Source organism: Haliotis rubra, unplaced genomic scaffold, assembly GCF_003918875.1.
Source record: "Haliotis rubra isolate DU_JTF1 unplaced genomic scaffold, ASM391887v1 Scf1443, whole genome shotgun sequence".
NCBI classification, from domain to species: domain Eukaryota; kingdom Metazoa; phylum Mollusca; class Gastropoda; order Lepetellida; family Haliotidae; genus Haliotis; species Haliotis rubra.
In genome coordinates, this window is record NW_025765385.1 from 106354 (window position 1) to 178442 (window position 72089).

At 40.9% G+C, this 72089-nt stretch overlaps 1 protein-coding gene across 2 annotated transcripts; it reads left to right on the top strand.

Annotated features, from left to right (window-relative positions):
- The first annotated feature begins 36724 nt into the window (after nt 1–36724).
- On the top strand, nt 36725–55703 carry LOC124269374 (SWI/SNF-related matrix-associated actin-dependent regulator of chromatin subfamily A member 5-like). 2 transcript variants are annotated; one of them, XM_046704390.1, is made up of 23 exons: nt 36725–36876; nt 37978–38058; nt 38820–38998; nt 39973–40076; nt 40678–40778; nt 41585–41764; nt 42330–42485; nt 43078–43209; nt 43802–43870; nt 44174–44283; nt 45028–45254; nt 46255–46376; nt 46873–47025; nt 47193–47325; nt 48326–48474; nt 48911–49141; nt 49827–49940; nt 50220–50345; nt 52601–52717; nt 53029–53163; nt 53378–53590; nt 54266–54382; nt 54809–55703. In XM_046704390.1, the coding sequence occupies exons 1-23, from the start codon at nt 36817–36819 to the stop codon at nt 54872–54874; spliced, it is 3075 nt and encodes a 1024-aa protein (XP_046560346.1). In that variant the 5' UTR covers nt 36725–36816; the 3' UTR covers nt 54875–55703. The 2 variants fall into 2 exon arrangements, with proteins under 2 accessions (XP_046560346.1, XP_046560347.1); XM_046704391.1 differs by having other exon boundaries at nt 39976–40076.
- The last annotated feature ends 16386 nt before the right edge of the window (nt 55704–72089 follow it).

A 72089-nucleotide genomic window follows, 5' to 3' on the forward strand; every position in this document is an offset into this window, starting at 1 on the left:
AGTGATTTTTTCTTAGCACAATGGCTTCCGTGCTAGAAACCTATAATCATCGGTTCGAATCCCTGATTTGTCAAAGGTATTTATACAGGATTGTTAGCCATATGGTGGCGTGTGGTCCTTTGCATCGAGCTCAGGTGAAGTTGACGTTGGGCGCGGAGAGGTGTTGGATGGGTGACCGTGTTTGGCAGCTTGACTCCTGAGAGTTTCTAGGACTTCAGTCCTGCCCATGTGATACATGTGGTCTCACCTTAGGCAAGTGAGTTTGTTCAAAACTGCCTCTGTTTACTCAGCAAGAATGGGTGGGATAAAGTCATGTGACTATAACCTTCTAGCGCCTAACAGGCAGCTTGGCAGCTAATAAAGTGTTAGCGCCTTTGACCATGCTCAGGTGTGTGGAAACAGGGTCTTTATAAATGGCCATTAGTATTATTATTATGATTATTATTTTATTATATCTCGATTGAGTGAGTGAGTTAAAATATATCGTCACATCGGCAATATTTCAGCCATATCATGACGAGAAAAATTCATTTTATACATAGTAATTAATAGTAAATTGTAAAAAACTGTCAACGAAGGACAGTAAAATAACTATATTATCACAGATTCGAATTTAAGACTAGTAATTAGATCTAAAACAGTTTAACTATAGATGACAATACAAAATAAAAACAGGCTATATATTGCCCACAACTGATTACATCTCGAGAGTTTCACCAAGCGGTAAAGGTCTAACACCTTTAGCATGTCAGACCTTTCTCCCACATCAAACAGACGTTAAACTGTTAAACGTCCTTACACCAAACACACCTTCACACGTTAAATAGCATTTTAAGTTTGGTTCTATAATTTGTAAGCCTAAGATGCTGTTGAAAATGGCTAAATCCGGTGAAAAAACGACACTGATTCGCCTCGAGGAAAGATACTTGGTCCAGTACCCTACATTATGAGCCAGGGGTCAGCGCTTTTCTTTATGTGAGCCATTATTCCAGTAAGTTTAGCCATCCATTAGCTTTGTACGGAGAGTACAAAGAGACCCATACAACTCCTTTTCAAACGTTCTTAGATCAAGGTTACAATATTCAAGGCCTCAAAAGGATTTATGGGAACCATGGGAATATATTTTTCTAAATGTGACGCATCGTGGACAGTAACTATGCCTGATGTAATTCCCTATTTTGACTTGTACCTCCTGTTTCTGACTTGTCTGGGGCGGTGGGGTTGCCAATTGGTTATATAGTGTTTGCTCGTCACTTAGAGGACCCGGTTTTGATTCCCCACATGAGAACATTGTGTAAACACAATCACTAGTGTCCCCCGTCGTGATATCGATATTTCCGGAATATTATTAAAAGCGGCATAAGACCACACTCACTCACTCACTCACTCACTCACTCACTCACTCACTCACTCACTCTAACTTGTCTGTGCATGTGTTTTGATGGGTGGCAGCGGTTGGCAACAACCTTTGCCTGGTGTCGTTATCATTAAATAGTCATTCATAAACCCATGCTTATAATAGAGTCTGAATTGTATATACAACCGACGCTACTATAACACGATAACTATAAAGAATGTCTCTTTTCATTCATTGCCCTGCCCGGTGAGATATGATGGCATGGTTTAACACCCAACTCAGTTGACACCCAACTCACTCACAGCATACCAAGCAGTTTCCTTAATGAGCACCAGGCTGAATGGCACGTATCATTCTTTACTTATTTATGTATGACGGGGATAGAACAACCGACATTTTGCTCTCCAATCATACGCTCTGTCCTCTAGATTGTATAAACGTTAACACACACGAGTTTTGATATTTAATATACGCATGCCAATAATGGTTGTCACAAACCTACCCACCCCAACCCCACACACACCTCACACCCCCACCCCACACCCCCTCTCCAATTAAATTATAGACAACCATTATTGGCATGAGTATATAATCTCGTTACAGAAACAGGGTTTTCGGGGTGTTCCGGTGTTAGAAGGATAATCAAGCCTATGATCATTGCTGATGCAAGAATTCGTCTGATTAGGATTCTTGAAATTATCCTTCGTGTTTGTGTCCAGTTTACGTGTGATACACGTAGAGAACCACACCATTAGGACTCTGATATATTCCTGAAATACACTTCAAAGCGGCGGTAAATTATTAACACCAAACATGACTGGAAATGAATAGGAGAAGAAATTGTGTTTTTTCCTCAACACAATCTCACGCACTAATCATCACAGGACAATGAATTGGAGGGGAAATTGGCATTTGACGTATGGAAGCGTTTTACTTTGTTGTCTCTTTAGCAAAACCTCATGCACCAGTCATAATTGGACATAGAATCGGGGAGGAAATTGTGTTTTGAATTTGGCAGTCTGTTATTTTGTTGTGTCCTGAACAAAACCAATTATCTTTGAACAATGAGGAGAATAAATTGTGTTTGTGATTTGGAGGAGTGTTATTTTGTGTCCTTGACTGAGATTGTTACCTCTTTGCAATAGTTTCCCTCTTCATCGACAACCTAGTTACCAACTTCATCGACTAATGCCTAGTCTCCTAGATAGTAACAAACAAGCCCCAATTGAAAATGGTGGCCTAGTGAATGGATCCTGAAGGTTCAGGCTTTATTTAGGGCTCTGATAAGGGCTGGGCAGTCCGAGACAGACTAGGACAAAGGTTTGTGTCTGCCTTGTGGGACTGGGAAAAGGGTTTTCAACATAAGACCTTTCATAGCAGAGCCAGACGATGAGCCCAATGGTCATCAACAATACACAGTGGCAGTTCATATTTCCCAAATAGGCTTGGACGATGCAAACTACTGGTCGTACAACATGGAGATGTAAGTGAGATATCTTATACTAAACTGGCATGCTGGGCGTGCTCGCAAATAAATAAAAGGTAGATCGTTAAACGCTACACTTTTTCTGCTACAACTGTGTACTTTCTTAAACAAATCATGCTTTCGTTTTACTCCCTATTGGTTATAGCCTATTCCACTCACGAAGAATTAAATCCATGTATTTCCTTAAGGCGGAAAGTCCCACCGTCAGTTTAAGATACACTTGTAATTGTCTGAGCTGTTGCCGTGGTCATGTAATAAGTGGAGATCACTATGCCCTTGTTGAACAATCTCACTTGCAATGGTGGTCAGATACTGCCAAGAATAACACCATATCAACTACACTATCAGCTTTCTGTAAAGACCATACAGATGAGTTCCCGAGAATTTCATTTATGAGATATCTTTTTTCTTTTCTACAAATCTCTACAAATCACGGGCCACAGTTCTTCAACGTGAGCGGCCAGACTGATTAATGGATAATGCCTCACCGCAGAGACTAAAACATGACCGCGATGGTAATTAATCAGCTACGCGAGCTCTCTTTGAGGCTGCTTCGGAAGCAATTACCATCTTTCGGCTCATCGTAACATCTATATTGGTGTATTTTCTCTTTGATAGGTGGCGGTGAACTTTAACGTCGCTTTTAAAATATTTCACATGTACGAGTGTGTGTTGCTGCTTGTACTAGTCGTGGTTGCTGATATTATAGTGCGCTGTGATACCATTCCGCAGGTTCATGTAGATGGAGTAGTCAGGGGAATTATACTGACTTCGAGCTAGTGCCTCTTTGTTTTGTTTACCTAAGCAGGCGTTTTGGTTTTATTCCCTTAATGCCGAGGAAAAGACAGGGTAACGAGAAGTACCTTCGTTAAGCTCTTTTTGGTGTGACCAAACTAAGGGATACAACCACCGATCTACCTCTCTCAGAGCAACTGTGGCCAGGTCCACTGTAGATACGCTGTGAAAACGTTCACGTAGATCTGTTCCGAAAAGTCATGGTCGTCGCCAGTACTACGTTCCCTGTTTCCCTGGTGTCTTGTTGACAGTGTTTGAGTTCGATTTCAAAACCCTGGACGACCCTATTGAAGTAACCTGTCTCACAGTCTCTAAACCGTAATATATTCCGTGTCTTTAGGTTCAGATTTGAATTCCCCGTCTCTCTGGGTCTCCTTTTCATTTTTAATAGGTTTTTGGTTTATGCCAGAATTATATATATTCAGAGACTAAGCGTTAACGGATTTACATGATACGTCGTGATACATTCAGCTGACCTCAGTTGACCTTAGTTGCCTCATGATACGAACTGACCCCGTAGTAAGCAGTACTCTGATTCCAAGTTACCTAACACCTAATACCTTTTATGCGTCCAAATTACAAGTCAGGAGTGAGTGCGTTTTAGGCCGCTATTAGCAATATTCAAACAAAAATCACGACTGGGGACACCTGAAATGGCCTTTACGAATTGTAACCATCTGAGGAATCGAACCCGGGGTTTTGGAGTGAGTGAGTGAGTGAGTTTGGTTTTACGCCGCTTTTAGCAATATTCCAGCAATATCACGGCGGGGGACACTAGAATCGGGTCTTGGAAGTGACGAGCGAACGCTTTAACCACTAGGCTACCCCACCGCCCCACAAACCAGGAGACTGACACAAAACGGTAACCAGTTCACATCACGGAGCCCTACATGTATATATTGCGAGAAGACTACAGGAATGTATGGATCAAGGCGCTAAAGTCTGTTCAGTTTAAGAGTCTCCATAAGTAGATAGTTTTCACGAATAGAAGACAATTAAGTGGTTTCCATGGATGTTTTATATGGTTATATCTGATGTTAGGGATAACTAGCTGATTGTATTGGTACGCCCAGGTTTGTATTATCATTATGCATTGCAACAGTTTTTGTTGGTTTGTTGTTTTACGCCGCACTCAGCAGTATTCCAGCTATATGGCAGCGGTCTGTGAATAATCGAGTCGGGACCAGACAATCCAGTGATCAACAGCATGAGCATATACGCAATTGGGACACGATGACATGTGTCTACCATATAAGTCAGCGAGCCTGACCTTAGTGGCCTCTTACGACAAGCATGGGTTACTGAAGACCAATTTTAATCCGGATCTTCACGGGTAAGCAGTGGTTTAGGTAACACGAATATTGTTATATTCTTTATGACCTGGAATAACTTCTGGCAGGTTAACCTCTAGAACGGTGTTTCTATTGTACTATTACCAATAAGTAATCGGTTTGTCTAAGTAAGGATCGTCGGATGGGATCCTCATAAGGATGGGTAAGCCGCAATAACTCGGTGCGCCTTGAGGCAGCAAGAGTTGTATACTCCCAAGGGAGTTGAGATTGATAATATGACGTGTCGTTGAGACTGACATCCAGTGATCGGGGGAAAAATACCAGCGCCTTCAGCATGCACTAGTGCGTGGATATGTGCGCTATAAAATATCCAATAATAATAAGTATGCATCATGATGATAATGATGCAGTAGCATGAAAGTAGAAGGAAGGGCTTGTATGGATGAATCAACTCTGTATCGAGACATGTTTGCTTTGTTTCTGAGATTACTGTGCCGGGTTGTTTGTTTATGTGTTATTTCTTATGACATGTCTTTGCTATGTTTCTTATAGTGAGTCTGCTAGAATGTATGATTTGGCAATTTCTGATAATGTACTAACAGTGGACATTTCTTCTTGTCACCTATGTCATTGTATTTACCCTTCATTCAATGGAAGACTTGAATATATGTTCTGTCAACTGAATGTTCTGGCAACTGCGCACCCCCACCCCCTTTTGGTCTGAAGGTTTATAAATGACCATTGAAATTCTCGTGAAATTCAACTGGGCTCACCCCCTTTCTCAAGAGTGTGCATCCCCATTTCTCAAAAAAACTGTATCCGCCCCTGAAACGGAAAGCAGTTCTTAACTTCCCAAGAGCTAAGAGTTGTCTATATATATAATTACATCAGGATACTCATTTTGAGAAGGCATAAGAGTCTTTTATTCGACTGACTGACTGAGTTTGGTTTTACGCCGCTTTTAGCATTATTCCAGCAACATCACGGCGGGGGGACACCAGAATGGGCTTCACACATTGTGCCCATGTGGGGATTCGAACCCGGGTCTTCGGACGAGCCAACGCTTTAACCACTAGGCTACCCCACCGCCCTCTTTTTATTCGAAGTAATGAGGGTATGAAATATTATTTAAGTACTGATAATAGCCATCTTGTTCTCTAACAATATTGATTATGCGGAACATGACAGGTTCACAGATGACAATGGCAATCTTCTGATACTGGATATAGCTGTCTGTTAAAAAAGAATTACATTGGTTAACTTGTATGGCCCAAATACAGATGAATCTGAATTTTTGTAATGGTGATGGATAGGTTACAAACATTTGGGAATTCCTATTAAAGTCAATCAGGGGATTCTTATCTGTGTTGGAAAGCAGCCTTTGAAGCAGGGGATGGAAATTTCAGTGACTGAGTTTGGTTTTACGCCGCTTTTAGCAATATCCCAGCAGTATCACGACGGGGGACACCAGAAATGGGCTTCACACGCCGTATCCATGTGGGGGAATCGAACCCGGGCATTGGGCGTGGTGAGCAAACGCTTTAACCACCCACCGGACGATTGAAATTATAGGGGTTCCTGACTTTGTAGATGTCTGGAGAGAACCAAATCCTGAAGTACCGAACTATACCGGAACACGTCCTATCCCGAGTAGACAAGCCAGATCAGACTTCTTTCTTGTGTCTCAAAAGCTATTACGTTATTTTTCTCAGTGTGTGGTTCACGTTAGGTATAGAACTGGTCATTGTCTTACTGGCATGAAATTGACATCTTCCAGTGACATAAAAATGCATGTTAAAAGTTCAATAATTCACTTTTGTGAGATCCACAATATGTAACATATACTATATATACAACAGAGAACTGAGAAAAACATTTCAATCAGCAAAAGTGAAAACGTTTAATACAAGTGGAACAAGCTAGTTCCGGTTGTTTTTCTGATGAATTCCATACAATTTACGTTAAATACTGCTGGCAAATAACAGTGTTCATTTCCTTACAGTCCTCTATGTCTCAGTGCAGAAACTTGTGTACATGCCCGGGCGTTATCCTGAATTTCTCAACAGTTTCTGTAACAGGGACTCAGAAATATACAAAATAATTAAAAAGAATAAAAGCAAATGGGTATCTGTTTCATTTCACGATTCGGTTGTGAATTGGAGTGTGTGAGTTTAGTTTTACGCCGCACTCCGCAATATTCCAGCTATATGGCGGCGGTCTGTAAATAATCAGACAATCCAGTGATCAACAGCGTGAGCATCGATCTGCGCAATTGGGAACCGATGACATGTGTCAACCAAGTCAGTGAGCCTGACCACCCGGTCCCGTTAGTCGCCTCTTACGACAAGCATGGGTTACTGAAGATAAATATTCTAACTCGGACCTTCACGGATACGTGAATTAGAGCAGTGTAATGAATATGATTAGCTAGGTATTTAAAAGCTATGCATTATGGTGCATGTGAGAGAACTCTCTCTCTTGTTGTGTGTTATGGCAAAACAGGTTATTTTATTGTAATAATCGAACGCACGCAGAGACGAGACACGAAGAGTCTATCGATATGAATACAGAATACAATGTACTCCCTTTACTGGCCTGTCTCACAGTCCTTGAACCATTTTTTCCTTTCCGCCTGGCCTGGGTTTTTTTCAGGCGAAAATTTAAATGAATCAAGTCTAGAATTTCCCAAAGTTCTGCCTCTCGTATTTCACTGTTGCGCTTCTTTTAAGTTTAATTAAAGTGATTTGTTTCTACCAAAATTATTCATTTTCATGAACAGAGCGCTAGTCTAACTTTCACATGACGACAATGGATGCAGGCCCCGATAGCTGAATGTGTGGTGGAAATATTTGCTGTGACGTTGTAGAACGCGATACAACGTCCCTACAGGTCATTGTCTCACGTAAAAATGCGCATGCTTTAGATCGCGGACAGCCACACGATTAACATGCTGTTTGTGAATGACGATAACAAGTGACGTAAACATGTGCATGGAGGCAACCGAATTCCAATCCCTGTAGTTTGGCGTGTGCCAAACTGCTTTTTGATAATAATAATAATTATAATAATAATAGTAATAACCTTGTCAGTGGATGCCCTCCTTGTCAGCGGATGTCCTTCCTTGGCACAAACAGCATATCTTAAACGACATGATGGCATGGCTCGTTGCTTTTACTACCGTCTCCGACATGCCTGTGGCTTTGACTCGAGGTCCATCCATGGTACGACCCTGAACATGTCCAGGGCGTCATGGAAAATGATGCTTTCAAACTTCTGTGGAATAGGCCCATATACAGCCTCAGAAGAATTCCTGCCAACAAACCTGATCTTGTCCTTTTTGATAAAGCCAATGAATTTATATATATCATTGAATTTTCCGTCCCTTTTGACAGGAATGTGATTGACAAGATCAAGGAAAAGCATGATAAATATGCGGACCTCGCCTTTGAAATGTCTCGCTTGCATCCCAAGTACACTGTCGTCAGGCTCCCCATTGTTCTCGGTGCCCTTGGTTTGGTACCTCCTGATCTTTTGGCGCAGATCAGGAGAGTGCCCGGGTTCTCCACCGGGAGTACAGCTCTTCTGACACTCTGGGTAATGCAGAAGGCTGCAGTGTTGGGGAACTTTCATATTCTCCGGAAAGTTCTTGGTGGGTTCGACTAGGCAGCGTTTCCTGGGAGAAGTCCCATTCGCTGTCTGGGCTGCGTGTAGAGGGGGCAAGGGCCCTGAGCTGATGTTGAGCCTTACCAGCCTGACTGTGCCAGGATCACCCGAACCCTCTCTGCTGCATATTATCTTTAATCTGTAAAACATAATAATAATAATAATAATAATAATAATAATAATAACTAAAAACACAATAATAATATGGATTCTTATATTGCGCTAAACTCCACACCAAAGTGTGCTCAAAGCGCTAACAGAGTTCGTAGATATCACATGTGTGTTTACAGTCCATTTCTGTTGAACAGGTACGTCTTCAGATGTTTCTTGAAAAAAGGTAGAGTTGGAGTTGATTTCAGATCAAATCGGAGAGCGTTCCATTCAACAGCAGCATTATATGCGAATGATCTTCCGCCAAATGTCTTGAGTCTGATGTATGGGACCTTTAGTAGCATTTGATCACTGGAACGGAGAGTTCTTGTAGGGTAATAGACTTCTACTAGATCACACAGATAACCAGGAGCTGTATCATTGATACACTGATATGTGAGGGTGAGGATTTTATGATGTATCCGTTCTTTGACTGCCAGCCAGTGGAGATACCTGAGTACTGGAGTGACGTGACAGGACTTTTTTGACAGTGTGACAATTCTAGCTGCTGAGTTCTGGATTGTTTGCAGCCTTCTGATTTGCTGCGCTGGAGGCCCTGCAAGCAGACTATTTATAGTCAATCCTGGCTAGGATCAATGAACGTGCAAGTGCTGCAGCTGTTTCTTCTGTGAGAAGGTGGCGTATGTTACCTATGTTTCGGAGGTGAAAGTAGCATTTTTTGACGAGGTCATTGATGTGCTTGTCCATGTTGAGTGATGAGTCTAGCTTCACACCCAAGTTTCTAGCATCTGTCGAAAAGTTGATTTCTTCACTGTCGACTGTGATATGAGTTGCTTTGATCTTTTGCAGCCTTTTGTCAGGTCCTATGAGCAAAGCCTCTGTCTTATGGCTGTTTAATTTCAGCATGTTGGCGTTCATCCAGGCGCTATCTTTGGATGTACAGTCTTCCATCGCACTTAGTCCTGACCTCTGTGACTGGTCATCAAAAGCAAAACTATTGTACAGTTGCCTGTCATCAGCATAAAAATTATCATTGATGGCACAGTTACTAATGACTTGAGAGACAGGCTTGCTGTAAAGCGTAAATAATACTGGGCCCAGTACGGAACCTTGGGGTACACCGCAAGTCAAAAGAGTTATAAATAGTGTGTGTGTGACGCTGGAAACATATTATACTCGATGATACGAGTACTTATGTGTCATAATGTGATCTTTATGTGAGTGAGTGGGTGAATGAGTAAGTGAAGTTGTGTGGTATTTTCGCGTTAGGGAATTGTGAGGGAACTGAACTGACTTTTATAATAAAATAATAATTAAAAAAATGATAATAATAACTTTGTTTACACTCCGGTCGCGTTCTGCGGCATTGAAGGTACAAGTTTACATCATAATGTACAACTTAAATACAAGTATGAAACATAAAGTGGTCATATATATATTGCTTGGTTGCAAGAATACACTGTATGTACATACATTTAACGAGTTAAATAAACAATGTTACAGTCGTGCGTTATTGGTTATCTTTCGTGGTGACATTGCTTGAAATGAGCCATTATTATTTTTCAAAATATTGCTAATTCCCTAATTGCTCCTAGTTTGTTAGAGTGAAACAGCTGGTTCACCTTGTGCATATTCGGGTTTCTACGGAAATAGTTGTTGATATATTTTCTCCTTTCTTGGGCCAAAGTAGGGCAAATAAACAAAAAGTGAAATTCTTCTCCAATATCGTTTGCATTATAGAGAATACATAATCTTTCATTTGGGGGAGTTTTGATCCATCGTCCTGTTTCACTTGGTAGATAATGGTTTGAAGTTCTGAAATTAAGTAGACTAACGCCCTCCGATTATTATAATGCAATAAATTCAGATAGGTGTCATTTTTCAATTTAGAATTTTAAAAAATATAAATAGCGCCTCTTGAAGATTTTACTGTGTTGGGGATGTGTTTGGAAGCAAGTTGGGGGGGAGGGGTGTTTAGGAAGAAGCTATGTTTCGGAATGTAGATGTTCAGGTGTATGTTGTGGCGGGGGATGTAGATCTAGGGATAGGTAATGTGTTGGTGTGGTGTGGTGTGAGCTGTTGTCGCAGGGTGTATTTCGGTGAGGATAGCTAACGTGTAAGAGGTGTGGTAGCCCGGGATGTATTTGTTTGGGACAGGCGATGTGTTGGTGCGAGGATGTGGGGTTTATTTGTGTAAGCTTGTAGGATGTGGGGTTTATTTGTGTAGGTTGTAGGATGTGGAGTGTATTTGTGTAGGTTGTAGGATGTGGGGTTTATTTGTGTAGGTTGTAGTATGTGGGGTTTAATTGTGTAGGTTGGATTCGGGGTTTATTTGTGTAGGTTGTAGGATGTGGGGTTTATTTGTGTAGGTTGTAGGATGTGGTGTTTATTTGTGTAGGTTGTAGGATGTGGGGTTTATTTGTGTAGGTTGTAGGATTGGGGTTTATTTGTGTAGGTTGGATTCTGGGGTTTATTTGTGTAGGTTGTAGGATTGGGGTTTATTTGTGTAGGTTGTAGGATGTGGGGTTTATTTGTGTAGGTTGTAGGATGTGGGGTTTATTTGTGTAGGTTGTAGGATGTGGGGTGTATTTGTGTAGGTTGTAGGATTGGGGTTTATTTGTGTAGGTTGTAGGATGTGAGGGTTTATTTGTGTAGGTTGTAGTATGTGGGGTTTATTTGTGTAGGTTGTAGTATGTGGGGTTTATTTGTGTAGGTTGTAGGATGTGGGGTTTATTTTGTGGGTTTTATTTGTGTAGGTTGTAGGATGTGGGGTTTATTTGTGTAGGTTGTAGGATGTGTAGGGTTTATTTGTGTAAGTTGTAGGATGTAGGGTTTATTTTTATTGTAGTTTGTATGATTGGGGTTTATTTGTATAGGTTGTAGGATGTGGGGTTTATTTGTGTAGGTTGTAGGATGTGGGGTTTATTTGTGTAGGTTGTAGGATGTGGGGTTTATTTGTGTATGTTGTAGGATTGGGGTTTATTTGTGTAGGTTGTATGATGTGGGGTTTATTTGTGTAGGTTGGATGTAGTGTTTATTTGTATAGGATGTGGGGTTTATTTGTGTAGGTTGTAGGATTGGTGTTTATTTGTGTAGGTTGTAGGATGTGGGGTTTATTTATGTAGGTTGTAGGATGTAGGTTTATTTGTGTAGGTTGTAGGATGTGGGGTTTATTTGTGTAGGTTGTAGGATATGGGGTTTATTTGTGTAGGTTGGATGTGGGGTTTATTTATGTGGGAGTTGTAGAGATATAAGGTTTTATTTGTGTAGGTTGTAGGATGTAGGGTTTATTTATATGTGGGATTTGTAGGATGTGGGGAGTGTATTTATATGTAGTGTTGTAGGATGTGGGGATTTATTTGTGTAAGGTTGTAGGATGTAGGGGTTTATTTATGTATGGTTGTAGGATGTGGGGTTTATTTGTGCCAGGTTGTAGGATTAGGGGGTTTATTTGTGTAGGTTATAGGATGTAGGGGTTTATTTGTGTAGGTTGTATGATTAGGGGTTTATTGTGTATAGGTTGTAGGATTAAGGGTTTATTTGTGTAGGTTGTAGGATGTGGGGTTGATTTATGTAGGTTGTAGGATGTGGGGTTTATTTGTGTAGGTTGTAGGATATAGGGGTTTATTTGTGTATATTTGTATGATGTAAGAGTTTATTTGTGTAAGGTTGTTGGATGTGGGGTTTATTTGTGTAGGTTGGATGTAGGGGTTTATTCGTATAGAGTTGTAGGATGTGGGGTTTATTTATTGTAGGTTGTAGTATGTAGAGGAGAGCTTATTTGTGTAGGTTGTAGGATGTAGGGTTTATTTGTGTAGAGTTATAGGATGTAGGGTTTATTTGTGTGGGTTGTAGGATGTGGGAGGTTTATTTGTGTAGAGGTTGTATGATTAGGGAGTTTATTTGTATAAGGTTGTAGGATTAGGGTTTATTTGTGTAGGTTTAGGATGTAGGGTTGATTTGTGTGGAGTTGTAGGATGTAGGGGTTTATTTAATGTGGGATTCCCATGAGATATAGGAGTTTATTTGTGTATATTTGTATGATATGGGGGTTTATTTGTGTAGGTTGTTGGATGTGGGGTTTATTTGTGTAGGTTGGATGTGGGGTTTATTCGTATAGGTTGTAGGATGTGGGGTTTATTTGTGTAGGTTGTAGTATGTGAGGCTTATTTGTGTAGGTTGTAGGATGTGGGGTTTATTTGTGTAGGTTATAGGATGTGGGGTTTATTTGTGTAGGTTGTAGTATGTGGGGTTTATTTGTGTAGGTTGTAGTATGTGGGGTTTATTTGTGTAGGTTATAGGATGTGGGGTTTATTTGTGTAGGTTGTAGTATGTGGGGTTTATTTGTGTAGGTTGTAGGATGTGGGGTTTATTTGTGTAGGTTGTAGGATGTGGTGACTGTAGTTTGTTGGAGTGAAGGATGTGAGGTGTGTTTGTGTAGCAGTGTTGGGTGTGCTGGTGTAGTGATGTAGGGTGTGCTGGTGTAGTGATGAAGGGTGTGGGGTGTAGCAATGTAGGGTGTGGGGTGTAGCGATGTAGAGAGTGGGGTGTAGCAATGTAGGGTGTGGAGTGTACTGATGTGGAGCGTTGAGTGTAGAAGTGTAGAGTGTAGCTTGATGTAGGGTGTGGAGCATGCTTGATACAGGGTATAGGCTGCTTGATGTAGAGAGTGGGGGTGTGTAGCAATGTAGGGTGTGGGCAATAGTGATGTAGGGTGTGGGCAGCGTAGCAATGTAGAGCGTGGGGTGTAGAGAAGTGGGATGTAGCGATGTAGGTTGTAGGGTGTAGCAATGTAGAGGTGTGGAGCAGCTAGCGATGTGTAGTATGTGGGGTGTAGCAATGTAGAGAGTGGGTTGTTGCGATGTAGGGAGGCAGGTGTAGCAATGTAGGGTGTGGAGCATAGTGATGTAGAGTCTAGGGTGTAGAGAGGAGGTGGTGTGTAGCAATGTAGGGCGTGGAGTGTAGTGATGTAGAGCGTTGAGAGTGTAGAGTGTGGGGTGTAGCTTGATGTAGATTGTGGGCATGCTAGCGATAATAGAAGAGTGGGCTGTAACTTGATGTAGAGTGGGGGTGTAGCAATGTAGGGTGTGGAGTGTAGTGATGTAGAGCATGGGGTGTAGCGATGTGTGGACAGTGGGGGTGTAGCGATGTAGAGTGTGGAGAGTACCGATGTAGGGTGTGGAGCGTAGCAATGTAGAGCTTGGGGTGTAGAGAGCGGGTTGTAGCGATGTAGGGAGCGGGGTGTAGCAATGTAGGGTGTGGGGCATGTAACGATGTAGTGTGTGGGGTGTAGCAATGTAGAGCGTGGGGTGTAGAGAGTGGGTTGTAGCGATGTAGGGAGCGGGGTGTAGCAATGTAGGGTGTGGAGCGTAGCGATGTAGAGGGTGGGTTGTAGAACGTTGGGTGTAGAGATGTAGAGAGTGGGGTGTAGCGATGTAGAGTGTCGGGGTGAAGCTATGTAGGGTGTGGAGCGTAGTGATGTAGGGTGTGGAGCGTAGTGATATAGGGCGTGGGGTGTAGCAATGTAGGGTGTGGAGTGTAGAGTGTGGGGTGTACCGATGTGGGGTGTGGAATGTAGCGATGTAGAGCATGGGGTGTAGAGAGTGGGTGTAGTGATGTAGAGCGTAGGGTGTAGCGATGTAGGGTGTGGAACGTAGCTATGTAGAGCGTGGGGTGCAGAGCGTGGGGTGTAGTGATGAAGAGCATGGGATGCAGCTTGTGGGGTGTAGCGATGCAGGGTGTGGAGCGTAGTGATGTAGGTCATGGGATGTAGCAATATAGAGTGTGGGATGTAGCGATGTAGGGTGTGGGGTGTAGCAATGTAGGGTGTGGAGCATAGCAATGTAGGGTGTGGAGAGTAGTGATGTAGAGCCTGGGGTGTAGAGAGTGGGTGTAGCGATGTAGAGTGTGGGGTTTAGCGATATAGGGCGCAAGGTGTAGTGATATACGGTGTGGAGTGTAGCGATGTAGAGCGTGGGGTGTAGGAATGTAGGGTGTGGGGTGTAGTAATATAGGGTGTGGAGCGTAGAACGTAGGGTTTAGAGTGTGAGTGTAGCGATGTAGAGTGTGGGGTCTAGAGATGTAGAGAGTTGGGCGTAGCAATGTAGAGAGCGGGGCATATCGATGTAGACTGTGGGTTGTGACAATGTAGGGCGTAGAGTGTAGTGATGTAGGGTGTCGGGCGTAGCGATGTAGAGCATGGGGTGTAACAATGTAGGATGTGGAGTGTAGTGATGTAGGGCGTGGAGGGTAGGGTGTAGCGATGTAGGCTTTAATAAATGTTATGTCTGTTTCTCAGAATATAGGTGCCTTCACTCCATACATATTTTTCAAACCGTTTGATTCACAAATTCAACCGATTATGCTTTATGGGTCAGAAGTTTGGGGGTTTCAGCGTCAAGAATGTCTTGAGAAACTTCATCTTTTAACTTGTAAAAGATTTCTAAATGTTGGACAAGCAACGCCAAATTGTAAGATTTATGGGGAATGTGGGAGATATCCAGTTTATATAAATTGACAAATCAGATGTTTGAAGTATTGGCTTAAGATTCTGGATATGGAATACTGTAAGGGACATTCTCGCGATCTCGCATTCTCGCGATCTCGACCTTTCGAAACAAGCTAAAATGCCAAAAGTACGAGAATGCGAGATCGCGAGAACGCGAGATTTGGCCAAAATCTCGCGTTCTCGCGATCTCGCATTCTCGTGTTTTTGGTACATAGCACTTTTTGTCAAAAGTCGAGATCGCGAGATTGCGACATTTGTACATGCTGTCAAATCTCGCATTCTCGCTATCTCGACTTGCCAGATATGGCCATAAAAACACGAAATCGCGAGAACGCGAGAATGCGACATTGCATTTTCTCGCGTTCTCGCGATCTCGCGATCTCGCGTTTTAGACGTTGTCGGTGCGCATGCGTAATATCATAAGGTCAAGGCGCATGCGTATCTAAGTAGTGCTGTGGTCATGCTTCTTTCATGCTTTTCACTTCCCAACTAGCATTTAGCAAAATTATCACATAGCTTGAAAATGCTATCATGTAATTTACATACAGGATGTGTAGGGTAGAGTATATAAGTCCGTTCCCGTTGTTACAATTTCCTATGTCCTTAAAATCCTCAACATGTAAAATTCTATTTAAGAAACGAAATTGTGAATATGAATGTCAATAAAAGTGAAAACATGAAAGTGTCCGGAAGCTGGAAAAATATTAACGTCAGTGAGTGATAATATAGTGCTTAAAGCCGCATCATTTCGCAGCTATACCGTCAGTTATACAAATAATCACAGACCAGTGAGTTTCTCCATGATGCAATATCATATACGGCTAGCATAATCATTCAAACAAAATTCTAACCGACCAATTTCTAGCAGTCGGCTAAAATGAGCATGTCTGATGTTTTATTGGACACCATACTCGCTAGTTTAGGCCATAACAAATTAATTAATAGATTTTCTTCCGCTCCCGCCTGACTACAAAACACCCTGTCTTACATTATTCTTTCGTCTCCAAGTTCCAAGAAATAGAAATGCATTTGTACCAATAATATTTGTGTTCCTGCGGCAGCCATGATAAAGTGGAGACTACGGGTTATGAGTGAGATATCTGTTTATTTCCATATCGTGGTGGAAGAAGACACCCTGTAATAACAATAATATACACGATATATACAACATAAAATCACATCTGATGAACATGTCATCATAATAAATATAGTGCATAAATGTGCCTATCAAGAGTCATATACCGGTATTACGCGATGCAATATCACACAAATGACTTACGTGATCACATGTTTACAGTGATATACAAAATGAGTGTTGACATAAAGACTTATAATAATACATGGTATAATAATGAAATAGACAATAGATACTGTACAAATAACCTATCCTGTGGGTTACACGAGAATGGGTTTGCACATCCAGCAGCCGAACAGTCATCGCATGCAATAACCCTATATAGGTACCACACACTGATCAAATGTAATCTTTGTCAAGTACATACAATATACATGATAGATGAGATATATCAATCTTACATGATGCAGAATATAGTTACCAAACAACAACTACCAGCCAGCATATTGACTGGACATATCGAAAACAAACCATAAGCACATTCATACAAGTTACATGGTATACTGTGTATTGACTTTTATTTTGTTTATCATGGGCATATTTATACCTATTTTGTGTAATGATTAATGTTAGGGTTTAATTTACTATATGTAACAATTAAAATGTATAACAACTAACCTTTGATTCTGACCAAACTGTGACACAGAACTGTACATGAAACACAAAGAGACCCGTGAAGATCTGGGTTAGAATATATCTTCAGTAACCCATGCTTGTCGTAAGAGGCGACTAACGGGATCGGGTGATCAGGCTCGCTGACCTGGTTGACACATGTCATCGGTTCCCAATCGCGCAGATCACTGGATTGTCTAGTCCAGACTCGATTATTTACAGGCCGCCGCCATATAGCTGGAATATTGCTGAGTGCGGCGTAAATCTAAACTCACTCACTGAAACACAAAGTAAAGAGGCAGCTGAACTGACAACTAATTGCAACTTAAATGCATAAAGAATTCGTCGCCTGCGAGACCACTATATCCTGATATAAGATAATGATGATTTGTTATTCATTTATGTACACAATATACAACCACTCGCGCGGTGGGCGAGCTGGTTAAAGCGCCGGCTAGTGATCCAGCGAGGTTGAGGTGTCGGGATCGAGCCCATCTGTGACCGGGTGTAAAAATCTTGCACTCAACTTTGTGTGCAGACTCTTTCTGTGTTGTCACAAACCAGAAGTGCACAGTAGACAACCCTGTGCACTTAAAAGAACCCACGAATCAGTTGGTATATGACCAGACGGTGGTCACATGAATACGTGCAAACACTTAGTTGCGGGTACATCAACGTGCAGTCAAATTCGACAAAGTACTGTGACTATGTGTTCCAGTCCACCCAGCTTGGAATGGGTATCTCGTTAGGATGAGAAGGTCACAATAAACTCGGTGCGCCTAGAGGCAGCAAGCGTTGTATACTCCCAAAGGGAGTTGAGATTGATCATACTATGTGCCGTTGAGATTGACATCCAAATAAACAAGGAAAAATATACCAGCGCCTTGAGCAAGGAGTAGTTGCGTGGATATGTGCGATATATAAATATAAAATATCCTATGATGTTAATAATAATAATTCATTCATGTTACATTCCTAATTTCTTTACTTGATGAAATACTCCACAAACGTAGCACTACTGAACATGCTTGATGCATGTGAATCGAATCCTTCGACAGAAATTGTACACAGGTGCCTTAAAAGTAAAAAATAAAATGTAAATTATTATTATTCTCGCCTCCCATTTTTTAAGAAAATAATCAAACTCTGTATTTAAATTTATTGCGGCCTTACCTTCACAAGCTCGGCAAGCTAATATTAGAAATAATCCCCATTCACAGCCCGGGGTACGTGCATTGCTCTAAATAAGTGAGTGAGTTTGGCTTAACACGACTTTCAACAGTATTTTCTTTCAGTTATATCACGGCTTGTCAGCTCGATATAGGATGAAACCCACCAACATAGGTTTCTCAAGGGACGCAACTCCATTGCGACGCCTCAGACGACTAGGCTACCCATGATCCCGGTTCAAGATGACTGTATAGGTATTTGGCAGAAAAACGCGAGATCGCGAGATTGCGAGATCGCGAGATCGCCACATTTGTCAAATGTCGCAATCTCGCATTCTCGCGTTTTGTTTTAAAATCGTTACATAGAACTGTATGGGCAATTGAAACAAAAAGCACGAGAACGCGAGAACGCGAGATCGCGAGATTTGTCAAATGTCGCAATCTCGCGTTCTCGCGTTCTCGCGTTCTCGTGTTTTGAAAATCGTTACATAGAACTGTATGGGCAATTGGCACAAAAACACGAGAACACGAGAACGCGAGATCGCGAGATTTGTCAAATGTCGCGATCTCGCGTTCTCGCGTTCTCGTGTTTTGAAAAATCGTTACACAGAACTGTATGGGCAATTGGCACAAAGCACGAGAACGCGAGATCGCGAGATTTGTCAAATGTCGCAATCTCGCGTTCTCGCGTTCTCGTGTTTTTGAAAATCGTTACATAGAACTGTGTGGGTAATTGGCACAAAGCACGAGAACGCGAGATCGAGATCGCGAGATTCGTCAAATGTCGCAATCTCGCGTTCTCGCGTTTCTGTTTTTGTGCCAATTGCATACAGTTCTATGTAACGATTTTCAAAAACTGAGAACGCGAGAACGCTGAGATTGCGACATTTGACAAACCTCGCGATCTCGCGTTCTCGCATTCTCGTGCTTTTGTGCCAATTGCCCATACAGTTCTATGTAACGATTTTCAAAAGCTACGAGAACGCGAGAACGCGAGAACGCGAGATTGCGACATTTGACGAATCTCGCGATCTCGCGTTCTCGTGGCATGCCAATTGCCCATACAGTTCTTTGTAAAGATTTTCAAAACACGAGAACGCGAGAACGCGAGATTGCGACATTTGACAAATCTCGCGATCTCGCGTTCTCGCGTTCTCGTGCTTTTGTGCCAATTGCCCATACAGTTCTGTGTAACGATTTTCAAAAACACGAGAACGCGAGAACGCGAGATTGCGACATTTGACAAATCTCGCGATCTCGCGATCTCGCGTTTTTCTACCAATTACCTATACAGTCATCTTGAACTGTGATCACGGGTAGCTCAGTCGTGGCAATAGAGTTGCGTCCCTTGAGCGTGCCAAAAACCTATGCTGGTGGGTTTCATCCTACATCGAACTGATAATCCGTGATATAACTGAAAGATAAATACTGTTGAAAGTCGTGTTAAGCCAAACTCACTCACTTATTTAGAGCAATGCACGTGCCCCGGGCTGTGAATGGGGGTTAATTTCCAATATTAGCATGCCGAGCTTGTGAAGGTAAGGCCGCAATAAATTAATAGACAGAGTTTGATTAATTTCTAAAAAAATCATGGGAGGTCGGAAGTATGTTTATTTACATTTAATTTTTGTCTAATCGAACTTTTTAAGGCACCTGTGTACATTTACTGTAGAAGGATTCGATTCACATGCATCATGCATGTTCATCAAGTAAAGAAAGTAGGAATGTAAGAGGGGTGAATTAGGTGGTTGTATATTGTGTACGTAAATGAATAACTAATCATCATTATCTTATATCAGGATATAGTGGTCTCGCAGGCGACGAATTCTTTATGCATTTAAGTTGCAATTAGTTGTCAGTTCAGCTGCCTCTTGTCCTTGTGTTTCAGTGAGTGAGTGATTGAGTTTGGTTTATATGGCGGCTGTATGTAAATAATCGAGTGTGGACCAGACAATCCAGTGATCAACATCATGAGCATCGATCTGCGCGATTGGGAACCGATGATATGTGTAAACCAAGTCAGCGAGCCTGATCACCCGATCCCGTTAATCGCCTCTTACGACAAACACGGGTTCCTGAAGATACCTTCTAACCCGGACCTTCACGTGTGTCTTTGTGTTTCATGTACAGTTCTGTGTGACAGTTTGGTCAGAATCAAAGGGTAGTTATTATGCATTATAATATAACATACATAGTAAATTAAACCCTAATATTAATCATTACACAAAATAGGTATTAATATTCCCATGATAACAAAATAAAAGTCAATACACAATATGCCATTTAACGTGTATGAATGTGCTAATGGTAGTTTTCTATATGTCCTGTCAATATGCTGGCTAGTAGTTGTTGTTTGGTAACTATTTTCTGTATCATGTAAGATTGATACATCTCATCTACCATGTATATTGTATGTACTTGACAAAGATTCTTATATGGGATTAGTGAATGCGATGACTGTTCGGCTGCTGGATTCGCGAACCCATTCTCGTGTTACCCACAGGATAGGTTATTTGTACAGTATCTATTGTCTATTTCATTATTATACCATGTATTATTATAAGTCTTTATGTCAACACTCATTTTGTATATCACTGTAAACACGTGATCACGTGAGTCACCTGTGTTATATTGCATCGCGTAATACCGGTATATGACTGTTGATAGGCACATTTATGCACTATATTTATTATGATGACATGTTCATCAGATGTGATTTTTTATGTTGTATATATCGTGTATATTATCGTTATTACAGGGTGTCTTCTTCCACCACGATATGGAAATAAACAGATATCTCACTCATAACCCGTAGTCTGTGGTTAATAACACATTGGAACTCCGCCATATCATGGCTGCCACAGGAACACAACTATTAGCTATACAAATGCTTTTCTATTTCTTGGAACTTGAAGACAAAAAGCATAGTATAAAGCAGGATGTTTTGTAGTCAGGCGGGAGCGGAAGAAAATCTATTAAAGTAGCGAATATGGTGTCGAGTAAAACATCAGACATGCTCATTTTAGCCGAGTGCTAGAAATTGGCCTGTTAGAATTTTGTCTGAATGAATATGCTAGCCGTATATGATATTGCATCATGGAGAAACTCACTGGTCTGTGATTATTTGTATAACTGACGGTGTAGCTGCGAATTAATGCGGCTTTGAGCACTATTTTATCACTCACTGACGTTAATATATATCCAGCTTCCGGACACTTTCATGTTTTCACTTTTATTGGACATTCATATTCACAATTTCGTTTGTTAAATTATATTAAACACGTTGAGGGATTTTTAAGTACATAGGAAAACAATGTAGGAAACAACGGCAGCGGACTTATATACACTACCCTACACATCGTGTATGTAAATTACATAGCATTTTCAAGCTATGTGATAATTTTGCTAAATGCTACTTGGGAAATGAAAAGCACGAAGAAGCATGACCACAGCACTACTAAGATACGCATGCGCCTTGACCTTATGATATTACGCATGCGCAACGACAGCGTCTAAAACGCGAGATCGCGAGATCGCGAGAACGCGCGAAAATGCAATGTCGCATTCTCGCGTTCTCGCGATTTCGTGTTTTTTGTGGCCATATTTGACAAGTCGAGATTGCGAGAATGCGAGATTTGACAGCATGTACAAATGTCGCATTCTCGCGATCTCGACTTTTGACAAAAAGTGCTATGTACCAAAAACACGAGAATGCGAGATCGCGAGAACGCGAGATTTTGGCCAAATCTCGCGTTCTCGCGATCTCGCATTCTCGCACTTTTGGCATTTTTAGCTTGTTTCCAAAGGACGAGATCGCGAGAATGCGAGATCGCGAGAATGTCCCTTACAGTATTCCATAGACAGTGGGTAATGTAACTCTGTTTCTTAAACGTTTCCGAGAACAGTCAGTTAATATGTTCCATCAAGAATGGCATTCGACTCTCGAAAATAGTTCAAGGTATGATCTATATAGGTCCTTTAAGAGCCTTATCCAACCAGAAATATATTTACCTGTATTGACATCAAGAAATATCAGACGCACATTTGTTCAGCTCCGACTAGGTTTATTAGATTTAAGTATTAATAAAGGTAGAAGATTGTCTATAGTAAGAAATATGAGAATTTGTCCATTATGCACTTCATCTATTGAAGATGAAATTCATTTTATATTTGTATGTCCATATTATGATGATCTTAGAAGAAAATATTTTTCAAGTAATTATCTATCAAAATATCCAACGATAGCCTTTGTCTCGATTCTCACTTCCAGAAATGACACTGTTATCCGTAACCTTTCTCTATTTGTAAAACATGCTGTTGTCTTGAGAAATGATAGGATATCTAAGCAATAACCATTATAATTGCCATTGTATTATGTACTGTAGTTATGTATATGTATGTAACTCCTTGTATATGGGCCGGAGGCCTTGAATTCAATAAACTTGACTTGAGTGTGGGGCGTAGCGATGTAGAGATTGGGGTGTAGCGATGTAGAGCGTGGGGTGTGGCGATGTAGAGCGTAGGGTGTAACAATGTAGGGTGTGGAGTGTAGTGATGTAGGGTGTTGGCTGTAGCAATGTAAGATGTAGGTTGTAGCGATGTAAGATGTAGGGTGTAGCGATGTAAGGTGTAGGGTGTAGCGATGTAAGGTGTAGGATGTAGCGATGTAAAGTGTAGGGTGTAGCGATGTAAGGTGTAGGGTGTAGCGATGTAAGATGTAGGGTGTAGCGATGTAAGGTGTAGGGTGTAGCGATGTAAGGTGTAGGGTGTAGCGATGTAAGATGTAGGGTGTAGCGATGTAAGGTGTAGGGTGTAGCGATGTAAGGTGTAGGATGTAGCGATGTAAGGTGTAGGGTGTAGCGATGTAAGGTGTAGAGTGTAGCGATGTAAGGTGTAGGATGTAGCGATGTAAGGTGTAGGGTGTAGCGATGTAAGGTGTAGGAGTGTAGCGATGTAAGGTGTAGGGTGTAGCGATGTAAGGTGTTGGCTGTAGCAATGTAAGGTGTGGAGTGTAGCGATGTAAGGTGTAGGGTGTAGCGATGTAAGGTGTAGGGTGTAGCGATGTAAGGTGTGGAGTGTAGCGATGTAGGGTGTAGCGATGTAAGGTGTAGGGTGTAGCGATGTAAGGTGTAGAGTGTAGCGATGTAAGGTGTGGAGTATAGCGATGTAGGGTGTAGCGATGTAGGGTGTTTAGTATAACGATGTATGGTGTAGGGTGTAGCGATGTAAGGTGTGGAGTGTAGCGATGTAAGGTGTAGGGTGTAGCGATGTAAGGTATGGAGTGTAGCGATGTAGGGTGTAGCGATGTAAGGTGTGGAGTGTAGCGATGTAAGGTGTGGTGTGTCCGATGTAGTGTATGGGGCATAACAATGTAGGATGTGAAGTGTAGTTATGTAGGGTGTAGCGACATAGGGTGTGGAGCGTGATGATGTAGAGCGTGGGGTGTAGCGATGTAGAGAGTGGGGTGTAGCGATGTAGAGCTACACCCCATGCTCTACATCGCTACACCCCACACCCTACAGTGTTACACCCCACTCTCTACATTGCTACACCCCATGCTCTACATCGCTACACCCCACCCTCTACATTGCTGCCCCTGACGCCCTATATCACTACACTCCACACCCTACATCTGGTGAATGCTGAGTCAGTACACAATGTGAATATATATAGATAAACATGTTTACTCAACACAAGGTGGGGGAATGTACAAAGATAACAACATAATTATGTTATACCTGTAGATATAGTTATCTTACATTAGCAGTGGGGTTTGGTCTATACATTAACCGTGCCAACTCCACAAGAGGTAACGCACCGTCTAACGTCAGATTCTACAGAACATGACATCCAAAATACCAAAACAACAACCGTCTTTCTGCGACCCAAATACGCGATGACTCAGCACAACACCATTTTCATCTTAATCATGTGTGTAAACAACTTTATCACGTGTGTAAACAGGTGCCCTGAATGTGAAATCCGACCTGTCATTGCTGTTTTAGGTTTTCTGTGTGATTTCAGGTCGCATGTTAAGATACTGTCAAACCTCATTGTGTCGAATTCCCGTTTATCTCGAACACACCATCCGATCCATGCGAAGTCCTTCTCATCCTCATTTATACAACATGAAACAACATTGGATGATTCATGTGTTTTATTTACATGTTATGTTGAAAGGTAGTATGAAACCAAAGATGGCTGGATTACATGTAATAATACTTCCTTTGGTTTTCGGACATTCACTGTTTTGGTTGTCTCGATTCCCGGATAACTCGAACTGTCTTAAGGTTGCCGTGATTTCGACACATCGAGTTTTTCTCAGTCCGTTAAAGTGACTGACACGCTCATTCGTGACACACACGTGTTATTCCGGGACAAGCCGAAAAACAGTTCTTAGAGCTTACGGACAGGGGCGAGTGGTGATGAATGAATATCGCCAGCATTCGTGACCAACTCGTGTTATTCCGGGACAAGCCGAAAAACAGTTCTTAGAGCTTACGGACAGGAGCGAGTGGTGATGAATGAATATCGCCAGCATTCGTGACCAACTCGTGTTATTCCGGGACAAGCCGAATGCCGCTTGTTGCAGGTTACGGACAGGGGCGAGCGGTGATGAATGAATATCGCCAGCTGACAAAGGGATTTGATGTCTCACTGGAACCAAACATCCATTGTAAACAAAATAAAGGATCAATAGGTTAATGGATATATTTAACAATATCGTTATATACTAGTATTCCCCAGTGATGTAAAAAATGACGTCCAAATTGATAAACGTATTATTTTATTGATTGGACGCGTAACATGTGATGCGTCATAGTCTTTGTTAACTCAGGTTAGTCGAATTTTTATGCAAGCAATCAAACGTGTGTATAAACACCATGCTCGTCACGACATCGTGCACCCGCTAATGTGATAATGTACTGTTACAAGAGACGATATAGGAATCAGAATCAGATGTCTTTGTGTCTGTGCTCATAGACAACTGACCAAAACATGGCTGTTGTAAGACGCAACCCATTATTATCAGACTGCCGTTGCTATGGTAACAGTAGACACTGTATATTCGAAGAAAAGTGGAGGCTTGGCCCAGCAGGTGCTGACATGGTGCCAGTTCCGACAATGGGCAATGATTACCGTTGTTGTAGTTTTAGAATCGGGCAAATCCCGGAGAACCACCACGAATTAGACCTGTGATGGAAGTATAACTAGTCCAAATGTCTTACAAATTATACAACGATATAATATACTCGTATCAGAGTAATAAAACTGAGATAACGCGTTGTCATTGTCTATTCTACACATAAAGTTAAGGACATAAATGGAGCCAAGTCTGTCATGGCACGTGTCGAGGTGACAGTGACGTCGACGGTTTAGAGTGTTTTAAAATGATGCGTGAAGTAATTTACAAGTTTGACGTAAAAATTCAACGTCAATTCAAGTCAAGCAATGGAGCTCCGCACCGGTAAGATGACAATGCAAGCGTTACACAGAGTAAACTGGCCTATTGTAGGCGAATGTGTTTTCTTACGGTTTGGATAAAAGTGATAAACTGTTTAATGTTAATATAACACAGTACTAAATATAAAAACACAGGATAACGAGATATGTTTTATTACATACAAGGTTGGTTCCACGTCACACATGACACGTGTGGTGAGACTGGAGGAGGTCTACAACGAGACAACAGCTATATTTCTGCTGTCTCCTACCCCGCATACCAGGCCTGGTCAGCTGACACCGTCAGTATATCATTTCCACTGCATCTAATTAATGCATGCATGTATATATGTAGCATGGAGCATATGGAGAAAACGACACCTGTCTTCGCCGTGGAACAAACGCTTGTGTGTTTTTATGTCCCTCTAATAAAATATTCCACAAGAGCCACGATACTTAACCTGTTTTAAAATATGTTTTTCAGTGGTTTCCGTTTGAACTTTCCACGTTTAATTGAGACAAAATATCTTTTTCATACGATGGATAAAAATAGCAATGGGCAATTGTTAATAGATACTTCCCATCAAAAGTTTAGACTCACTTAAAACACTCACTATATGTTATGTATGTATGTGTATATATATATATATATATATATAATATATTTATGTATGTATGTGTATATATATATATATATATATATCTCAATTAAACGTGGAAAGTTCAAACGGAAACCACTGAAAAACATATTTTAAAACAGGTTAAGTATCGTGGCTCTTGTGGAATATTTTATATATATATATATATACGATGTATATCCAACTGCAAACCTTATGCAGATAGATTGCGCGAGTTTCATGCATCAAATTGCTGAAAAGCATGTGCAAAAATCGTCCATGTGAACAGCTGCGTTTTGTTGTAAAGTTTTGTTAAGAATTCGCCAATTTTCCCTGATTTGTATCTTTGATTGAACTCATGACAATAATCTTTTCAACGTTATGAATATGTTTTACAATACATCAGTTCATGTGTGAACAGTACCTGTAAACAGTATGGAATATTTTGCAAAATTCAGTTTAGAACAGTTGCCTGAAGTAAGTGGCTACATTTACTCCATCAACTTTTGATGGGAAGTGTATATAAATTATAATGATATAGCTCTCAACAATTCATGCGGTTCCGTCCTCATCCTCCACTAATGTTGAGTAGTATATGATGGTATACGTTAAACCCGTTGCTGTATGAGCGTACACGTGTTGAGTGGTATATGATGGTATACGTTTAACCCGTTGCTGTAGGAGCGTACAAGTGTTGAGTGTTGCAAAAATTGCATCGTATGCATTTTTATGATTATTACATTTTCATGTGCACAAATATTTATAGCCTGCCGACAACTTTCCAGAATATGTGACTAACTCAGCCTGATCATAAGCATATGCGTTTGAATATACAATAAAAAAGGCTCATAAAATGAATTGAGTGAGACGTTTAAGCATGGTTGACTAGAAGAGGCATAAAAGGTCAGGTTTCGCACATAAAAAATGGACACATGTCGTTTGTCGTAAGTTGGGATGGTCGAGCATAGAGAAAGTGACATCTGCCTTCACCTGTTAACAGAGACCATATGAATAGATTATCTATTATATGGTCTCTGCTGTTAGCAACACCCTCGATGGGGGGCACAAGATAAAATAATTGTTCGGTTCTGTAGATTATGTTGAACACTGCACACAGCAATATTCCAGCTGTTCGACGGGTGTTATTTTAATATTTATGTTTAATTGTATAGTTAGTTAGTTATTTTTGTGGGGTGGGCATCCTCGATAACCCCAGGGTATCGGAACGTTACCTTTTATGCCTCCGATAGTGGAGGGTTATCGGAACGTATACCCTGGAGTTATCGAGCATGCGGGGTTGGGTGGGGTTGGGTGTTTTTGTTCTGTTTCTGTCTATCTCTTGGGATACTCCGATGTCAACCATGCCTGCGAGCCTGACCACACGACCACGGTAGTCGCCTCTTACGACAAGCATGTTTGGATCAATTGATACCTAGATTGACATTACGAACATCGAGCTATGCCGTTGGGATACGACTTTTTCTTGTTAACCCTTATTAACATTAAGGAGGTAAAGACACCATTAAACAGCTGGACTATCGCTAACCGTGGCGTAGGATAGCAAACACACTTCAAAGCAGTTCAAGGACCACAGAAAGCAAAAATTATGTGTACAGGTGATGGACCAGCATTATTGACAGGGGGGGTCAAGACTGGGTATTCTTACATTTTGGGCATTGCGGTGCGAAGTCTACACAATCAAAAGACGTGTAGACCGTCGTGGCATTGCTGGAGAGTGGCGTAACACCGCTCACATATTTGTCAAAAATCAATTTGATATCACAGAGGTGAGGTGAATTTGGGTTTAACGTCGTGCTTGAGAATATTTCCCTCATATTACGACATGCATGCGTGTGTATGTGTATGTGCGGCTGCTTGTACTAGCCAAGACTGAAGTTGTTTTTATACTGCTAGCTCACTGAGATACCATGCCGCAGTGAAGCATGAATACCCCACTCAGACACATTATACTGACTCCGAGCCGACCAGTCCTTGTGGTACCCATTAATGCCGAGCGCCAGGCAGGGACCAACAAGTACCATATTTTAACGTCTTTTGGTGTGACTCGGTCGGGGATCGAACCCGCGACCTTCCGCTCTCCGGGCGGACACTCTGATATCACAGACGTCCAAAGTTGTTGTCACGTACGGAATAACACAGTGGGTAATCAAGTTATCGAAAACATACACGATCCCTATATATGGGCACTCCTTAAAAGCTGGAAATCCTAAAAGCCCTAAAGAAATTGCATCCCTTAAATATGTACGTTCGTTTTGCGTACGTTAATCTGTTGCCTGCTTTGACCTTTGTCCATTAAATACCCAATAACTTAGCTCTACTGGATTTGTTTCTATGAAGTTCTAGATTTACAAAGTCAAACCTTTGCATGGTACATACCAGAAACGACGTTTGTACTCATAAACTCACGATCTGTTCTGCTGTGTACTTGATATCCGGGATTTGGACTGTCATTCACCTTGATGGCTGTCATTGTTTTTAAATAAAAAGTGTAAAATGTGCGTCATGTAGTCAGTTAAAAGTATTTTAAAGGGCTATAAAACAATAGGCCGAAATTTATTACACACATTTTGCATATTTGTGTTTACTCTTCCAATATGACCCTTCATAAAACATGTTGAAAAAACACAAAAGAATGCAGGTAAAGTTCATGTACTGGAGGTACACGGTTTATTATACGGCGTATTTGTATATCCCCAGTATTATCCTTGCCTTCAGAACAACATGACAAGACATTTATTTCTGTGTATTTTGACAACGAATCCAAGCCCCTTTGACGCACAGCATCAACATCTTAACAGCGCTGGGGTTGATGAGTTTGGTGAGAGTTTATTGAGTGTTATGTCACTCTTCTATGTATATGTTTTATGTACTCGGAGCATACGGCAAGTTCATATGACTGGATGGTGCGATAAATAGCAAATCGCCTTTCTTGCATTTATATTTAAGCTCCAATGCGGCTTGGATCAGAATATGTTTCTGACCTAATAAACCCAATTATTTTTCCTGCTCATTAAATTTGTTTATTAAACTTTGTTATCTGCTTTAAGAAGAACAAAGTATTATGAACTGTTATCATTAGCTCCTAGAAGAAAACTATCGTGTTATACCGGTTTATAATTAATCATTTTAAAAAATATTTCTTTATGGGTGAGTGAGTGAGTTTAGTTTTACGCCGCTTTTAGCAATATTCCAGCAATACCCCGGCGGAATGACACCATAAATGCGCTTCACACATTGTGCCCATGTGGGAAATCGAATCCGCCGGGTTTTCGGCGTGACGAGCAAACGCCTTAACCACTAGGCTACCCCACCACCCCAATTTCTGTTGTCTCCTTAATATCAAATCCTAAAAGCAAAGCACATCATGTGAATCATATTTGTGCGTTTGTGTAAAGAACATTATTATGGAAACGTAAACCACATTCTATAAAATATAATCTAAATAGAAGATATTTTCATCCACAGAGATGACTACTAGTACATATGCGTAGAAGATGCTTTCATATATGTTAGTTAGGATCAGGAATTAGGAGAAACGCGTTCGGTTTTACATCAAATTTAGAGCTATTATAATTTCGTTATATACCTCTGATTTTCCAACACAGTATGTTTATCTCCATTCTACCATAACCGCGTTATTAAGATTTTAAAAGATACATACAGTGTTGGAAAATCAGAGGTATATAACGTGATTGTATGTATACCTCTGAATGACTTTAATTAACCAATTAAAATCCAGTATTTACTGAAGTCGTGGTAGAATGTTTATTAGACTGTGGCACTAATATACTTCCATACATTACAGCACATCTCTTCCAGGTGAAACACTGGCTGCGTTTAGTTTCTTCTTCTACTGATAGAGGGGGCGGTGGGGTGGCTTAGTGGTCAAAGCGTTTGCTAGTCACGCTGAAGACCCGGGTTCGATTCCCCACATGGGTACAATAGTGAAGCCCTGGTGTCCACCGCCGTGATATTGCTGCAATATTGCTTAAAGTGGCGTAAATCTAAACTCACTCACTCACTCTACTGACGGATTCATAATCCGACTCTTGGTTTTCTTTGTATGGATGAAGCTGTGACTTCGTAGTCAGGTCGTATGCCTCATTACCGAAAGTACCGTGAAGATCCGGGTTAGAATTGGCTTTCAGCAACCCATGCGACTAACGGGATCGGGTCAGGCTTGCTGACTTGGTTGACACATGTCGTCGTATCCCAATTGCGTCGATCGATGATCATGATGTTGATCACTGGAGTGTCCGGTCCAGATATTTTTATTTACATATCCACGTTGTGAAACTATTTTATTATTATTATTATAGGATATTTATATAGCGCACATATCCACGCAACTAGTGCATGCTCAAGGCGCTGGTGATTTTTCCTTTGTTCATTGGATGTCAACCTCAACGGCACATCGTATTATCAATCTCAACTCCCTGTGGAGTATACAACTCTTGCAGCCACTAAGCACACCGAGTTATTGTGGCTTTCCCATCCTAACGAGGTACCCATTCACAGCTGGGTGGACTGGGACACATAGTCACAGCACTTTGTCCAAGTTTACAGCATGTTGCTGTACCCGCAACTAGGTGTTTGCACGTATTCATGTGGCCACCATCTGGTCACATGCCAACGGATTCGTGGGTTCTTTTCAGTGCACTTCAACATTGCCTGGTGCTCCGTTAAACGAAAAATGTTACTCCACAGGCTCATTTACAAAACTGATGTTCTTTATATTCGCGCCCCGTCAATCTCAAATGCTCTTCGGTACAACTGTGTAACCTCAAGTGAATTAGGCAAGCCGCTTGCCTCTCTTATAACTCAAATGTTTCGTCGTAGACAAACTATTAAACCCTAGTCGCGTTCTCTCGCCTCCATATGCAGATCACCCTGTTTCACTCGCTGTTACTGTATTCTATCTTAATCATAAAATGTGTATTTTAATGACAATAATTAGTGTCTCGTAGGTCCTGATGGCCGGATGCTCAGTTTTACTATATGTGCAATATATTTTAGGTACTTTTATTAACGATTTTATTGTAGAGCCTGTGACACTGAAATAAAATATTTTTCTTCTTTCTTTTTTCTTCTGTACTAACATGAACCTGAGTGTGTGTGTACAAGCCAATACGACCGGGGAATATATTGCCACGAGATCCTTACAAATTTATATGGTATTAATTCCCACTTACATGAGATTAACTGTACATCCAATTTCATGGATAACAACCTCTTTCATTCTTCGTCATGACGTTTCAGATCTACTTCTTGCTCCCCCCTCAGGTGAAGGTTGGCGGGTTCAGTATAATGAAGAACTTGTCGTCCATAAAAACTGTCATGTATTCATGTTCTTCCCACTTCTTAATGCCTTACAAAGACTTTACTTGAAAACAGGTTTAGGGATGTCATCTTACCCATGTAAACTTTGAACCCCGTCGTAATATCACATGAATCAGAGATCTTGATATACAGTTGTAGTTATTGTAAAGGAAGTGACGAGTGACACTCAAAGGCTGGAAGACGTATAGAAGGTGACCTCATACCGTCATGACAGAACTCTAGTTGTGCACATTCCACCAGTGTTGAGACGGCTACTACAGTAACAGATGAATTTGTGATTCAAGGGCCAATGGGTATAGACAATTCATGACGCTTAAACTGTATATAGATTCATTCCGTTCTTTGCATATAACGGGGCTTGGACTGAACTGAGCGCATGGCTGCTACCTTTAAAATATTATACATGATAACATATGACTGAGATATGGAATCCTGGAAGGGACATTGTCGCGTTGTCGCATTTTGTCGCCCTTTGGAGGAATAGAAAAATATATATTCAAAACGCGACATACGACATCGTGACAATGCGACAAATGGCCGAAATGTCGCGCTTTGCTTAATTTTTCCTCAATTTGGTTGTTTTTGAGAGGGCGACAACGCTACAATGTCCCTTCCAGGATTCCATACAGAGAGGATGTTGACCAGCTTTGAAACAATGATCTAAATTGATAATGGTATGCAAAGAGAACCATACTATCCAGGATCCAGGTGTTTATAGTGTGTGTGCGTGCGTGTGTGTGTGTGCGTGCGTGTGTCGAGGGGTGAGGCAGACACTTATACTATGCACACATTCACCCTATCTATGTTTAATTGCCACAAATATAGCATTCAGTGTGCCTTTTGTCGTGTTATGTATTGTTTGCTAGTTGTTTCCCTCACCTACCCATAGCCTTCTAGTCAACCTAGTACATTTGCGAGAGGACAGATTGGTGCGAAAATTTGTTCTGATTGGTGCGAAAATCAGTTCCTGTCCAAAACTTGCACACGTTTCTTATTTGTTTTAGTTGTGAAAAGGCAACTCAATTAGATAAACATATGTCCTAAAACGGTTAGGCTTATTTAATATTTCAGGCCTTCAGTCCGCCGGAGTGTGTGTCATCGCGCCAGAGCATCCCAACAATTTTACGACAAGCGACATGTGTCCATTTTGCATGTTTTTATGTGTGAACCTGATGTTTTATGGTACTTCTGCTCCTTCTCGGTCAGTAAATATTTGTGAGTCCTTTTTCCACACAGAACAGAAATTCATGTATATTCAAACGCATATGCTAATGATTAGACTAATGAGTTGGATGCACTTTTCTGAAAAGTTGTCTGTCGTCTATTATATGAATATATGTGTACTAGAAAATGTAAAGATTCTAAATATGCGTATACCATATCTTTTTCGCGAAATATTAAAAAAAAAGAAGTTTTTGTTAGGGCTGCGCAATATAACCGGTTTACCGGTATTTACCGGTTCAGACATGAAAACGATACGTATTGCGATACGCTGATCGAAAACCGGTATTTTGACTTGCATTCGGAAAACTTCGTAACAATCGGAAATATTCGGATATTTCCTTTTTTCTTTTGTGCCAAATATTATTCACATTTTTATTTTTAATGCTTAATCAAGCATAGTGATTTTGCTGTGTATTTGCTCTATAAATCAAGCATTACCTCGATTATAAGTTACTGTAGTTTTTTGTGTAAAAATACTTCACGCAATATATTGCAATATATATCGCAATACATGCTTTCGCATCGCAATATGAAAATTATCTGCAATAGTTTCCAATACCCACCCCTAGTTTTTGTACTTGTAAGCATATGCCTACCGTAAAACGTTCCACCTATATCATCACATACTGCTCAACATTAGGTAAGGATCATGAAGGAGCCAAATGATAACCATTTTGATTATTGTTGAGTACTATGTACATATCAATAATTACCTGTATCCCATGTCATGCTATTTATGTCCAACATAACGAAAATGCATCATATATCTATAAAAGCTGAAACAGATCCAAACCTTGTACCACTGAAAAAAACAGATTTAAGGAAAATAGGACAAGCATCAAGATTCTGGTGGATCATTGTAACCCAGGAACCACCAGCCACGAGCGTTAGTTCCGATCGAGGTTCCTGGACCAGGTGAAGGCAGATGTCGTTTTCTCCATCCTCCATGCATACATACATACATGCTTGCATTAATTAGTTCGTGTGGGAATAAAACACTGCCGTCTCACCAGGCCTGGTATGCCATATCTACAGCGGAAATATAGCTGTTGTCTTGTTGTGGACCTCGTGCAGTCTTACTGACACGTGCCATGCCAGACTTGGAACTTTGTATGCAATAAAATATATCTCGTTATCTGGTGTTTTTATAATTAGTGTTGTGTTAATAGACATTAAACAGTTTATTACTTTTATTCAAACCGTAAGAAAACACATTCGCCTCCAATCAGCCAGTTTACTCTGTGTAACGCTTCCATTTTCAGCTTCCCTGTGCTGAGCTCCATCACTTGACGTGAATTGACGTTGAATTTGTACGTCATACTTGTAAATTACTTCACGCGTGATTTTTAAAACACTCCAAACCGTCGACTTCCTCTGTGTGTGGACTCAGATACTGCAGAAACGAACAGCCCTTCTTTTGTTCCTAAAGGCTTCCAAGCGCCAGTCGGGATAACAATAACTGCCATCCTTCAGAACTTATTTTGGTATGATGCAGTACAAGAGCAACATTCATTGTTTCTGATTTGTCCTCAAACACCATAGATAAATATCTCAGGCAGTTGGGCGACACGGCGATCTGTCAAAAAGTCGATATTGACACGCTGAGACTAATGTAACTGCACTCCCGTCTCCGCTACCCGTGAAGATCCGGGGTTAGAATTGGTCTTTAGCAACCCGTGCTTGTGACGAGCGACGAACGGGATTGGGGTTCGCTGACTTGGTTGACACATGTCATCGTATCACAATTGCGGAGATCGATGCTCATGTTGTTGATCACTGTATTGTCTAGTCCAGGTTCGACTTTTTTTACAGACATCTGTCATTTAGCAGGTTTTGCTGACTGTTGCGTTAAACAACAAAGACGCACAAAAAAAACATAAAAATATCTTGATGTGATTATGATCCTAGTGAATGAGTGAGTGATTTTAGTTTTACTTCGCTTTTAGCAACATAAATAATAATAAATAATAAGTGCATTTATGTTGCGCTATTTTCCATCCGTTGCGGTTGCTCAAAGCGCAGGTATCAAGGATAGTACTTGGAGAAGAGATGGGTTTTAAGTCTGAACTTGAAGACAGCTAAAGATGGGGAGGTTTTTATATCAAAAGGAAGACAGTTCCAGAGAGGAGCACAGAATGAGAATGATCTCTGGCCGAAGGATTTGAGATTGGTCCTGGGGATGGTAAATAGAAGCTGATCATTGGACATACCAGCAATATCACGGCGGGGGACACCAGAAATGGGCTTCACACATTGTACCTATGTAGGGAATCGAACCCCGGTCTTCGACGTGAGGAGCGAAGGCTTAAACCACAAGGATACCCAACCACCCCCTTCTTAGTGAAGGCAGGGTTATCGGTCGTGTACATATTCACAGTAATATAAACAAAACAGACATGTGGTTTTGGATGTGACATCCCAGTGATGAAGAACGCCATTGTATTTGTCTGATGCTATGGCGGTGCAACAGTGAGTGGTAACTAGGACAGCCTCAACACAGATTAAGCATCAAGCCAGATCACGTCGGATACGGGCTTTTGTTCCAATGGGATTCACACCCGATTAATTTATTAAAATGATGGTGTAATCTGTAGCGTTAAATTACTACGTGCAATGATGCACTCCGTCCAGAAAAAAAAGATCGTTAAACATGTTAAATAGAGCTGAAAATCAGGCTATACAACGTTTTCTGGTTGGACCAGACGTCAACTTGTTTATGCCAACCTCCGACAGATTAATCCTGTTTAGAGCGGATGTTAAGATGCGTGCACTATATGTTCAGACATACATTTAACAGTGTACTGCCACCGGTGAAACTTTGGTTTTTCCTACAACGAGGTTAAACTGTATACGAATACATACAAAATTCAACTGTGTTGACTTTGGCAATATTACAGCAATGTCATGGCGGAGGGAAATGCTTATTCTTTAGAATTTACGATAAATTTCTCGAAATAAAATTAATATCAAAATCTAAACATAGAGCCGGTTATCCGCCATTAGATGCGGTGTATCGTATCTCTCTTTGGATGGAGACCTAACATGCTGCAGCATCGAGAATGGCGGGAGTTCACGCTTCAGTTTCCATCCAATTACTCAGGACAAACAAATGTAATCAACTGACAGGCATTTCTGGAACACTGCCAATGAAGACACTTTGTCTGTCTGTCTGTCTCTGTGTGTGTGTGTGTGTGTGTGTGTGTCTCTCTCTCTTTCTGTCTCTCTCGCTCTCTGAGGGAGTAGGTTGTGAATCACCTCCTGCAATGTTGCTAGGGACCTATTCTAGCTCGTAAAACCATAAATATTCCCTATTTGGTATGAATAGTTCCGTAAATACGACACAAAAATCTTTCTTTTTCAAAGAATTGTAGAATTAAAAAGGTTCGAATACAACAAGGTTGCATATTTCAATACACAAAATTCTTACAAGTTTCCACTTACTGTATTGACTGATATCATTCAAAATAATTCGTGGTATCAAGAGAACTGCTTTCAAGCTATGAACATAACTAAACTGAAGATTGTCCTTTGGGATACATTTCAACCTGCGCTCCATGGGGTTATGGCTGGTGAATATCAACCATCATTTTCCCTCACCTCAGCCCATGGATAAATAATGCCAGCAAGCAATAGCAAGCAATAAATAATCCTATATTGTAAAGTCTCAAGAGTCGGAAATAATATTTTCTGTGGTCTCAGTATAAGGGAGGTAACTCCCCGCGTTTATTGACTGGGCTCATGTCTACCGTGTGACAACAGTGAAACCGGTTTATATGTCGGAAATGGCCGAGTGACACCGATCCATACAATTATTATAGGAAAAACACCTTTTTTAATACAAAATATAATTTTGAATATATTCTATAATAACGAACCATAATAGCCGATAGCAGTTCTTTTTATCAAAAACTATCGTATTGTGATTATTTTATCAAATCTCGTTACGAGCGAGAAGTGCAACAGCGAGCATTTCCCCCGCCAAAAGCCGGGTGTACATACGACAAATAAAGGACGGCATAAGAACGAATTAGCCCTGAATCACAATGTCTGAATCAGAGCCAGAACCAGACAGTGGTCCTGAGGATGAACCAATGGATCAATCTGTAAGCATTTGTCACTAAGTTTGGCCTGTTATTTGAGAAGGGTTTATTAAAAGCAATGTAGTCATTTCTTTTTCTTTTGTGTGGAGCAACATGCATGAGGATGTTGTTCAGTTTTCGATCACTAATTTTTTTATCATCATTGTTTGTGTTCTAAATCATGTTAACATCTACGAGTAAATTGAAGGTTTCTCTTCTGCGTTGTACATTCTTGTGAATTTAGTATTTCTTTATCTGAAGTTTTCAGTGATTACATTTCTTATTCATTCACTAGATGTAAAATGGCGTTTAGAACTAGCAGAAATAAACAATTGTTTAAAGGGGAAAATGTATATGGCACAGTCAGTAATTTACAAATGGTCAAACCAAAAAGTACGATTTGGAGGAGAGGTAAGAGTTCCGCCCATAATCCCCGCTTGAAATGTCGAAATGTAAATTGATGTTGTAGTGGAAATAAAAATTAAAGGGTAGGTAATCTTGACAATATAGAAACTAATGAAATATCGGTAGTACTGCACTTTACCGGGCGCACTTTTTCAGATTAATTAGCGCTGCTGGGGTTCCCTAACCCTAAGGATCGTAAAGGGTGGCATACCCTAACCCTAAGGATCGTAAAGGGAGCAGCGAGGGCTGCGCCCGGTAAAGTGCATTCTAGCCGAAATATCTCCTGAGTCCTGTGAAGTCTTAAGTTTTATTTTCCCTTTGAAAATGACGAGCAGCAGGTCGGTAATGAATCCACATTTATTACCCAGGTACCCTACCTGCTGCATGTCTTATTTGAATGAAGTGATATGTCTGCTTGGGAATTATTTTACATATAGCCAGTGTAGATGACAAAACCTTTCTTTGCGGGTGCTAAAACACATGCAAAGAACAAGTTTATACCTCATGCTTTAGCTTTTGTTTTGCCTGTAATGATACATTAACTGTGAGTTCCTCCAAGTATTTTGTCATGTCTTGTTTTCTATGTTCACACAATGGTGATAAAGAATAATCAACAAAATTGAAAAGTATATTTCCATGTCAAGACTTGTCAGCTTTTCAGCTCATTTGTGTATGCGATGATCACGATAATATCATTATGTATGTTCCTGTACATTTCAGCCAATGCCAGGTCCGTCTGTGCTGTTGAAGTCACCACCTAAAAGAGGGGGAGAGGATAATGAAGAATTTGAAGAGAAGATTGTGAGTGTTCAGCTTCATAATAAAGATGACATGTTCTGATGTTTAGTGTACACAAATTTGGTCTATTTTGGTCAAAATAATCACATTTAGTCATCTTCTGTTGAAATTTTAAAGATTATAGCAAAGATGTATCAAAGTATATGTGTCCCTCTTGTCACACTTGTATTAGACGACCGCCTCCGCGTTGTAGTAGTTAGAGCGTCCGCCCGGAGAGCGGAAGGTCGCTGGTTCGATCCCGGACCGCGTCATACCAAAAGACGATATAATATGGTACTTGGTCCCTGCCTGGCTCTCGGCATTAATGGGTACAACAAGGACTGGTCAGCTCGGAGGCAGTATAATGTGTCTGAGTGGGGTATTCATGCTTCACTGCGGCATGGTATCTCAGTGGGCTAGCACTATAAAACCAGCTTCAGTGTGGGCTAGTACAAGCAGCCTCACATACACACGCATGCACGTCATCATATGAGCGAAATATTCTCAAGCACGACGTAAAACCCAATTTCACCTCACCTCACCTTGTATTAGACCCAAAATCAAAAGTTAGCCATATTTTTTTATTAGGAGCCTTTCCTGGGTTAGTATAAATCAAACAGACCAGCCTTGTCATTTGAGTGTGAACAGACTGAAGTAAGTATCAGTTAAAAAGGCAGGGAGCAATTCCTCACAGATTGCATGGGACACTAAGATGTTGATTATTTTTTCTTTAACTGTTAAAGCAATTGTTTTTGACTTACATGGTTTTTTGTGTATTTTTATAGCAAAATGACAGAAGCAATCGTTTTGACTTCTTGCTTCAACAAACTGAGCTCTTTGCTCACTTTATGTCAACTGGGACCAAAACAGGGGCTGTTGCACCGACAAGTCCCCTCAAGATGAAGCCAGGCAGGCCAAAGGTCAAGAAGCTGGATGAGAAGGCTAAGCTTGTTGCTGCAGGAGAGTAGGTGGACTGCTGACTTGATTCATACTACATGGGGATTCTGGGTTAGATGGTCTCAAGGAACCTAATCTGGTTATAAGAGGTGACCAATGGGATGGTTGTCAGACTCTGTGACTTGGTTCATTGCATGTCCTAGTACCCTGTCAATACTGGTCATTGTTTGTGATACAGTCACTAGATTTTCTGCTCCCAGGGTTCTCACAGGCTTAAAAAACCTGCAATTTGAACGTTTTACTGCAAAATTCAGTTGAGCCTTGATAAGGCCCTGATTCTCAGTGACATGCCCTGAAAAGGCCCAAAATTTAGTAAACTTGTAAAGTTATTATTTTACAGGACACATACATAAAAAATAACTTGCAATGACAGTACGTTTCAATTAATCGTGTTTAACAATATATTCTCAGAGCAGTGATGAAACCAAGAGTTAGCTCCCTTTTATGGTCTGTCCAACATTTACCAACTTCATGTTTATTCAACTAGTTATGTTTTATATGTGTTTTGATTGGGCTTTAAACTCATGAAAGATTTAGCAACAAACTCGCTTTCGCTTGTTTGATACCAAATCATTAACTCGTTTAATAAAATTGGTATTACACGGAAGGTCGTTAGTATCCTCTATGTTCATACCTTACGGGAAAATCTCCGCAGCCCTCACCGGATCACCACAGTTACAACACATGTTTCACTTAACACCAGCCCATTGTCTCACATATGCCCCATGTGTTTACAACCGGAAACAGCTGACCAGATACTTTTTTCACATATGCCCTTTATGTTTACAACCGGAAACAGCTGACCTGATACACCTTAGGAAATCTTACTCAATGAAAACCCCCAGTACCTGTTGATCTATACCTGTATTTTGTTTTTGTCATGAAAAGGTTGGGGTTTTTTTTTGTTGTCGGTGCTTGTTGACTGTTTGATGATCATTGTACTCTATACTAATTTGGTAAACTTTGCCACGCCCTTTGTTGTAGTCACCGGCATCGCAGAACCGAGCAGGAGGAGGACGAAGAGCTATTGTCTGAAAGTCGAAAGACAACAGCCGTCCTCACCAGATTCGAATCATCCCCTTCGTGTGAGAAAACTACTTTCATGTTCAAAGACTGAAATGGATTCATGGGTGATGTTTGCTAGTTGTATAATAGATCAAGTTAACCGAAACTGACTAAAATGCCTCACATCTTGGTCTTTGGGGGAAAGATGGTTACAATTTTATTTGTCAGATAAAACAAACTCATATTTTATTTCTGTTGTCCAATAGTTCAGAAAAAATTCTGCAGAGCATTTTTGTGTCATATCAATGGTGATATGTCTAAAATTAATTCAGGGAGGTGGGGTAGCCTAATGATTAAAGCGTTCACTCGTTACACTGAAGACCCGGGTTCGATTCCCCACATGAGTGCAATGTGTGACGCCCATTTCTGGTGTTCCCCTGTCGTGATATTACTGGAATATTGCTAAAAGCGGCGTAAAACTAAACTCACTCACTCACTAGTGTGGAGCAGTGATTTTCGGTATATACGCAACTGTGTCTGCCAGCTTGTTAAAATTCAATCTGCTGTCACTATGGCTAAAAGCAGCATAAAACCATACTCACTCACTCTAGAATTAATTCAGAAACATTTGCAATTTTTTATTGATTTCCAGTTTGTCAACTGTATGTCTTTGTATTCTAGACATTAAAACAGGAGAAATGCGAGACTACCAGGTTAGAGGCCTGAATTGGATGATCTCCCTATACGAGAATGGCATCAACGGAATCCTTGCAGATGAGATGGTACGCATTACTGTGGTTCTATAAGTTGTCGACGCGATTGGGTAGCCCAGTAGATAAAGTGTTTGCTTCTCACGCCAAAGACCGGGTTTGATTCCTTGCATGGGTACAATGTTTGAAGCAAGCCCATTTCTGGTGACCCCTCAGAGGTATTGCTGGAATATTGCTAAAAATGGCACAAAACTAAACTCACTCACTCCCTCACTATACAGTTGTCAATGTCAATGCAGAGTTGTTTCCCTTGGAAACCCCTGCAACCTGCGATCATGGTTTGGAGTGCTGGTTTGCCCTGATTGTGTTTCAAGGGTTGTCAGCACCATACCAACTACCATAATGTTCCCAGTGGTGTTAACCCAACTCACTCACTCAGTTGTGGCACTGAAAGATATGACAAGCCTCCTGAGGCTCCTTGTCAAACTGAGTGGTGTCTCAGTGGGCGAGGGGCGGTGGGGTCGCCTGGTGGTAAAAGAGTATCTCATCGAGCCCATTTGCAGTGATGGCTGTGAAGCCCAGTGATGCTGGAATATTGTAAAAGCGCACAAAACTGAACTCACTCACTCCCTCACCATTTCTGTGTGCAACCCCGCATCATGGTTTGGAGTGCTGGTTTTCCCTGAATGTTTCTGGTGCTGTCAGCACCATAAACCAGTAAAACCAAACTCACTCAGTGGACTAACACTATAATTTGGCCTAGTACAAGCACCCACGCACAGATGCGTTAACATGGCATTGTAAGTGCAACAGTCTTGAATGTGACATTGCAGTAAAATTGTAAGTGTGGTGTAAGATATGCTTTGTTTTGTGGTCAGGGTTTGGGCAAGACTCTCCAGACAATATCCCTGCTGGGTTACATGAAGCACTACCGTAGCATCGCCTCACCTCATCTGGTCATCTGCCCCAAGTCCACTCTACATAACTGGAGGAACGAGTTCAACCGATGGTGCCCCACGCTCAGAGCTGTCTGTCTCATTGGAGACCAGGCACAAAGGGTAGGTTATGCTCATATATTTTTAACTGAAATATAATTTGACTTGCTTAGATATTATGTATCTGTGCCAATAAATCATTAGTTTTAACTATTAAATACTATTAACGCTTAGCATTGATTTTTTTTACATTTTAGTGTTGTCATTTGCAGTGATATTACTCGCAACTAGAACAGAATGTTTTTGACGAATATGTTTACGAGTGTTTTATTCACTAGTTTTTACTTTTGTACTTTTTACGAAACTAGTTTGTTGTTTATCTAAGTGAATGTAATGCAAAATGAAAATATCCAAGCAATGGCATAACGTTTAATCTTGTGTTGATTTGGAGTTGGCCTTGTGGCATTGTTCGCTATGTATTCCTTTGTTATTTTATTGCAGATATCATTGAAATCTTTCAACTTGAGCAATTACATGGCATGTTTGTTATTCTAATGCCCAGATATTTTAAACATAAAGTATTCATGAATAAATATTCGTATCCGTTACCATATATATGTAAATATGTCGTATTTGCCTCACAGTATATTTTCAGCCTTAGTATTGTCTGACTCTCATGCTGTTTCAGGCTGCATTTATCCGTGACACTCTAATGCCTGGCGAGTGGGATGTGTGTATCACCTCATACGAGATGGTCATTCGAGAAAAGTCGGTATTTAAGAAGTTCAACTGGAGGTATCTTGTCATTGATGAAGCTCACAGAATCAAAAATGAAAAATCCAAGGTAAGGCTCTTGAAACAAAGAGGCGTTACACCATCTGCAGACAGATACTCCTAGATTTCTTTCAGCATTAAATGTAATTGACGCTCATGAAACTGCAAAATACAAACTACTATTCATCTTGTGGAAACGGATAGGACTTTTTGACAAATGGCTTGATAGTTGTACTCAGACTAGCTGCAAACAATTCACTGAGTAACTGTCTATTCATATAGAACAACAAGTATTTATGTCAAGGGTCCTTGTGTTATTAAAGAATTTAGTTCGATGTTTACTGCATGTGTGGAGTTAACCGCAGAGGAAATCTTATCTAAAGTGTGCACAAAATGTTTGTGTTTATATCTCAATGAATGCAAAATATTGTTGAACATAAGAAATCAATCTCTATAAATAGACAAATCAACTGTAATACCCTCACAGACCGTTTTTCTAATCATTAACACATAAATGAACCAAGCAACACAAATTTTGTGACATTGATCAAAGCAATGGCGTAAGATTTAGATGCAGTTTTGTAACTTTGATGTGATCTATATGACATAGCGTATTAGAGTGTCCATTGACACATGTTTTAAGATGAGTTTTTCCATTTCAGCTTTCTGAGATTGTGCGAGAGTTCAAATCGACAAACCGCCTCCTGCTCACAGGGACTCCGCTGCAGAATAATCTGCACGAGTTGTGGGCACTTCTTAACTTCTTGCTCCCTGACGTCTTCAACTCATCTGACGTAAGGAACACGTAAAATACACAACAGACATAGCTTTTTGGATTGATAATTCTAGGTGTGGACACAGTGGTCCCCACTGGCCCCACAAAAGACAAACTTTGGGCTTAAAAACATGGGTCATTATCGAAAACTGTAACAGAAACATGTCTTCTATAGACCTTCAGAAACTACACAAAATATAATCTATCCCTCTGATGAGCAGTTGAACTAAGCTTTACTCTGAGAATCTAGGCTTCCATACTGTTCATGTGGTTATCAGTCTGATCTTGAAGAATTATATGTTCTAATTGACTATGTAAACTTATACTCTAAATAACAGCAGAATGGTCTATGACGTGAAATATTTATGATTATCATTAACATGTTGACTGAATCATTGGCTAGAGAAGAATGTTATGTCATTGGGAATGACAGACAATATAGTGGTAGTGTAGATTACTATCGAAGGAATACATGCCTCTATACCATGTTATCTATCATACAGATAATGACTAAGTTCGTATCCAATCATGTTGTCAGGACATAATCATCTGTATATGTGTTGTGTCAGTTTCTACTTTTACTCTAACTTCTGGTTTTTCTTTCAATGCAGGATTTTGATTCTTGGTTTAATGCCAACAATTGCTTCGGAGATGTTGCCTTAGTTGAAAGACTTCATGCGGTAAGTGCTCAGAATGGTCATTTATAATCGAATCGGTTGTTCAATCAGACTAGTCATTTATGTAGTACCTGTTTGCAGTCCGTGAAAGTCTGCTCAAAGGCGCTTAGATTATTTTTATTATTATTATCATTATTATTAATGTCATTATAGTGAGTTGAAAGGTTTACAGCCAGTGTAATGTTCCCAGGATGAGGAAGTATTTGTTTACTTCATCAATTTAGTTTAAGATTACAAACTAAGTAAGAAAGCACCCATCCTTCTTTGACACATATGTCTACTATTTTCATTCTCATTTTTTGACAGGTGCTTCGACCTTTCTTGCTGCGACGTATCAAGTCAGAGGTGGAGAAACGATTGCTTCCTAAGAAGGAAACCAAGATCTTTGTTGGTTTGGGCAAAATGCAGAGAGAATGGTAAGAATAGTTATTTCGTTTTCTCCTTGAAAGTAGATATTCACGTTTCACCCCAATCCTTGTTATTTATGGTCTGAGTATGTGCTTTGTAGTATGTCCCAATACAACCCGTGAAGGTCCGGGTTAGAATATTGATCTTCAGTAACCCATGCTTGTCGTAAGAGGCGACCAACGGGGATCGGGTGGTCAGGCTCGCTGACTTGGTTGACACATGTCATCGGTTCCCAATTGCGCAGACCGATGCTCATTCTGTTGATCACTGGATTGTCTGGTCCAGACTCGATTATTATACAGACTGCCGTCATATAGCTGGAATATTGCTGAGTGCATCGTAAAACTAACTCACTCAATATGTACCAATACATGTGAGCATCAGTAGTTGTGGTATTACGTTTCAACTAACATATATAGGACGGAACAGTTTGTTTCATCCATCAGTTTGTTATGAGTGAGTTCGTTACAAAATGCAGTTCACTGTATTTACATTGAAACAAAATTGTTGATAAACAGTTGATGTTGTACATATGAAGTATGTACCTGAATGGATGTCTACTACTCATAGGGGCGGTTGGGTAGCCTGATGGTTAAAGCGTTCGCTCATCACGCCGAAGACCCGGGTTCGATTCCCCACATGGGTACAATGTGTGAAGCTCATTCTGGTGTCCCCCGCCGTGATATTGCTGTAATATTGCTAAAAGCGGCATAAAACCAAACTCACTCACTCACTCACTCACTCACTCATAGGTACACAAAGATTCTGATGAAGGACATTGACATTGTGAATGGAGCTGGCAAGACAGACAAGATGCGACTCCTCAATATTCTCATGCAGCTGAGAAAGTGCTGTAATCACCCCTACCTGTTTGATGGGGCTGAGCCGGGTCCCCCGTACACCACGGATTACCACATTGTAGAAAACAGCGGAAAGATGGTCATCCTTGACAAGATGTTGCCCAAACTCAAGAGAGAAGGTTTGTCTTGACAAATGAACTTATTTCGTAACCATTATCTATGGGGTAGTAGTTTCCAGTCAGCACAAATTCAAATTCACAAGTTGACTGAGGAAGAATGTGGAAGGTTAATGGTTCAATCCTTGTAGCAAATGACAACAAAAGATGGTACTTGACAGAGGTACAGATAAGCTGCGTATCTGCGTAAATTACCCAAATATTTATGTGAAAACTCAATTCCTATTATGTCTATTATGCGTTCACGTATGCTTGAATTTTGTACATACTCAATAATTTTGATCTTACATTCGTACACACAAAAATGTCACATTTTAGCTTGCATATTGGTGATTTATCGTTTCTCATATTACAGATCAAATATAAATTATAAACACTTAAATCATCATTTAATCTTTATATTTTTACAATTAATGTAAAATGGCAAAATACCCAATTGAGTTTGAGTGCGGTGGGTATAATTATTTGGTTACTGAAAGGAAAATAAGGATACCCAATTGAGATGAACACAAGTAAGTACATCAGTGTTAGCGAATAGTGTCTGACCCTCTGACAAATCCGTCAGATTCGCCAACGGTCCGATAGAAGTCTACAACCCACCGGCCCCAGTGTCCGACTGTATATTTCACAATGACTTTGACTGAAGCTGTTATATGTGACATGTGACACTTGTTTGCTGTTTATTTTATCTTAATTTTTCTTATGTTTGTTAATAATTTCAGTGCCAATTATAAGAAATGTTAAATCTGAAATGTGTGTTTAATTTTATTCTATGGGTCCTGTGAATTTTCAATGGGTCAGACAGACATCTTAAACTTACAGGACCCAATGTCCTGTTACTTTGAAACACCATTCGTGAACACTGTAAACTCTGACTCGCATATGCAGCTATTGATACATTGTGAAAAGATGCGTTCATTTTTAAGAATCTAATGGCACATTGCCCTATCAGAATCATTTCCTGGTGTCATTGTGGTATCTGATATGCATGTGGTGTTTGTAGGGTCACGGGTGTTGATCTTCAGTCAGATGACCCGTATGTTGGACATCCTGGAGGACTACTGCTACTGGAAGCAGTATGACTACTGTCGTCTCGACGGAAGCACTCCCCACGAAGAGAGACAGGTAGGCCCTCGCAAGCTGATTGTGAATTTTAACTGATTGTAAACATCCTAGCTCAGTGCAGTTGATTTTTCAAAGCTGTACGGAATATACAGGTTGTTTGCAAGTATGAGCTCTATACATCCTGGCCTGAAGCAGTAGATTCTATAAACTTTTACCTATTATATAGGTTGAGTGGATGGTTAAGAAAAAAACACACATTGGAGGCTTCTCCAGTGTGACTCTTCTATTCTTTTTCATAAGAGATCCTAATTGTCATCTGAAATAATGTCCTGAGCAGGCATGACTGCTTTATTATTAAACTATATTTAGACATTTGATCATGATAAATATAACTTTCAAATTTCCACTATGCAATATTGACATGTCAAGCCAAATTTTCAGTTATTTCATTTGATGTTAAACCTTTCACGTTTCAAAGGAGCCAAAAGTTTCTAATTACACCCTTACTTGATGGTGTCAACCAATGACTCACTGGCTTGTTAATTTACTTCGACAGAATTCCATCAATGACTTCAACATGCCTGACAGCAAGAAGTTTGTCTTCATGTTGAGTACGAGGGCTGGCGGTCTTGGCATCAACCTTGCTACTGCCGACATTGTCATCTTGTTCGACTCTGACTGGAATCCCCAAGTTGATTTACAGGCTATGGTAGGTTTGATCTGACAAAAGGTTTCTGGAGTGGACATTCTTGTTTATATAATACCTGAGGATACGTTGTTTTCGTTTATTTCAGGTAAAAGTCACAGCATTATTTTCTGCTGGTTTATTACATGTTACTTCTGTGGAAATGAACCTGTTTTGTTTGTGAATTTTAGGACAGAGCTCATCGTATTGGTCAGAAGAAGCAGGTGAAGGTGTTCCGTTTCATCACCGAGAACACAGTGGAGGAACGTATTGTGGAGAAAGCTGAAATGAAACTGAGGCTTGATAACATCGTCATTCAACAAGGTGAACACATCCTCTTGTTACTTTCTTGAGACTGCAGGCAAGCCTAGCATTTGGGGAGCCAGGGATATATTTGTTATCTACATATTTGTTAATTGTGAAGAATGAGGTTAATCACAGACTGAACATGTTCCTGTTTCCTTGCGTAAAATAAACTGAAAAAGAACCACACTACACACCTAGTTTATAGCCTGTTTGCAGTGAAAACGTACCGGTGAATTGCACTTTGAACAAAAATGTAAATCGAATAAAGTGAAATTAAGAATGCGAATCTTCATAATTCTACCTTGCCAATTGAACATTTAAATCTTAGATTTTTATTCAACTTATGAAAAAAGTTTAACGAACGATCATAGTTTCAAATCGCTTATATTGGTTTGTATTACAAGAGGGTAAGCGCAGTTGTTGAAACAAATGCACGTGCGGTACGTGATGAGCGTTAACTTAGACCAACCCTACTTGATCTCGGTGTTTCATTTTATGTGCATACCCCCTTGTAATACAAACCAATAATACCGATTTGAAACTATGATCATTTGTTAAACAACTTTCATCCCAAGTTGAATAAAATTCTGAGATTTAAATTTTCAAATGGCAAGGTAAAATTATGAAGATTCGCAATCTTAATTTCACTTTATTTGATTTACTTTTTTGTTTAAAGTGAAATTCATCGGGTACGTTTTCACCACAAACAGACTATAATAAAGGAGTACATTTATCACTGGCATACATAAATATAGATGTCGATAACGACCTAATTAGAAGCCTCTGCAATATTTGATCTCATCTTTGTGTCTTTTGATTTTTAATGCATCGACAATAGTTTCTCCGGGGCTATTTAAATCGGACACGAGGATGAGTTTCTGTTGATTGTCCAGTATCATGGTAACTCATGATGTCACATTAGTCTGCAGAGTATATCTCGATCTACATAGTATCTCCTGTGGAAGCCAGTCTTATTAATAAACACATTCATTCCAATATTTGTTCTGTGTCGTTTCAGGTCGTCTGCTGGATCACTCGGCCAACAAGCTTGGTAAGGACGAGGTGTTGAGTATGATCAGGCACGGTGCTAGTCACGTATTTGCGTCGAAAGACAGTGAAATCACAGATGAAGACATCGAATCCATCATCGAGAAGGGAGAGCGAAAGGTACTAACCATAATACAATGTGGTAAGATGGACATTGGTCCATCCGTCCGTTAGCATTATTTTTGCCTTTTATTAAACTGAGACATAGTCAATCTGTCGTATGGGTATTAATTAACTGTTTCCATAACATATTTCAATATTTTGAGTTAGCAAAGTTGTTTTCATGACCAAATATACCTTGCTAGAACAGCCTGTTAGCTTGAGCCATTTTCTTCTTTCAATTTCTATTGTCAAATGTGAAAAGAAAATGTACAAATTTGGTTTTCATGTTCTAATGGGCATTGTTTAAAATTGCACATCAGTGTCAGTGGGTCCATGTCTTTACAGAGATATTTTAGTTATCGATTCAGGATTTCCATTAACTCAAAACAATGGGAGTTGAGTTTGATGAAATATGGCTATATTCAACCCTCATGATGAGCGAATGTTCTTGTAGACTGAAGAAATCAACGAGAAGTTTGAGAAGTTGGGCGAGGGAAGTCTGCGGACGTTCACCATGGAGTCCCAGGAGAGTGTCTACAAGTTTGAGGGAGAGGATTATCGTGACAAGCAGAAGTTGGGCATAGGCCACTGGATTGAGCAGCCCAAGAGAGAAAGGAAAGCTAATTACGCTGTGGATGCATACTTCCGAGAGGCGCTACGTGTCAGCGAGCCTAAGGCTCCCAAGGTAAGCCTAAAAACCCTAATTCACAGTGTAGCATTGCAGTGATGTGCCCTGTCAGTGTAGTGTTGCAGTGATGTGCCGCGACACAGTATAATGTTGCAGTGATGTGCCTTGACACAGTATAATGTTGCAGAGATGTGCTGCGACACAGTATAATGTTGCAATTTGCCGCGACACAGTATAATGTTGCAGAGATGTGCTGCGACACAGTATAATGTTGCAATTTGCCACGACACAGTATAATGTTGCAGCGATGTGCCGCGACACAGTATAATGTTGCAGTGATGTGCCGCGACACAGTATACTGTTGCAGTGATTTGCCGCGACACAGTATGTTGCAGCAATACAGTATAATGTTGCAGTAATTTGCCTCGACACAGTATAATGTTGCAGTGATTTGCTGCGACGCAGTATTATGTTGCAGCGATGTGCCGCGACACAGTATAATGTTGCAGCGATGTGCCGTGACACAGTATAATGTTGTAATTTGCCGCGACACAGTATAATGTTGCAAAGATGTGCTGCAACACATTATTATGTTGCAGCCATGTGCCTCAATGCTGTATAATGTTGCAGTGATGTGCCAGAACACAGTCTAGTGTTACAGTGATTTGACCTGAGACATTATAACTTTGGGTAGTAATGTTGCAGTGATGTGCCAGTGTACCATGGATTTAATATGTTGCAGGCACCACGTCCCCCAAAGCAACCCAATATTCAGGACTTCCAGTTCTTCCCTCCCCGGCTTTTCGAGCTGCTCGACAAGGAGATCTACTTTTACCGAAAAACTATAGGCTACAAGGTTTGTATGCAACAACTGATGCATGTAAACGTATCTTACAAGGGGTATATGATTCATGTGTCCCCATTGGATATTGGGCCACAAACAGGATGACTGGTAGAAAGTTTGCAATTTCATTAGAAATAACAGATACTTTGAATGCGAAGCATTGTAACATTTGAATTGTATAAATATTCTTGAAGCACAGCAACTCAATGTCCTGAGGGTGCCAGATTTTGTTAAGTAAAATATTTTTGGGGAAGGGAAATTTTTGCTCAAATCTGTGTGTTTTCCTGACAGGTACCGAAGAACCCAGATCTGGGGTCAGATGCTGACAGAGTTCGTAAGGAAGACCAGATGAGGATTGACGAGTCAGAACAGTTGAACGATGACGAGATAGGAGAGAAGGAAGACCTCCTCAAACAGGTAGACGATTAGTAGTTACCTGCTTGTGACCAGTAGTAGCAATTTGTTCTCATTTAAACTGTCATGTTTTTATGAAGTGTTGGTGGTAATTGTATAAACAGACACATCTTAGAAGAATCCATGAATTTAACAGAAGACATGGTTGTTGCTTTTAAATCTGAAATCAATGGATCAATCCATCCAATGGAATATGTGGTCCATAGTAATCTGATATAGACAGACACCTGTTATTTGATTGAAGAATGACAACAGTTTGTGCAGAGCCTAATCAATGCTGACCTTGATTTACAAATCTGTCTTGCAATTACTTTTAATTTCGGTCGGATAATGTACATTTAGAAGACATTAGAGACCTTGTACTTTGTAACAGACATTTTCCTTGAAACCTGATACCGTATATGACCATCTATAAGCCGACCCCATGGATAAGCCGACCCCCAAACTTGACCCTCAAAATCAGTGTCAAAATCATATCTCTCATGGATAGGCCGACCCCCCCGCGATGGGTCGCGGCCAACAGAGACCAGAGTACCCAGTAAGTATGTTCCATCAACGACGAGACACCATTACGAGAATATTACATAATAAAGATTACCGGTGTTTGTTTACCTTTTTTTAACGATCACTGCTTGCATCAACAACGAGACGCCATTTGGAAAGTGGATATACAGCGTAAGTGTTGGTGAGAATATTACATAATAAAGATTACCGGTGTATTGTGGCAACATGTGTTTGTGTTCCTTTTTATATCCCGATGATCACTGCTTGCATCAACAACGAGACGCCATTTTGTGAAATCGGTGAGTATGGAGAGAAAAAGTACCATCGGTAAATAAAAACTGAAGTCAACTTTTGTTTCAAAATATATTATTTAAGTGTCCATATTTCATCTATATATATATGACAATAAGAAAAATAGTCCACTAACAATAAACACTGACATTTCTGCAAGAGAGTTCTGAGATTTTCACAAGTCATCGGCCGTAAACCCATCAAATTCCGTGTCACTGTCCTCCTCATACTGTAAGTCGATCCACATTATTCAAAGAATTCACTGTCATATATTGTGTCTACTCACGGATCGAAACGAAGTGTAGTTGACAGAAAATGCATAATATATTTTGCTTCTCTAAATATCATATTTATTGTAGCAACAAACTGGCTTTGCTTATTTTACCCCATTCAACAATCACAAACTGATTACGCCTCGTTCCATGTCACGTGCTTACCATCGTTCATGATGGTCCATATAACCTTAGTGTTGATTATATATTTTTTACATAAAAACTATTACACAATGCTAGGATATATTTCTTTGGGTTAAATAATAGTATTCAATCAATAGAATTCATCCCGTTATATTATTGTGCATGTTTGAACTTGTTCGCGGGGAAACGTGTGCACAGCTGATTGCTATTTCTGGCTTTGTGTACGAGACAAATACGCACGGTAATCTTAATTAATTTATAGAGCAAAAACTGTAACTAAAATTACACAATGCTAGGATATATTTCTTTGGGTTAAATAACGGTATTCTGTATTATATTTTACTGATGACTGCGTCAGAATTCGTCCCGTTATATTATTGTGCATGTTTGAACTTGTTCGCCGGGAAACGTGTGCACAGCTGATTGCTATTTCCGGCTTTGTGTACGAGACAAATACGCACGGTAATCTTAATCCCTGCAAATAAAACAATGCCCAGCAAAAACAACTTATAACTTAAAAGGTAATTAATCTTGTCTAGTGATGTTTAATTGCAAATTTGACGTCTCTACTGACAAAGTCGTCTTCTGTTGTTTGTTCACGCGAAGTGATACGATGTTGTTTTCTTACCCCTGGAAAAAAGTTTGACGAAAGTGTAACTCATGGATAAGACGACCCCCTTCTACAGACGGCTTTTTTTGGTCCTCAAAATTCGGCTTATAGACGGTCATATACGGTATGTTCTTTCTAAGTATTCCCGACCGCGTCATACCAAAAGACGTTAAAATATGGTACTTGTTGCTCGGCATTAATGGGTACAACAAGGACTCTCGGCTCAGAGTCCGTATAATGTGTCGGAGTGGGGTATTCATGCTTCACTGCGGCATGGTATCTCAGTGGGCTAGCACTATAAAACCAGCTTAAGTCTGGGCTCGTACAAGCAGCCACACATACACATGCATGCACGTCGTCATATGAGCGAAATATTCTCAAGCACGACGTTAAACCCACTTTCACGTCACCTTTCTAACTATTGTTTGTGGTTGCAGGGTTTCACCAACTGGACCAAGAGAGACTTCCAACAGTTCATCAAGGCAAATGAAAAATATGGACGTGATGATGTTGAAAGTATTGCAAGAGAAGTGGAAGGCAAAACACCAGAAGAGGTAAATCATTAAAGTTGAAAAATTCATTCTTGACATTGAGGCAGTGACTGACATTTGAAAATGTTTACCTGTAGGTCATGAGTTCATATTTTAGGGTTGTATCATTTTGTCCTGCAAATCTGTTTGTCCATGTTCATTCTATTTGTATTAAAAATATGACTTCATGAGTGTATTTTCAAGATTAAATTGATTCAACCAGTGTATTCCGTGTATATGAATGACATTTAAAAAACACTCATTATATAGTTTGACACTAGTAGCCCAAACATCCATTTTAAAATGGGGCCCTGTATTCTGTTGGATGTTTGCAGGTGATTGCCTATTCAGCGGTCTTCTGGGAACGATGTAATGAGCTCCAGGATATTGAGAGAATCATGGCACAGATCGAGAGGGGAGAGGCCCGAATCCAGCGGAGGATCAGCATCAAGAAAGCCCTCGATGCCAAGGTGAGGATTGTCTCAAGATAGTCATGAAAATACTTGTATTCAGAGTAATGAAAATAAATCATTACATTTCATAGGCAGATCCAGATTAACTATTGTATTCTAAAATTGACCAAGTTCTCAAATCAAATAGAAGGTGTCATAATACAAGAGCAGTGATCATAGCAGCAAGACAATGATGGTAAAGCAAATGATCACCATGTTATTCTGTATGTAGATGGCCCGCTACCGAGCTCCATTCCATCAGCTGCGTATCCAGTACGGAACGAACAAGGGCAAGAACTACACCGAGGAGGAAGATCGGTTCCTGGTGTGCATGTTGCACAAGCTGGGCTTCGACAAGGAGAATGTGTACGACGACCTCCGCCAGGCAGTCCGACAGGCTCCTCAGTTCCGATTTGATTGGTTCATCAAGTCAAGGACTGCTATGGTTAGTATCAAAAACTAACAAAATTTTGCTAGTGGATCATGTTTTTGGACCGCCGCCATATAGCTGGAATATTGCTGAGTGCAGCATAAAACTAAACTCACTCATGTTTTATGGTCTCTGTATACTATTTGCTATGGAGAGTGATATTTGTACCAATGCAAGAGATAATCTGAAAGGAATACTTGTGCATTCACAAAATCTTGTGTTACATTAACCATGAGTCCATTTTGAGCTACGTACTCTGGTTTGTTGGTGTGTCATTGTATGATCCATCAATCAGTTGATCGTTATTCAACATATCAAGTACTGGATGGTCTGGTCCAAACTTGAATATTTCCAAGCAATATCAAATAGTTTGAATATTGCTGAATACAGAAACAGGTAAAGAGAATTATTGGTAACCTAGTTGGGTAAAGTGGTTAAAAGCGTTCGGGCGCTCGCCACGTCGAAGGACGAGGTTCAATTCCCCATATGGATACAGTGTGTGAACCCCATTTCTGGTGTCCCCCACCATGATATTGCTGGAATATTGCTAAAAGCGGCGTTAAAATAAACTCCCTAACTCACTCACTATTAGTCATTAATTGCAATGGACATGTACACTCAGTTGCGTTCTCGTGCCCTCCCTGATTTCAAACAAGATTGTCTTGACCTGTTTGAACTTCTCTTCCCCAGGAGTTACAACGTCGTTGCAACACCTTGATCACACTGATTGAGAGAGAGAACATGGAACTGGAGGAGAGAGAGAAGGCGGAGAAGAGGAAGGGACGGCCAAAATCAGGAACACCCAAGGTAAGTACCGTCAGTTTCAGACTGTATTGTTGTGGGTCAACATAGTTAAGGGCCCATTTCCAGAGACTCATCTTAGCGTTAAGGTGATCACATCTCCCATATTTAACATTGGCTTAAGATAGTCGCAGCACTAAGAATACTCTGTGGGACCAGGCCCAAGGGTATAACACAGGATTTAATGCTAAGCTTACATCGTGTCCGCGTTATCATTAACTTCACTATGTGGGGGGTTGACTTTGTAGTTAAACTTTGGGGTGTCCTGGGTTTGATTCATCATGTGTGAAGAATGTTTGAAGGGTTCTACGTGATACTGCTTGAATAAATTTTTAATCTTACACGTTCCTGTTTTTGCCTTATAATAAGATGTCTCAAGTCTTAATGTCAGCATCTTGCGACAGTAAAGCAAAATTTCGTTTGTGATTTCAGAGTCAGAAGCGGAAGGCAGATGGTACGCCTGACGGACGAGGCCGGCCCAAAAAGAAGAAACCATGAGGACATGTGTGTTAGAAGTGAACTATTTATCGGTTGAGTTTACTGCTAATGGCCTGGTGACTAGTATCAGCCAGTCTGCTTCTGGTCAGACCTGCATTTATGTTGTAAATCATTGTCTCTCATATCTCAATGATAACTTCAGAATTCTGGAAGAGATGAAGGAAGACATGTCACAACATTGATGTCCAGCCAAGCACCTGTCATTATTGTCGTATGTGCTTAGTTATGTTGTGTGTGCGGGAGATTTTCATCATGGTATTGTGCAGTTGCCATGGTAATGAAACTAATTTCGACTAACTGTGACTTAATATCATAAAAACTTAAGCAAAAATGTAAATTTTCTTAAAGTATAACATGGTATTTAGTGGATACTAATGAACAAGTCTTGTTGATTCCAAGGAAGTGTTTCATTAATGTAAGACATTCATCCAACATTCTTGATTTACATAAAAGATCACTTTCTTATGTCAAGCGAACCATTACAAATGGATGTTACTTTCAGTCAGAAAAACTTGCTGGGTCCGGTGTGATGTCCAAGTTTTACTGTCTTATCACCTCTTTCACAAGCGTTGAACATTTTAGGTTAACATTTAATATTTCAATTTTATATTTTGTAAATATTGTGTAATTTTAGGCTTGTTGATTATTTATGTCTGTTAGCTATACGTTTTGTATGTGATCTGTCTGAGACGAGGGAGAAGCTCCAATTGTGAATTCTGTTCATTAATGTGTGATGTGCACCAGTATCACTGTACCATTCATCATGGCCATATTCATGGAAAAGTAATTTGGTATCATGTTTTGAGAATAAAAGGTCTCATATATCAAACTAGTTGCATGTGATATTTACTTCTTTAGATTCAGATTGGAGGAGACAAGATCAAGAGTCTGTGTTCATCTGTGATAAGGGGCAGTGGGGTGCTAAGCGTTTGCACCTCGAAGTTCGATTCCCCATGTGGGTGCAATATGTGAAGGCCATTTCTGGTGCCCCCCTCCGTGATATTGCTAAAAGCAGTGTTTAAAACTCCCAAAATTCCAAGCCAGACAGCCGGACTCTTAACTTAAAAATTACCAGTCCGGATACAAACTTGCCGGTCCGGTTTTCAACAATGAAGAAGAAAAATCAGGTTTCCGAATACTTTACTGTTTGGAAGCACTAACAGGCAATGCACTGAGTTTAGGTATGCTGAAAGTACATGTGTTGTGATTGGTTATTGTAAAATGAACAGTCCAATCGTAAATAGTTTAACTTAATTATCATAATACCTTAAACACCTCAAACTGACAAAAGAACCTGTCTGATATGAAATATTTACTGCTAGGGGTAAACACATCTACCAGACCGGCTACTTTTGAAATTTGACCGTCCGAGATGAAGATAGACCCGTTCCGGACGGCTGGGCAGGCGGGAAGTTTAGAGGCTGCTAAAAGTGACATGAAACAATTCACGCACTCGCTAATCTGAGATAACTGCAAACTATCCAGACTATAATTAGTGTCCCCATGGAAAACTCCCTTGCATGGTGCTATCATTTAATCAGTGATACAAATGTCAGTGTTTAAAGAAAGCTATGACCAGAACTACTAGTTTTTCTTTCATGGGGACCGCTTCCCTGGTGTAGTGGTTAGAGCGGAAGGTCACGGGTTCGATCCCCGACCGCGTCATACCAAAATACGTTAAAAGATGGTACTCGTTGGTCCCTGCCTGGCGCTCGGCATTAATGGGTACAACAAGGACTGGTCGGCTCGGAGTCAGTATAATGTATCTGAGTGAGTGGGGTATTCATGCTTTACTGCGGCATGGCATCTCAGTGGGCTAGCACTATAAAACCAGCTTAAGTCTGGGCTAGTACAAGCAGCCGCACATACACATACACACGCATGCACGTTAATTACAACTCAATCAACTTCAGAAATGTATTTTCAAAGTGGTTATAAAACCGTTAACTTCCAATATTTGCGCCACGAGACATATGGTGACGTAATCCATTGTTGATGACGTAAATGTATGCCGTTATCACACAGACTTGGTATACTGTCATGTGAATAACAGGAAAAGACGTTTGATTGGCTGGCTCAGGGATATTTTCAGACAAATGATACATTTTCTTCATTTTAGCCATTATAGCGGTACCAATATTTTCAGAGGCAGATTTCAGGTGTCCCTTGCCATGATACCACTGGAATATTGCTAAAAACGGCGTATGTACTCACTTTCATCTGCCCTCCTTCGTTGGGCAAGTAATGACATCGGGTTTCTGTCAAAGATAACGCCCTGACACAAATAGTGAGTGAGTTTAGTTAAAATACGCCGCACGCAGCAATATTCCAGCTTTATAGTGGCGGTCTGTAAATAATTGAGTCTAAACCATACAATCCAGTGATCAACAGCATGAGCATCGATCTACGCAGTTGGGATACTATGACATGTATCAACCATGTCAGAGCCATTACCACCCAACCCCTCTTATGACAAGCATGGGTGAGTGAGTGAGTTTAGTTTTACGCCGCACACAGCAATATTCCAAGTACTTAGAGGTGGTCTGTAAATAAACGAGTTTGGACCAGACAACAACAACATGAGCATCGATCTGCGCAATTGGGAACCGATGACATGTCGTCAACCAAGTCAGCGAGCCTGCCCACCCGATCCCGTTAGTCACGTCTGACGACAAGCATGGGTTACTGAAGATCAATTTTAACCCGGATCTTCACGGGTAACCTGACACAAATAGCATTACCCTTGTATGAGTGGCAAGTTCACGTTAGATGTTGGTGTATGGCATCGTATCCTGTGTGTGTAGATTGGTGCTGATGTAAATCACTGGATTGTCTGGTTCAGACTCGAATATTTCCAGAACGCCGTCATCTAGCTGGAACATTGGGAGTGCTGCGTTTAACAAGAAAGTAGGTCTCTATATTCTAACCCCAAGTGACATTTCAGATGTAATGCAATGACCTTTATTTTGTTGACTGAATACAATGGCGTAATCTGACTTGATAACCCTTGTTGCTGACAGCATTCAGAAGCCCTGTGGTTAAACCGTTTGCTCGTCACGTCAAAAGACCCGGCTTCGATTCCCCACATATACAATGTCTACAAGGTGTAATGCCGATAAATGCGATGGTTAGCAATACATTTACAACCTGATGGCATTCTATTGTTATCATCGGGCAGTGTTATTCATAGAGTAACAATGTGGCAGTGTTATTCATAGAGTATCAATGTGGCAGTTTTATTCATAGAGTATCAATGTGGCAGTTTTATTCATAGAGTATCAATGTGGCAGTGTTTTTCTTTTGAGTATCACGTGACAGTGTTATTCATTGAATAACAGTGTTCAAAGTGTAATACATTGTATGTGTGAATAATCAGTGAGGGGCAGTTGTGTGCTGTATTTAGACGACTTTCTAGAAGATATTACTATAGTACTGTCGGAAATAGAAAAAAAACTGTATTTTCTCATTTATCTCTACAATTTATGTAGTTGATATGTGAAAGTGTGAAATATCTGTTAAACTAAGTTCGGCCTAACTACAGTCTCGGTAGTAGAGAGATAGGAAACTTTCGTAAGGACTTTACTGAGGGGAAATTAGTGCAGAAATGAGCAATGCGGTTTTTTTCTAAGTCCAAACAGACTTATTTGGAACAGACCATGGCTTTACGCAAATTAGTGTGCGACGATATTGTATTTCAAAGGGCGCTTTTTAAATGCCCAATTTGAAATTAGACGTAGATTCATTATAAACGATAGCTGACGTAAAAAATAATAACTTTTATGCCGAAACTATTAAGGATGTAGCTACCATGCAGTCTCACTGTCACTATAAAAAGAAACAGATAGGCGGGGCCGTCTCAAAAGCAAAACCTGGGGTCGGGCTTCGGGATAGAGATACATGTATCAGCTAAGATAAGATAATCCTTTAGGGCAATTATTCCGGGGGAGGTACACGGCACGTCATAACAATTTATAAATAATATCCAGTCCTGTCCTATATACTACGATGCGTTTCTATGGTTTTCGGGGATCATACTCTTTTACATATCTCTGTATATGAAACTATATGAAAGAAAGACACGTAAGATGTTAATCAATAGATGAGACATAGTCAACACAATGAAAAAGCAAAAAATATTTTTGAGATGACCCCTTGTGCCTGTAGGCAGCACGTGCATTTCATGCCAGGTGAGTCGACGGTCCATCGTCATACCTGGCTGAGCGACCTAATTGCCATCTATAGTCTCATCTATTGTTTTCAGCAGCTATTCGTATTTTTTCTAAGTTTTGCCCGATTTTACGAGTAAACATGCTTTCCTGGATATCGTATTACTCATCCCACTGAACGCCAAGTTAGGCCGAAGTGGGTTATTTCGACATATGCTATTTGCAATTGTGTAAATTTTAGGGATACAGAGTAACAGCCTAAAAACAGTTTTTTCCTATTTCCGACAGTACTTTTACTACTTCTAATAATGATAATTCATTTATATAGCACCAAGTACCCATCTGACTAGTTGCTCACTGGACGATGTAATCAGATTCTGATTATTATTACCCCGGTTGACCAAAGCTGCCTGTTAGGCGCTAGAGGATTATCGTCACATGACTTTATCCTACCGGGTACCCATTTTCTGCTGGGTGAACAGAGGCAATTTTGAACAAACTCTTGCCTAAGGTGAGACCACATGTATCATATGTGCTCACACATTTGTTGTGGGGCAGGACTGAAGTCCTAGAAACTCTCAGGGGTCAAGCTGCCAAACACGATCACCCATTCAAGGACTGTCCGAGCTCGACGTTCCTTAACTTCAACTGATTCGTGACCTGAGATCTACGCACAGGACTACACACCACGAACCCTATGGATTTTTCTGACCAAGGGAGTTGCAGAATCTTCTGGAGTCTTTTCCTGTGGTACATAAGGGAGCTAACTCTTGCAGGGCACCTTATATTTATTGTTTGAAGTTACAAGAAGACTGACTGACTGAGTGAGTTTGGTTTTACGCCGCTTTTAGCAATATTCCAGCAACATCACGGCGGGGAACACCAGAAATGGGCTGCACACATTGTACCCATGTGGGGATTTGAACCCGGGTCTTCGGCGTGACGAGCCAACGCTTTAACCACTAGGCTACCCCACCGCCCCAGTTACAAGAAGAGAGAGTGAGTGAGTGAGTTCAGATTTACGCCGCTTTTAACAATATTCCAGCTATATCACCGCGGGGGACACCAGACATGGGCTTCACACATTGTACCCATGTGGGGGATCGAACCCGGGTCTTCGGCGTGACGAGCCAACGCTTTAACCACTAGGCTACCCCACCACCAGTTACAAGAAGACCAGCTGTTGTGTGGAGATCATTCTTATCCTGGATACCCTATTTTGGTCACTTGGCCTCTGTTGTAGTGAGGCGAATATTACCATCTCGGTCTTTGTTGCAATAATCACCATTTTTATATAATACTGCCCTTGAATTTGTTATGCCAATGTATTACCGAGGTAGTGATTTGTATCAATTTGTAAACTTTCTTAATTTTAGAATTGTTATTAATATCACATTGCTTTGTTGTTTTCATACCGAATTCTTTCAAAGACTGATTCCCGGTTAACTTTTAGTTTCAACCTGAGATTAAACACGTAACACTGTTCATTAACCTTTGTATGGTGGCCGCAGGTATTGCCTGCCATTCTGCCATAAGAGTGAGTGAGTGATTTGGGTTTTACGCCACTTTTAGCAATATTCCAGCAATATCCCGGCGGGGGACACCAGAAACGGGCTTCACACATTGTACCCATGTTGGGAATCGAACCCGGGTCTTCGGCCTGACGAGCCAACGCTTTAACCACTAGGCTACCCCACCGCCCCTCTGCCATGAGAACTACTCCAAGCTAGACAACGCTGGCTGATGCTGGGTCTCGTGTATACTGTCCGCCTGAAAGTGAGTGAGTGAGTGTAGTTTTACACCGATTCTAGCACTATTCCAGCAATATCACGGCAGGGGACAAATGAAATGGGCTTCACACATTGTACCCATGTGGGTCCGAACCCGGGTCTTCGGCGTGAGGAGCGAATGCTTTAACCACTAGGCAATCTCACTGCCCCCTCCATCTCAGAACATCCCACAGATGTTCCATACTACAGACTGTACGTACTGATTAGGGGACTAAGCGGGCTAGTCCAATGGCCATAAGTCGTAATAATAATAATGTCGACAATGTCGCAGTATGGGTCTGGCATGAGCCCACAGCCTACAAATCTGACAATTGTTTCGTAGAATCACATGCGATACTTGGGCGGCGGGGTAGCCTGGCGGTTAAAGTGTTTCACTCGTCACGCTGAAGGCCCGGGTTCGATTCTCTGCATGGGTACAATGTGTGAAGCCCATTTCTGATGTCCCCAGCCGTGATATTGCGGGAATTTTGCTAAAAGCGGCGTAAAACTAAACTCACTCACTCACATGCGATACTAAGTCTTTGAGCGGCATTTAGAAGTAACACACAAAAAGGCAAGAATTTATGGATGTCAACCTCTGTATTTTCAGAACAACGACTTTCCGGAGCATATGCTACTGTTCTATTATTCACCTCCGAGTATATGTTACCGTTCCATCATTCACCTCCGAGTATATGCTTCTCTTCTATCATTCACCTCCGAATATATGCGACTCTTCCATCATTCACCTCAGAGTATATGCTACTCTTCCATCATTCACCTCCGAGAATATGCTACTCTTCCATCATGCACCTCGGAGTATATGCTTCTCTTCCATCATTCACCTCCGATTATATGCTTCTCTTCAATCATTCACCACAAGGTATATGCTTCTCTTCCATCATTCACCTCCGATTATATGCTTCTCTTCCATCATTCACCACAAGGTATATGCTTCTCTTCCATCATTCACCTCGGAGCATATACTTCTCTTCCATCATTCACCTGCGAGTATATGCTACTGTTCCATCATTCACCTGTGAGTATATGCTACTGTTCCATCATTCAACTCCGAGTATATGCTTCTCTTCCATCATTCAACTCCGACTATATGCTACTGTTCCATCATTCACCTCTGAGTATATGCTGCTCTGTTCCATCATTCACCTCCGAGTATATGCTGTTCTATCCATCATTACTCCGAGTATATGTTTCTTCCATCATTCACCTACCGAGTATATGCTTCTCTTCCATCATTCACCTCCGACTATATGCTTCTCTTCCATCATTCAACTCCGACTATATGCTCCTGTTCCATCATTCACCTCCGAGTATATGCTACTGTTCCATCATTCACCTCCGAGTATATGCTACTCTTCCATCATTCACCTCGGAGTATATGCTACTGTTCCATCATTCACCTCCGAGTATATGTACATCTTATATGCTACTGTTCCATCATTCACCTCCGAGTATATGCCACTGTAGGCTTATATGATTCACATCGGTGTATATGCAACTGTTCCATCATTCACCTCCGACTATATGCTTTTCTTCCATAATTCACCTCCGACTATATGCGACTCTTCCATCATTCACCTCCGAGTATATGCTACTCTTCCATCATTCACCTCCGAGGATATGCTACTCTTCCATCATGCACCTCGGAGTATATGCTTCTCTTCCATAATTCACCTCCGAGTATATGTTTCTCTTCCATCATTCACCACCGAGTGTATGTTTCTGTTCCATCATTCACCTCCGAGTATACTGCTCATCACTCACCTTCTGAGTATGTGTTATGTTCTTAATTCACCTTTCTGAGTATTGTTCCATCATTCACCACCGAGTATATGCTACTCTTCCATCATTCACCTCGAATATATGTTGAGAATATGCTTCTCTTCCATCATTCACTTCCGAGTATATGTTTCTGTTCAATCATTCCCAACCGAGTATATGTTTCTTCCATCATTCACTCTGCTTTCCATCATTCACCTCCGATTATATGTTTTCCATCATTCAACATCATTCACATCATTCATGCTTCTTTCTCATCAGGTATATGCTACTGTTCCATCATTCACCTCTGAGTATATGCTACTCTTCATCATTCACCTCCGAGTATATGCTACTGTTCCTTTCATTCACCTCGACTATATGCTGCTGTTCCCTCATTCAACTCCGAGTATACACTACTGTTCCATCATTCAACTCCAAGTATATACTTCTCTTCCATCATTCACCTCCGAGTATATGCTACTGTTCCATCATTCACCTCCGAGTATATGCTACTGTTCCATCATTCACAACCAAGTATATGCTTCTCTTCCATCATTCACCTCCGAGTATATGTTTCTCTTCCATCATTCACCACCCAGTATATGCTTCTCTTCCATCATTCACCTCCGACTATATGCTTCTCTTCCATCATTCAACTCCGACTATATGCTACTGTTCCATCATTCACATCCGAGTATATGCTCCTGATCTTTAATTCACCTCCGAGTATATGCTACTGTTCCATCATTCACCTCCGAGTATATGCTACTGTTCCATCACTCACCTCCGAGTATATGCTACTGTTCCATCATTCACCTACGAGGATATGCTACTGTTCCACAATTCAACTCCGAGTATAAGCTACTGTTCCATCATTCACCTCCGAGTATATGCTACTTTTCCATCATTCAACTCCCAGTATATGCCACTGTTATATGATTCACATCTGTCTATATGCAACTGTTCCATCACTCACCTTCGAGTATATGCTTTTCTTCCATCATTCAACTCAGATTATATTCTTCTCTTCCATTATTCACACCGGAGTATATGCTTCTCTTCCATCATTCAACTCCAATTATATGATCCTCTTCCATCATTCACAACAGAGTATATGCTAATCTTCCATCATTCACCTCAGAGCATATGCTACTGCTCCATCACTCACCTCTGAGTATGTGTTATTGTTCTTTAATTCACCTTCGAGTATGCGCTTCTCTTCCATCATTAACCTCCGAGTATATGCTACTGTTCCATCATTCACCTCCGAGTATATGCTACTGTTCCATCATTCACCTCCGAGTTTATGCTACTGTTCCATCATTCACCTCCGAATATATGCTGCTGTTCTACCATTCAACTCCGAGTATATGGTTATCTTCCATCTTTCACCTCGGAGTATATGCTTCTCTTCCATCATTCACCTCCGAGGATATGCTTCTCTTCCATCATTCACCTCCGAGTATATGCTACTGTTCCAACATTCACCTCCGAGTATATGCTACTCTTCCATCATTCACCTCCTAGAATATGCTAGTCTCCCATCATTCACCTCCGAGTATATGCTTTTCTTCCATAATTCACTTCCGAGTATATGTTTCTCTTCAATCATTCCCAACCGAGTATATGCTTCTCATCCATCATTCACCTCCGAGTATATGCTTCTTTTCCATCATTCACCTCCGAATATATGCTACTCTTCCATCATTCAACTCCGAGTATATGCCACTGTTATATGACTCACATCGCTGTATGTGTAACTGTTCCATCACTCACCTCCGAGTATATGCTTTTCTTCCATCATTCAACTCAGATTATATGCTTCTCTTCCATCATTCACCTCCGAGTATATGCTTCTCTTCCATCATTCACCTCCGAGTATATGCTACTGTTCCATAATTCAACTCCGAGTATATGCTTCTCTTCCATCATTCAACTCCGACTATATGCTACTGTTCCATCATTCACCTCCGAGTATACCCTACTGTTCCATCATTCACCTCCGAGTATATGCTTCTCTTCCATCATTCACCTCCCAGTATATGCTACTGTTCCATCATTCACCTGCGAATAGATGCTACTGTTCCATCATTCACCTCCGAGTATATGCTTCTGTTCCATCATTCAACTCCGACTATATGCTACTGTTCCATCATTCACCTCCGAGTATAGACTACTGTTCCATCATTCACCTCCGAGTATATGCTTCTCTTCCATCATTCACCTCCGAGTACATGCTACTGTTCCATCATTCACCTCCGAGTATATGCTACTGTTCCATCATTCACCTCGGAGTATATGCTTCTCTTCCATCTTCCATCATTCTCCTCACCCGAGTATATGCTTCCATCATTCACATCATTCATGCTTCTCTTCCATCATTCACCTCCATGTATATGCTACTGTTCCATCATTCACCTCCGAGTATATGCTTCTCTTCCATTATTCAACTCCGACTATATGCTAATGTTCCATCATTCACCTCCGAGTATGTGCTACTGTTCCATCATTCACCTGTGAATATATGCTACTGTTCCATCATTCAACTCCGAGTATATGCTTCTCTTCCATCATTCAACTCCGACTATATGCTACTGTTCCATCATTCACCTCCGAGTATATGCTACTGTTCCATCATTCACCTCCGAGTATATGCTACTGTTCCATCATTCACCTCCGAGTATATGCTTCTCTTCCATCATTCACCTCCGAGTATATGTTTCTCTTCCATCATTCACTACCGAGTATATGCTACTCTTCCATCATTCACCTCCGAGCTACTCTTATATGCTTACTCTTCCATCATTCAACTCCGAGTATATGCTCCTGTTCCATCATTCACCTCCGAGTATATGCTCCTGATCTTTCATTCACCTCAGAGTATATGCTACTGTTCCATCATTCACCTCCGAGTATATGCTACTGTTCCATCATTCACCTCGGAGTATATGCTACTGTTCCATCATTCACCTCCCAGTATATGCCACTGTTATGTGATTCACATCGGTGTATATGCAACTGTCCCATCACTTCAACTCAGATTATATGCTTCTCTTCTATTATTCACACCGGAGTATATGCTTCTCTTCCATCATTCAACTCCAATTTTATGATCCTCTTCCATCATTCACAACGGAGTATATGCTAATCTTCCATCATTCACCTCCGAGCATATGCTACTGCTCCATCACTCACCTCTGAGGATGTGTTACTGTTCTTTAATTCACCTTCCAGTATGCGCTTCTCTTCCATCATTCACCTCCGAGTATATGCTACTGTTCCATCATTCACCTCCGAGTATATGCTACTGTTCCATCATTCACCTCCGAGTATATGCTACTGTTCCATCATTCACCTCCGAATATATGCTACTGTTCTACCATTCAACTCCGACTATATGCTACTGTTCCATCATTCACCTCCGAGTATATGCTACTGTTCCATCATTCAACTCCGAGTATATGCTACTGTTCCATCATTCACCTCCGAGTATATGCTTCTCTTCCATCATTCACCTCCGAGTATATGCTTCTCTTCCATCATTCACCTCCCGAGTATATGCTTCTCTTCCATCATTCACCTCCGAGTATATGCTACTCTTCCATCATTCACCTCCGAGTATATGCTACTCTTCCATCATTCACCTCCGAGTATATGCTACTGTTCCATCATTCACCTCGAGTATATGCTACTGTTCCATCATTCACCTCCGAGTATATGCTACTGTTCCATCATTCACCTCCGAGTATATGCTACTGTTCCATCATTCACCTCCGAGTATATGCTACTCTTCCATCATTCACCTCCGAGTATATGCTTCTGTTCCATCATTCACCTCCGAGTATATGCTACTGTTCCATCATTCACCTCCGAGTATATGCTACTGTTCCATCATTCACCTCGGAGTATATGCTTCTCTTCCATCATTCACCTCCGAGTATACACTACTGTTCCATCATTCAACTTCGAGTATATGCTTCTCTTCCATCATTCACATCCGAGTATATGCTTCTCTTCCATCATTCACCTCCGAGTGTATGCTTCTCTTCCATCATTCACCTCCGAGTATATGCTTCATTCCATCATTCACCTCCAAGAGTATATGCTTCTCTTCCATCATTCACCTCCGAGTATATGCTTCTGTTCCATCATTCACCTCCGAGTATATGTTACTGTTCCATCATTCACCTCCGAGTATATGCTACTGTTCCATCATTCACCTCCGAGTATATGCTACTGTTCCATCATTCACCTCCGAGTATATGCTACTGTTCCATCATTCAACTCCGAGTATATGCTACTGTTCCATCATTCACCTCTTCGAGTATATGCTTCTGTTCCATCATTCACCTCCGAGTATATGCTTCTCTTCCATCATTCACCTCCGAGAGTATATGCTACTGTTCCATCATTCACCTCCGAGTATATGCTACTGTTCCATCATTCACCTCCGAGTATATGCTTCTGTTCCATCATTCACCTCCGAGTATATGCTACTGTTCCATCATTCACCTCCGAGTATATGCTTCTGTTCCATCATTCAACTCCGAGTATATGCTGCTGTTCCATCATTCACCTCCGAGTATATGCTACTGTTCCATCATTCACCTCCGAGTATATGCTACTGTTCCATCATTCACCTCCGAGTATATGCTTCTCTTCCATCATTCAACTCCGACTATATGCTACTGTTCCATCATTCACCTCCGAGTATATGCTACTGTTCCATCATTCACCTCCGAGTATATGCTACTGTTCCATCATTCACCTCCGAGTATATGCTTCTCTTCCATCATTCACCTCCGAGTATATGCTTCTGTTCCATCATTCACCTCCGAGTATATGCTTACTCTTCCATCATTCACCTCCGAGTATATGCTACTCTTCCATCATTCAACTCCGAGTATATGCTACTGTTCCATCATTCACCTCCGAGTATATGCTACTGATCCATAATTTACCTCAGAGTATATGCTGCTGTTCCATCATTCACCTCCGAGTATATGCTACTGTTCCATCATTCAACTCCGAGTATATGCTACTGTTCCATCATTCACCTCCAGTATATGCCACTGTTATGTGATTCACATCGGTGTATATGCAACTGTTCCATCACTCACCTCCGAGTATATCCTTTTCTTCAATCATTCAACTCCGATTATATGCTTCTCTTCCATTATTCACACCGGAGTATATGCTTCTCTTCCATCATTCAACTCCAATTATATGCTCCTCTTCCATCATTCACAACGGAGTATATGCTAATCTTCCATCATTCACCTCCGAGCATATGCTACTGCTCCATCACTCACCTCTGAGTATGTGTTACTGTTCTTTAATTCACCTCCGAGTATGCGCTTCTCTTCCATCATTCACCTCCGAGTATATGCTACTGTTCCATCATTCACCTCCGAGTATATGCTACTGTTCCATCATTCACCTCCGAGTATATGCTACTGTTCCATCATTCACCACCGAGTATATGCTACTGTTCCATCATTCACCTCCGAGTATATGCTACTGTTCCATCATTCACCTCCGACTATATGCTACTGTTCCATCATTCACCTCCGAGTATATGCTACTGTTCCATCATTCACCTCCGAGTATATGCTACTGTTCCATCACTCACCTCCGAGTATATGCTACTGTTCCATCATTCACCTCCGAGTATATGCTACTGTTCCATCATTCAACCTCCGGTATATGCTGCTCTTCCATCATTCACCTCCGGTATATATGCTCCTTCCATCATTCAACCTCCGAGTATATGCTACTGCTTCCATCATTCACCTCCGAGTATATGCTACTGTTCCATCATTAACCTCCGAGTATATGCTACTGTTCCATCACTCACCTCCGAGTATATGCTTTCTGTTCCATCATTCACCTCTTCAATGATTATATGCTTCTCTTCCATCATTCACCTCCGAGTATATATGCTAATCTTCCATCATTCACCTCCGAGTATATGCTACTGCTCCATCATTCACCTCTGAGTATATGCTACTGTTCATTTTTCACCTCCGAGTATATGCTACTGTTCCATCATTCACCTCCGAGTATATGCTACTGTTCCATCATTCACCTCCGAGTATATGCTTCTCTTCCATCATTCACCTCCGAGTATATGCTACTGTTCCATCATTCACCTCCGAGTATATGCTACTGTTCCATCATTCACCTCCGAGTATATGCTACTGTTCCATCATTCACCTCCGAGTATATGCTACTGTTCCATCATTCACCTCCGAGTATATGCTACTGTTCCATCATTCACCTCCGAGTATATGCTACTGTTCCATCATTCACCTCCGAGTCATATGCTACTGTTCCATCATTCACCTCCGAGTATATGCTACTGTTCTCACGAGTATATCACTCCATCTATTCAGCTCCGAGTATATACTGTTCCATCATTCACCTCCGACGTATATGCTACTCTTCCATCATTCACCTCCGAGTATATGCTACTGTTCCATCATTCACCTCGGAGTATATGCCTCTTCCATCATTCACCTCGAGTATATGCTACTCTTCCATCATTCACCTCCGAGTATATGCTTCTCTTCCATCATTCACCTCCGAGTATGTATACTACTCTTCCATCATTCACCTCCGAGTATATGCTCCATCAGTTCACATCATTCACCCGGAGTATATACTCTTCCATCATTCACCTCTACAGTATATGCTTTTCTCTTCCATCTTCCATCATTCACCTCCGAGTATATGCTACTGTTCCATCATTCACCTCGAGTATATGCTACTGTTCCATCATTCACCTCCAGTATATATGCTACTGTTCCATCATTCACCTCCGAGTATATGCTTCTCTTCCATCATTCACCTCCGAGTATATGCTACTGTTCCATCATTCACCTCCGAGTATATGCTACTGTTCCATCATTCACCTCCGAGTATATGCTACTGTTCCATCATTCAACTCCGAGTATATGCTACTGTTCCATCATTCACCTCCGAGTATATGCTACTGTTCCATCATTCACCTCCGAGTATATGCTACTGCTTCCATCATTCACCTCCGAGTATATGCTACTCTTCCATCATTCAACTCCGAGTATATGCTACTCTTCCATTATTCACTCCGAGTATATGCTACTCTTCCATCATTCACCTCCGAGAGTATATGCTACTGTTCCATCATTCACCTCCGAGTATATGCTACTGTTCCATCATTCACCTCGGTATATGCTACTGTTCCATCATTCACCTCCGAGTATATGCTACTGTTCCATCATTCACCTCCGAGTATATGCTACTGTTCCATCATTCACCTCCGAGTATATGCTACTGTTCCATCATTCACCTCCGAGTATATGCTACTGTTCCATCATTCACCTCCGAGTATATGCTACTGTTCCATCATTCACCTCCGAGTATATGCTACTCTTCCATCATTCACCTCCGAGTATATGCTACTGTTCCATCATTCACCTCCGAGTATATGCTACTGTTCCATCATTCACCTCCGAGTATATGCTACTGTTCCATCATTCACCTCGAGTATATGCTTCTCTTCCATCATTCACCTCCGAGTATATGCTTCTCTTCCATCATTCACCTCCGAGTATATGCTACTGTTCCATCATTCACCTCCGAGTATATGCTACTCTTCCATCATTCACCTCCGAGTATATGCTACTGTTCCATCATTCACCTCCGAGTATATGCTACTGTTCCATCATTCACCTCCGAGTATATATATGCTACTGTTCCATCATTCACCTCCGAGTATATGCTTCTGTTCCATCATCATTCACCTCTTCTGTTGGTATATGCTACTGTTCCATCATTCACCTCCGAGTATATGCTACTGTTCCATCATTCACCTCCGAGTATATGCTACTGTTCCATCATTCACCTCCGACTATATGCTACTTCCATCATTCACCCGAGTACCTCTTCATCATTCACCGGGTATATGCTTCTCTTCCATCATTCACCTCCGAGTATATGCTACTGTTCCATCATTCACCTCCGAGTATATGCTACTGTTCCATCATTCACCTCCGAGTATATGCTACTGTTCCATCATTCACCTCCGAGTATATGCTACTGTTCCATCATTCACCTCCGAGTATATGCTACTGTTCCATCATTCACCTCCGTATATGCTTTCACATTTCTCCATCATTCACCTCATTCACTACGAGTATATGCTACTGTTTCCATCATTCACCTCCGAGTATATGCTAATCTTCCATCATTCACCTCCGGTATATGCTACTGTTCCATCATTAACCTCCGAGTACATGCTACTGCTCCATCACTCACCTCCGAGTATATGCTACTGTTCCATCATTAACCTCAGAGTATATGTTACTGTTCCATCATTCACCTCCGAGTATATGCTACTGTTCCATAATTCAACTCCGAGTATATGCTACTGTTCCATCATTCAACTCCGAGTATATGCTAATCTTCCATCATTCACCTCCGAGCATATGCTACTGTTCCATCATTCACCTCCGAGTATATGCTACTCTTCCATCTTTCAACTCCGAGTATATGCTATTCTTCCATCGTTCCATCATTCTCCACCGAGTATATGCTACTGTTCCATCATTAACCTCCGAGTATATGCTACTGCTCCATCATTCACCTCCGAGTATATGCTACTGTTCCATGATTAACCTCGGAGTATATGCTACTGTTCCATCATTCACTTCCGAGTATATGCTACTGTTCCATCATTCAACTCCGAGTATATGCTACTGTTCCATCATTCACCTCCGAGTATATGCTACTGTTCCATCATTCACCTCCGAGTATATGCTTCTCTTCCATCATTCACAACGGAGTTTACGTAATCTTCCATCATTCACCTCCGAGCATATGCTAGTGCTCCATCACTCACCTCGGAGTATATGTTACTGGTCTTTAATTCACCTCCGAGTATATACTAATGTTCCATCATTCAACTCCGAGTATATGCTACTGTTCCATCATTCACCTCCTAGTATATGCTACTGTTCCACCATTCAACTCCCAGTATATGCTAATGTTCCATCATTCACCTCCGAGTATATGCTACTGCTCCATCACTAACCTCCGAGTATATGCTTCGCTTCCATCATTCAACTCCAATTATATGCTCCTCTTCCATCATTCACTACGGAGTATATGCTAATCTTCCATCATTCACCTCGGAGCATATGTTACTGCTCCATCACTCACCTCTAGGTATGTGTTACTGTTCTTTAATTCACCTCCGATTATATGCTTCTCTTCCATCATTCACCTCCGAGTATATGCTACTGTTCCACCATTCACCTCCGAGTATATGCTACTGTTCCATCATTCACCTCCGAGTATATGCTACAGTTCCATCATTCACCTCCGAATATATCCTACTGTTTTACCATTCAGCTCCGAGTATATGCTACTGTTCCATCATTCACCTCCGAGTATATGCTACTGTTCCCTCATTCAACTCCGAGTATATGCTAATCTTCCATCATTCACCTCCGAGTA

Excerpts from the sequence above, each read along its gene's own strand:
- LOC124269374 (XM_046704390.1), top strand. The coding sequence starts at position 36,817 with ATGTCTGAATCAGAGCCAGAACCAGACAGTGGTCCTGAGGATGAACCA. Across the intron at positions 42,486-43,077 it reads TCAAAAATGAAAAATCCAAG|CTTTCTGAGATTGTGCGAGA; the intron begins GTAAGGCTCTTG and ends TTTCCATTTCAG. Across the intron at positions 49,142-49,826 it reads GCGAGCCTAAGGCTCCCAAG|GCACCACGTCCCCCAAAGCA; the intron begins GTAAGCCTAAAA and ends AATATGTTGCAG.